Consider the following 71,206-nt stretch of genomic DNA (forward strand, 5'->3'; position numbering starts at 1 on the left):
GGACCTGGATGTCATGGGAAGGAGAAGAAGGGACCTCAGAGAGGTAGACTGAAGGTTGCACAGGGCAGGTCCCCATCCAGACCTTTGCAATCCTGGGATCCCTCACCTGAAGCTGAGTTAGGCCTCAGTGTCAAGGTGTGCCTAGTGAAGTTCTGATGGTGAACTTAGTACAATGACTCACACCTGTAATTTTGGCACTCAGAGGCTGAGGCTGGAGGATTGCCATGAGTTGAAGCCCAACCTTGGTTAGATAGTGAATTCCAGACCAGCTTTGGCTAAAGAGCAAGAGCCTGTCTCAAAGCAAAAACTGAAAATGCAAGTTATGGTGGATACTCCAGTCGTCCTGGCACTTGGATAGAAGAAGAAGGGGGTGGGGGGCAGGAGTTCAAGACCAGCCTCAGCTACATCTCAAGTGTGAGGCCCTGTTTCAAATAAAAAATAAAAATGAACCTGATAGTGAATGTCTCCTAGGTTTCCAGACCCCGGTCCTATAGAATGATTAGAGTTAAAAGTCCAACAGCAGCTATTTACCATAGGAGGCTCTTCAGCCCTTATGGTGTAGACAGTACAGTTGAGTCATTACATTTCATTTTAATGGATTTAAATTTTAAGATAGCAGTGTGTTTTTCTACTAGGCCTAACTTGATTGTCTGGGGCGGGGGAGAGGGGGTTCAGGTGTTCAGTCTGCTTTCACCCAGCATGGGGTAAAGAGTTCCTCATTGTATTGCTGTGTCTTCATTGCACTGTTTTGAGCAGGGATATTACAACATTTTAATGAGTATGCGGCTCACAACTGTGATTCTGCTCGACAGCAGTGTTTGGCACCACAGACCAGCCATCCCAAACCTTCAGAGCTATGTTCGAATGAGCTCCTGATCTTTTTTATGTACAAGACCTCAGGAGGTATCTGGGTTCTGAGAGGTACCCAATGTGCCCCTTCAGCCAACCTGGTCTTTCTAGGGTTGGGCGAGCAATGGGTGGGGCATCAGAGGGAGAGAACCCCGCCTACCACTGTGACATCACAGAGTAAAGTCATAGTAACCCACCTCTACCCAAGCCCCTGCCCTGACTAGGAGCATTCATCCTCTCCCAACTCACCGCATACCACCTGCCCCCCTCTGCTGGCAAGAGGGGACCTGGTGAATCCTCTACCTCGACACCCAAGTCACTGAGTAACTGAGTAACAACCATCAGAGAAGAAACTGAAACACCTCTGTTTCAGAACTACTACTGGTGAATGAGCAATCCCTCTCAGTTGACTCAAAATGTTTGTCTCACCCAGGAGGTAAGTACAAAGCTTTTGGAAATCTTGTGACTACTGATCAATTCATTTCACTATTTGAGCCCCATCTTTAGTGGCATGATACACACCTGGGGTTGGTGGGCCGGCGGAGGTGAGGGTGGGGGAAATGTAAGGTTACTGGGCAGTGGGCAAGTGTGTTCAAAAAGCCAAGATAACCTAAAAAAGAGGCATTCTTGAGACTGTGGGGCAGAACTCAAAGCTCTCAAGCCAGCAATGTAGACTCCGGGAAGCACCACCAGAAGAAGCCACAGAACTCACGATCAACTGGAGAGCCCTTTTTTGAACACGGTAGCAAAAACCAGTCAGAGTTTGACATTTCCTTATCTTTTACCATTGGTTCTCTAGAGAGGGGGCAGCGAGGTTACCGGGGAATCTGTTTGCTAACATGGACCCAAGAGGTATAAAGTACAGAACACTTGAACCCTTGCCTCATTCTAGAGGTGGTTCCCCGATGTGGCTGCAATCCGTGACTTTTGTTAACGGTGCCTGCCTGCCCTTTGCTGGGTGGCACTTTAGTTTGAAAGGAGTCATCAGCCTTCTGATTGCAGGTTTGAATGCCCACTCCACCATGTCTACACTTGAGATCTGGCGCAAATCAGACTGAATTCGAGCCCTCACTTACACAATGGAGACACCGCCTCTGAGCCTGGCGGGGTTTGGGGGCCTAGGAAGCTGTTAGTGAAGTGTCTAGCCCCTAGTCTCATAGCTCGGATGGTTTTTCCTTAGATTCCACTTTCCTTCCGCCTCTTTAGATCGTCAGAGCAAACCTGTAGAGGACTCCCCACCTCCCCCTTGACCTCTTGGGGAAGCAGGTAGGTAACCACTAGACCTCAGATGCGTTGAGGGCTTCGTGTCCCTAGCCACACCTCTCAAGCATCTACAAAACGAGGCAGGCCTACCTTACCCCTCCAACAGAAAGGGTTCGGGGACCTGCATCGCTGGGGGATAGGGAAATGCTTGACTTTGTCGTACAGGGTGTGAGGAATTTACCCTAGGATCTAATCTCTTCCCTGGGCCGGTCCTCGCCTGCATCATGGGAGGCCAACTGGATACAGGGACCCACCCAAGGAAGAGAAAGAGGAAGAAACCTCGTGGTTCCCTGCCACACCCGTCCTGGAAGTCCCAAGCGCCCGCAGCACAAGGGCGGGGCCTCGCCAAACAATTCAAAACAGGCTTCTGGTGCGTCGCCGTGGCAACCACTCCCGCTGCTAGGCAACTGGGGCGCCGTAGTAAACGCTGCTGGCGTTACTCATTGAGCGAGGCATGGTGGGAATCTCATCCGGCTCAGGCACCACCGGGGCGCAGGGTGGAGATTAGGGGAGAGGGGGAAGGAAACGATGAGGCCGGAGAGGGGGCGCACGCTGAGGTGGAAAGGGGTGACCCTGCGCTGTCTGTTAACAGCCGCATCCCGGGCACCCCTCTTCCTCACTGGATCCTGCAGTCCCCTGGCAAGCCAGGGGACTGTCTGAGCAGTCACTCGCTCATGAGAGATTGCTCCACAGGAAATGCTGATGTGCCAGCGGCTTGGGACATGGAAGAAAAGCTGGGGCTTCCTCTCCTGGAAATGACGGCTATAGCAAAAGCCCTCTAATGATTCCATGACAGAGGAAAGGGAAAGGCTCGAGGAAGGCCCCAAGTCTTTTCCTTTGGCCCTTCCCACTGAACATAAGAGAACTCCCAGTACTCGTGACCCTCCTTAGGAGCACTTGGGGTTGTGCGGACCCTATCAAGCTGGCACAGTTGAGAACGGGAGGTCTGGAGTTGAACACAACACGAGCATTTGGAAGGTCATACATGCCCTCTGGGAGACTTTGATCTCATCAATGAAGTTCAATGTCCCACAGTCTAATTAAACCTCGGAAGGCTCGAGCAAAGTCAAAATGATCCTAATGTGTAGGGAATCACCCCTCTTGAAAAGGTCAGAACATTTCCGACCTGTACCTCTTTGGAGTCATGTTTGTCCTCTGGCCAGAGTAAAGATAATACTGATAATGAGATCATTGCTATTTTCTATTTGCTATTTGCTCATGGAAAGCAGGGCTGTTCCCACAGGTGGGAGAAATTGTACTGACAGAAAACTCATCTGTGTGGAAGGGCCTCTGATATGCCCCCTGGCCCTCTGAGGGTCTTTTTGTGACTCCCCATTGCCTTTGTGGGTGAATTGGGAAGAGAAGTATGTACTTGAAGCTATTTGGGCACGTGTCTGCGTTTATGTCTTTGCCCATCGCTTTCCCAACCGTGCCTTACAAAACTTGTGTTCATGAGTGTGAAGACCGCACTGGAGTCAGCAATGTGTAAAACATGGCCGATTATTACTGCCTTAGAATCGAATGAAAGGAGCAAACACATAAGGCCCGTGATGAGTTACTTGGAAGATGAGCTAGTCACAGGGAAGGTCAGGAAGTGGAGGCTCCGAAAGCAGAGCTCTCTGCCCATCAGCCAATGACAGCCAAAGCACTTTAACTCCACTCGGTGGCCTTTTGTTCGTTGAGTAATTAATGGGGCCATGGGTCAAGAATTCTGGCCCCTGGGAGGACAGAGAAACTCTCGCCAAGTGGGACAAACAAGATGTCTGAGTGGATGCCATGGGAGACAACAATGGGTCCTTAGCCCTAGGCTCCTGTGTTAGGGAAGAGATGAACACCTGTTCTTGCTCAGCATCTTCAATCACCTCTAATCTACAGCGTACTCGAAACCCAATAAATTAAATTTCTGCCTACAGAGTATGTGTGACCCAAGGCCATCACTTCCCTTTATGCATCTCTAGTAGGAAATGGTTTCACACCATGCAGTGAAGTGTGACTGAGGACCAGGGCTTGGCATTGTGATGTCACAAATAGCAAAGTACTTACATAGCCCCATGGAAGTCACCCCGGAGTCATTAACAGTCCCACTCACCAAGTTTAAATACTGTATTGAGATTCGGGATATCCATCTCTATACTGAGCTGTGGGCTTTTGAGGCAAGCCTAATTATTTTTGTTACATTGACCAGCATTTACCTCTTCTGTTCTGAGAGAGGAAAAGAAAGGGTGCGGGATAGCCAGCACGAATTACAATGAAAGGAAGTGAACGGGATGCTGGGTTCTGACTTTTTGTGGCAAGGCAGAGAAACTCATGCTTTTGTCAAGGAGAGGAAATTGGACACTGGGGCCCAAGGTCCTTGGGGAAAGGGAGCTAAGACTGGTCACATCCAGCAAGTAGCCAACCAGAAACCCACATAAACTGTACAACATAAGAATGGGCGGGTCAGAGCTGCTGCGAAGACCTACACTAATATTTTGAAAACCTTCTTTAAAGAAAATAATATAAAATTTTAACTTCAGATTGGGCAAGAGGTCCTTGAAAGCAGCACAAATAAGCAAGGGGCCCAGAAGGTGGAATTTCATTAGCTTCACTCTAAACCCACCTCTAGGCCTCCTCACCTGCCACTCCCAACCCCTTTTCCCTGAAGAAGGCAAACTTCAGGCTATTAAGGCTTCGGGGGTGCGGTTTATGAGCAGAGCAATAAAAACCAAAGACACGGTGCTGTGCCAAGCAGTGACTCAAGGCGGGATATGAGACGTGTCTCCAAGTATTTGAAGGGTGGAAGCTGAAAAAGAATTGGTCACTGTTCTAGGGTGGAGAGAGAATGAGGATACAATTAAGGAGAGAAAAATGTGCACAAAACTCATCAGGAAATGTTGGCTAAGTGTATTTTCTGATACTGCGATGTTGTGTTTCCCATGGGAGCCATTTGAGGCTCTGTTGAGTCACTGAGAACTGGAACTGGTCACCAAAAAATGTACTATAGGAAACAATCCTACGAAAGGCCCTCCCAGGAGTGGCCAGACGCCACAAAGTTCATTCTAAGTCCTGAATTCCATAAGGCTGACACACGGCAGTCTGTAGATTCATATTTGGAGTGAAAGCCAAAAGAAGGAAAGTTTTAGAAGAGAGAGGTAGCCACCTCCACCCACTTTTTGCTGACTGGAAGGAAAGGGCAGAAAAAGAAAACATAGGGGTGTAGCGCCACCCAGCGGCATGAGGAAGCCATGCAGCCAGGAAACCAGCCTATTCCACAGCAAAATGGGGCCACAAAATCCTTGTCCCCTTCTCCCAAAGGAGAGTGACTTGTGTAAAGGGTTGATAGGGTGATACATAAAACATATCCAAGGGCCAGCAAAATGGCTCAGCTGGGAGACAGGCTTTCCTCCAAGCCTGACAACCTGAGTTTGATTCCTGGAACCCACAAGATAGAAAAAGAGAATCAACTCCTCCCAGCAGTGTTTTCCATGCATGTGCCATGCCTCTGCCACACACACACACACACACACACACACACACACACACACACACACTAAAAGTAAAAAAAGAAGGTTGCAAGAGAGGCACAATGGAACAAAGGCAATAAGGAGAAAAACATTTTCAAAGAACAAAAAATTCAAAGGGGGGGAGAGGTAGCACATGCCTTAATCCTAGCACTCGGGAGGCAGAGGCAAGTGGATCTTTGAGTTCAAGACCAGTCTGGTCTCTAAGTTCCAGGACAGCCAGGGCTACACAGAGAAACCCTGTCTGGAAGAAAGAAAGGAAGAAAGGAAGAAAGAAAGGAAGGAAGGAAGGAAGGAAGAGAAGAAAGAAGGAAGAAAGAGAAGAAAGAAAAAGTCAGAAGGGCATTCTGGGTAGAAAAAGAGTAGCTGCTACAAAATATCAATTTGTACAACTCTGAGGACAGAATAACTTGTGCTTCTAGTGACTGACTAGCAAGAAGATAATGATCCACCTCTTAATGTTTAGTTGGATTCATCATCATCATCACTATTATTATTGAAACTTGTTTTGGGAAAATAAGATGTGTATTCGTTTCTTGAGAGTTGCTGACCCTGGCTGGGGATAAGCTCCTGTCCCATGCCATCCCCATCCTCACAACACTCTCAGCACCACACGTGGAGAGAAGCAAGAGTTTATGAACTGGCTAGAAAGTGGAAACCACACACAAAACAAGCCTAAAGCTGCTTCCTCGGGGAGGCTGTGAAGTAATGACAGTGGATCTACAGATTTTGGGTATTGCTATCAAAATCAAAATCAAGCCCCATCCAGTCACACCACTTACCTAGTAAACAATGAGTAGAGGGGACATAAACCACCCTTTACCTTTTATAGAAAGTCCCCTCTGCAAATGCAGATCCGTGCTGCTTGGCACTGAATCCCAGGTCCCGATTGGCAAGTTCTCTGGCGTAATCTCCAAGAACAGCTGGGCTGTGATTGCACCGTCAACTATTAAATACCCATGTTCATTGCATAGCAGGATTTAATCAAGAGGCATGCCACAAACTATAAGCTAGGAGAGGAGAGGTGGGAGGCAAGGGAGGAGGGAGGGAACTCAGCTTCCCCTCTTGCTACATTGCACCAAAGATACTTGGGCAGATGACATCCTTCCATCCTTCCAGACAGGCTACGCTGACCATGGCCAAGGTAACCAGTTCCCCATTTGATTTCTCAGGAGAAACCTTTAGACCTCATCATCTGGCTGTCCTTATTATCAGACACTGATGCTGTGGTTTTCTGTTAGTGTACATTGATGTGAGCATGGCTGCCATAGTGGCACCTACAGAGCTTCGACTCTGGCTCTTGTCTAGAAGGTAGAGTCACCTTGGGAAAGCATGTGTTAGCATATCCAAAAGCCAAGCTTTCGGGACACTGTCACTTTAGGGAAACTTGTGAAATGAGCATTCTTCTTCCAACTTGAGAAAGGCTTGTGACAAAAGATGTGGCATGGTGGTTGGTAATTCCTGAAAAGGCTCCCGAGTGAGCCGTCACTTTAACTACCTGGGGTCGAGGAAGCTCAGGATCATGCAAAGTCCTGGACATCGGGGCACACACCTGTAATTCCAGCACTTGAGAGGCAGAGGCAGGAGGATCTGCAGTGCAGGGTCAACCTGTAGGTGAATAGCTCTAGTCGGGTTGAGGTCACAAACTACATGAGACCCTGTCTCCACAAGCGGAGAAGGAAGAGGGTGGGAAGGAAGAGACTGGGCCCCTTTCGGTGGTGGCGGTTCTTTCAGGAAAGAGTCTCGAGTCAGCTCAAGTTAACAATCCTTTGTTTCTCAAATCGTTTCTTCCATAACTCACTTGTCATCATGGTTGAGGCCACAGGTGTGTACAAGCCTTAATAATCTTTTTTTTTTAATATCTGAATAACCTGGAGGAACATAATAGGTATATGCATAACTTGAAACGGGTTGAATATAAAGCCAAGATCTGTTCTTAACCAATTAAGGCTGAATAGCACTATTAAAACTGAACCCTGTGGTGAGAGATTTGGAACTGCCTAGGTCCTCAGTTTGGTCTTTTTATAGAATAATTAGTGAAGATGTTTTATCTGCAAGTTCATTTCCTGTTCAAGCAATGAATATCAGATAATTAGAAAGGACATCCACTATAGAGATCTCCACGTCAAATGTAATGCCATAGTTTTCACAGGAGCTAAGATACAGAACCAACCTACCCGACTTCCAATAGATGAATAAGAAAAATCTGCTGTGCGTACATAATGGGACTTTATTGATCTGTAAAGAAAAATCATGAAAATTTCAGGAAAGTAGATAAAGTGGAAAAATATACGAAGTGAAATAAGCCAAACCTTGGGGGGGGAAACTTAAAAATAGCTTTTAAATTTTGAATATGTATATATGCACAGGAGTGTCATGGACAATAAAGGGGTCATGAGGAGGGGGAAAGATCTAGACAGAGAGAGGGGATGGGTGATGGAATGAAAAGGGCTCATTGAGGGAGGGGCTGGTGGCAGTGAGCAGTGGGATAGGGGACCAAGTCCAAGAAGAAAGTGAAAATGCCACTGTGACACCTACTCTGTGATTGCTAATTTAAAAAAAACTGATGAGTAAAACAATCGGGAAGGGAAACTCACAGTACTGGAGTGAGGGTGAAAGCCAATAGCTTTAGGAACTAAAAAGAGGAGGCCATCTTTGAGCAGTGGAACAGCTCAGTGACAATAGACTTGTGGTGGCCAAGGTCCCTCCTGCTCCTAGATGGTGTGACTGATAAAACCTTTGCTCTCAGTCAGGGTCGCCCAGAGGCTGGCAAAGACTGGCATCTCTTGATAGAGTTAATCTGTTGAATGCAAAGCAAAACGAAACAAACATACAAACAAACAAAAAAACAAAAAACTGACTTGCAGATTCGTTTCCAGAAGCTATTCATCCTTCTGTTTTGTATTTTGGATATTTGTATAATGGCCACCTTCAAGTTTGTTACTGGCCCAGATAACCTATGTGTGTGGTATGCACTGAGTTCATCCCTGGAGATTCTGAAGAACAAAGGGCCAAGGTTGTAAGCTGTTAAATGTAGATTCTGCTAAGCTGGGGTAACAGGGAGGTGGTTATTGGGTCTGCATATTTGCCTGGGATGTTATTTCCATCTCTTAAGCTAAGCAGATTGAGGTCTGATTAATTCTGGTAGAAGAGATCCCATGAAAGCTCAAGATGGTTTGCCTTAGGAACCATCTGGAAGCTAAGCATGAGCTTCCTCTCTTTTCCCCAAGTACTAAAGAACCCCACGATGCTCAAGACTGGTCATGGTTATTTTCAATCCAAATCACATGATGAGGTTGACAAAGTCAACGTTGGTCTTTGTTTTTGAGACAGGATTTGATGTAGCCCAGGCTTCAAAGTCACTAAGTAGCTGGGAATTGTCTTCCTGCCTCTACCTCTCACGTGCTGGGACCACAACTTTGCACCACCACACTGGGGATCAAACCTGAGATTCACGCATGCTAAGCAAACACTCTCAAAATGAGCTACTAACAGTCTTTATCCTGAAGGCATCGAAACTTCCATCTGCTTCCCCTGGGGTGGTACAACTGGATAATATATACACACCATGGAGTTATAAAGAAAAAACTTATTATGTTGTTTACAGAAAAAAAGTGAAACTGGTGAGCAAGTTGGTAAGCGAAATGAGCCAGACTCAGAAAGGCAAATACTGCATGTCTCCTCTCATTTATATAAATACATATGCATAGGGATATGTGTGTCTGTAGGGCATGAACATAGAAGGGGAGCCATGGGTGAAGGAGAGTAAGGAGAGGAGGACGTCAGAGAGGGTGAAGGGAGGCAAATGATGCATGCTTTCTCTTAAATACGGAACTCACATTGAACGATGCATGTCACACATGGCATCAAAGCAGGAACAACAGGATTATTTAGGGAACAGGAAGGGACCAGCAGGAGAAAGAGAGGACGAGGAAGGGCTGGAGGGTGCAAATATAAGCAAAATAGTGATATACGTGTATGAAAATATTACCATAAACCCACTTTTTTAAAAACATGAACAAATAATTATAAAAGGTGCCTCGAAAAAGGCTGGCCAGCTCAGAGCATTTGCAGCGAGCCAGCCCTGTTCCCTTGCGGCCTCTGCCTGAGGATATATGCTGTAAGTGGGGTCCTGAGGAGGTTGTCCTCCCAGATGCACAAGCATAAATTCCATGGGGCTTGCCAGGCAGAAGCTCGCACGATGCTTGCAGGCCATCTAAAGCAGATAGGTACGATACCACCCTGCTCACATCCAGTTTACTCGATGTTAGTATCCCTCGTGATAATGCCTCTCCATCTGGTTTCACCTTCATCCCTCTGTAAACCTGTCCATAATCTATCTAGCCATTGCCTGCCTGTGGAAATTACTGCTGCTTCTGCAAGAGCCACATAGGGTTCAGAGTCAATGAACACACCATCACTATAATGCTTGCTCTTGGCCGCATTGCAGCTCAGCTTCCCCAGGACTCCTGGAGGAAGCACTCAAGTGGCCGGCTTTGGTACTCGGTGTTGAACGAAAGAGGACTGAATGGGGCCTGAGAGCATGCTCTCCAACTGTCTCCTCTTGTGTGTTGCAGATGGAACTCCAGAAGGATTCCCCTCTCCAGCGGACCTTCATATCTGCCATCCTCAACATGCTATCACTCGGCCTCTCAGCAACATCCCTGCTCAGCAGCGAATGGTTTGTGGGCACACAGAAGGTGCCCAAGCCCCTGTGCGGGCAAGGTCTGGCAGCCAAATGCTTTGACATGCCGATGTCCTTGGATGGGGTCGTCACCAACGCATCCGCCCCGGAGATGGTACAATACACCTGGGAGACTGGGGATGACCGGTTCTCCTTCCTTACCTTCCGCAGTGGCATGTGGCTATCCTGTGAGGAAACCATGGAAGAGCCAGGTAATTTCCTCACACCAGCTACACGGATTGGTCTGCTTTTTTTTTTTTTTTTAATTGCATTTTTATTTGGGCCATGCATGGGTGTGTATGGGGGCATGCACATACATGAGGAGGTCAGAGGGCAGTGTGCAGGGATCCATTCTCTCCCCAGGGGATCAACCTCAGCTAGTCAGGCTTGGCGAGCATGAACCTTTACCCACTGAGCCATCTCATTTGTTTGCCTTTAAAAGAATGTTCATTGAGCCATTATCTCAATAGCCCAGGCTGTCCTAGAACTCACTCTGGCTCTGGCTGATTTAGAAGTTGCCAAAATCTACCTGCCTTGGCTTCTTGAGTACTCATACTATGGATATAAGACACCCACGCCAGGCTAGGGCAGAGAATTTTTTGAGTCTTATACAGGCAAAGAAATTCCATTAGGCCTGAGGAGTCAGAGCAGCAGTGGGAAAGCCTACACCTTCCCAAACCCTGATGGGCCTCGTGCCCAAACCCCACTTTCTATTATCTCTATGGCCCCTTTTAACAAAGTCAGAAGTCCCTGAGGCTTTCAGCTCCTCCAGCTTCAGCAGACCTGGTTTAACGAAGCTTTGGGGCCTGTCACATTGGAATCATTAGAACCTTCACACTAGCCAGGCAGTGGTGGCGCACACCTTTAATCACAGTGCTCAGGAGGCAGAGGCAGGAGAACTCTCTGAGTTCGAGACCAGCCTGGTCTACAAGAGGTAGTTCTAGGACAGTGTCCAAAGCCACAGAGAAACCCCGTCTCGAAAAACCAAAATAAAGAAAAAAAAAAAAAAAAAAAAAGAACCTTCATGCTAATGGGTTAGAGTTGCTGCTTAGAAAGAATCTTGGTTCTGCCCAGCTGACCTCAGATGAATTAACTTCATTTCGTAGGCCTTGGTTTTCCTGTTAGGTCAAAGGGGCTGAGGTAGGTCACCTCTAAAGCCTCTTTCCTTCCTGGCTAGGAATTAGTGTTTCAATTTAAAAAGTAAGGGGAAACTATAGTGGCGTACTCCTATAGAACCAACATTCCAGAGAGGCTGAGGCGGAAAGATGGAGAGCATCCTGGACTATCTGGTTAGACCATCTCAAAAAGCCAAGGGTTGGAGATGTAGTGCTGTGATTAGCATGTGTTAGCCCTGTTTTTGGTTCCCAGAATTTCAAAATGTACTAATGGAAGGAAGGAAGGAAGATAGATAGATAGATAGATAGATAGATAGATAGATAGATAGATAGATAGATAGATTTATTTAGTATTCCTTAGATTAGAAAGGCACCAAAGATAGGTATATCCTGCCTCCATCTCTTATTCCCGATTCAGAATATAAGTCAGTGGGGCCTGGGAAGAGACATGAGGGTGATGTATTTTCTAAAAGCTGAAATCACCCAATTTTATTCTGAAATTTCTACAAAGTGGGCTAAGAGGAAAAGACACAAGAGAAATAAAGAAATGGAGGGATAAGAGAGGCAGGAGAGTGAGAAAGTTTGAGAACAGATACACGTATCTGTAGCCTTGTGTCACCTAACACTGGCAAAGTCACAGGACTGCAAAACAATTTAGAGCCATTTTGGTCCAGGTGCAAAGTTTGTTAGCATGGAGACAGGAGATTGGAACTCTGCCCTACAAAGATGCTCTCAGGAAAACATTGTCTTCATAATCAGAGATGAAGGCCAGAAAAACGAATCTTGGATGCCTCATTCATGGGTCCATTTTCTCCTGTCAAAACAGGACACCAACTGAGCAAAATAGGATACCAGCTGAGTGAAGGGCTACTTGTGTGCTCCTCAGGGGCTGAGTCAGAGCAAATGGAGCAGGGCTGGGTATGGGGTGGGAGGTCTCTATCCCCAGGAAGTCTTATGGCACTGACCCTTGTGTGTTTTAGGGGAGAAATGCCGAAGCTTCATTGAACTCACACCACCAGCCCAGAGAGGTGAGAAAGGACTACTGGAATTTGCCACGTTGCAAGGCTCATATCACCCCACTCTCCGATTTGGAAGGGAGTGGTTGATGGAGAAGGCCTCCCCTCTCCACCTCCCTTTGGGGCCAGTGACAAGTACGTGTTCAGTGACTGGAGACCTGGGGCCTTTCTGGATCTAAACTGCTTCGACCTCCTTCTGTCTCTGAGGCCCACAGGCTGATAGGAATCGCTCCTAAATAGACACTCAGATATATGCAAGATTGCAGCTCACAAAAAAAGTCACCAGCACCCAACCCAGACACGAGCTGAAGAGTTTGTGGCCTTCACCTCCCTTTTGTATTATTATTGGGGGAGGGATTGGCTTTGGCTTTTGTTCCCTTGAGAATGGGGTCTCTTTGTAGCTGGGCTAGCCTTGAGAAACCACTACAGGTAGAGGCCACCTTGTCCAAGTTTTTTGTCTTAGGTGTTTTTGTTTGTTTTTTCTTTTAATATGCCACGAGATATCTTGTCCAAGTTTGTTTAAATAAGAAGTGAGAGGTCGGGAGGATAAATACCCAAACCCCAATTAAAGAAAAAGACAAGAAAGAGGACTGGTTTGATAAAAATGGAGTGATCTGTTTGCCAACTAGGCTTAGCAGTCTTTACAGCCCGTCAAGTGGTGATACGTTGGTTCTTCATAGCCACCACTGGGTGCTGCTTTCAGCTTTGTCTCTCTCTCCTCCTGCTCCTCTGGGCCTCTGACTTCTGGTGGGCACTCGTGTCCACAGTGGTTACTAACTGCTGTCTGGGTGTGGTTCCTTTTCCCGGCTTCTTGCAGAAGTCCTCTGGTTCTCACTGGGTACCCAAATCGCCTACATCGGACTCCAATTCATCAGCTTCCTCCTGCTACTGACAGATCTGCTGCTTACCGGTAACCCTGGCTGTGGACTCAAGCTGAGCGCCTTTTCGGCCATCTCTTTAGTCCTGTCAGGTAAGTGACCTGAAGTGGCTCCTTGGTATTTTGTTGTTGTTGTTTTGCTTTTCCACAATCACCGTTAAACAAAATTGAAAGTAAAATAAGATTTTACACACACACACACACACACACACACACACACACACACACACACACACAGAGTGAAGGTTAAAGGGTGGGAAGAAGTAAAAGTGAGCAATAGCCATGATAGACTTGACTCTGATTTTGCCACAGGGTAATTAATCATTGTAAAGATAGGCATGCAAGGAGACACCCCTCCCCTAGATTCATTTCCCAGGAAATGTGATGGCAAAGGAGTCATGGATGCCCTGACATAGACTGACCCAGATGCCAACAAATAGATGCCATGCAGCCTTCTCCAAGGCCTCTGCCTCTTGTTCCCTCTATAGGCCTTCTGGGGATGGTGGCCCACATGATGTATTCACAAGTCTTCCAGGCCACTGCCAACTTAGGTCCGGACGACTGGAGACCACACTCCTGGAATTATGGCTGGGCTTTCTAGTGAGTATTGCCCATCCCCTGAACCTTCACAACCCAACTCCAGCCACCACACACAGGATTTTCTACCCTCGGCTGGATGTACCTTTCCATGTCCTCCTCCATCAGTCCACCGCAGGGCGGACCAGAGGGGCATCTACTCTCTCCCTGCCCTCAGAGGGTACATAGAACATTCTTCTTGCTTGCTTTGAGGATGCAGCTGGAATAAGTTGCTTCTTCGTCTGACCTACAAACTGTCCTTGAATAACAAGGCTGGTTTTCTATGACTTGTGGGAACTATGCTATATGTTCCATATTTTATGATTTGAGGTATTATAGAAGTGGACAATAACTATAATCTTGAAATTAGGGTTAAATTCCATCTGATTTCTTGATGGTCCCCAATGGAAATCTCTTGCACTCATTATATACTCCCTATTCCAAGAGTAACTTCTTACTAACTCCAGATTTTAGACTTAGTTCTACTGAACTGCCAGAAATAAAACTGCATGGCATCAGCTGTCATCACCTTCTTCAACCCATCCATGAGGACAGTGCTGGAGTTCCAAGTGTAAACAGATACAGGAAGAGCTTCCACCAATGCCAACCCATTGCCACACACTTGACCACTGTTTGCCTCCCCATCCTAACCTTAAAACTCAGACTTCATCATTTTAAATTTCTTTGAGGGGGGGCGTATAAAAAAATCACAAGTAGCCCAAGCTAGCCTCTGTGTAGCCAAAGCTGGCCCTGAACTTGATTCTCCTGCTGCTTTTACTTCTCAAGTGCTGGGATTACAGGTGTACCACCTTCAACACATGCAAGCAGAACATCATTTGTTTAAGTCTCAAGTACTCTTTCCTTGGAAACCCTCCACCTTCAGGAGTTCTTTCTCTGGTGTTTTATTCTCTTCCTTTCTCCATGGAGGAACATTCTCTACTCACCGCAAAGCTAACAAGCCAGATTCACATAAACTGAGATACGTGCTGAGAGCATGGACAGCACAGCACACACACCACTGGCCTCACATGTCCACCCTATGGAGGCCTTTCCACACTGCCCATGTTGTCATGCTCCAGTACAGGCTTTGTCCATCCACGAGCCCTGTGTCAAGCATTGCTGGGTTCCCCAAACAGTCAGGCCTCCCTTTTTGCCCACTTTCAACCTTTCTTGGCATTTGAATGGTAGGGCTGGGTTGGTGAGATGACTCAGTGGGTAAAGCAACTGCCATGGAATCATAAGGACATGAGTTCAAATCCCTGGGACACGCATAGAAGCCATATACAATAGTACATGCATCTGTGATCCCAGCAGTGTGGAGAAATGGGAAGCAGAGACACAGAATTCTTGAAAGCTCATAGGCCAGTGAGCCTGTGCACCCAGTGTCGTCAATAGCAAAAGGGATAACTGCCTCAAACAAGAGGCTGTACAAAGACACAAGAGACATGCAGACAGACATTCAGACACAGAGAGATGCATACAGACAGACACACATACAGAAAGATAGACAGACACAGAGACATACATACATACATACAGACGGACAGACAGACAGACAGACACACACACACACACACACACACACACACACACACACACACACACACACACAGAAAACAGAATTTGGGGGCTCAGGCTGACATTCTCACCAGAATGATCACATGGAATCCATTGTCAGGGGCAACAAACAGGAATCTGCAGGACAGCCCTCACCTGGTTCTCACCAGCCTTTGGCCTCCAAGCACCCCCTCCTATCCTCACAAACCTGTTTCCAAGGTTTCACAGAAGGACAGGGCTGTTCAGGGGTTTGGGTTCCCAGATCGTTAGGAATGTGTTTGATGGAGTTCCCTGGGGTGCTTTTTTCTTTCTCAGATCCACCCAGCTTGTACTCACATCCAGGTTCCACTGTAAACTACCCCTTGCCAAGAACGACAGTTCTCCTAATAATCAAATTCCACTGGAGCAAAGTGTGATGCCTTCAGATCTGTAGTAAAATGTTTTCATGAGGCCAGGCATTAGTGGCACACGTCTTTAATCCCAGCACTCTGTGAGTTTGGAGGCCAGGCTGGTCTACAGAGAGTGAGTTCCAGGACAACCTCCAAAACTACAGAGAAACCCTGTCTCAACCCCCCCCCCCATTCATGAATGACTCTCAAGTCTCATCTTGGGGGACAATTAAGAATGTTGAACAGAAGAGGGATGATGGCTCCAGAGTCAGGCAAAGTGCATGAAGGGAAGAAAAAACGGGTAGAAGGTGCATTAGATCATTCTCACCACATAGAAGAGAGCTGGAGGTCTGTGGGATCCAGATTTTACAGGGGTAAAAATACACACCATACGAGGCACAAAAGAGCATGTCAGTGACAACTGATGGAATTAAATGGATCGAACACCTCCTGTTTATTTTGACTCCAAAACTAAGGCAGATGAAGCCCTCTGGACTCAGTCCTTCACAGAAACATGGTAGAAGGCAACACACTCACATTCCTAAGTCCCCCCAAAACACAGTGCCTAGTCTGGCAGAACAGTTGGCACTTTTCTTTCCGTAAAGTCAGACTCTCACTGTCCCTTCTCTGTGTTTGCCTCTAGCATGGCCTGGGTTTCCTTCACCTGCTGCATGGCGTCAGCTGTCACCACCTTCAACACATACACAAGGATGATGCTGGAGTTCCAGTGCAGGCGCAGGAAGAGTTTCAACCCCAACCCCAGTCGCATTGACCACCACCACCGCTGTTTCCTTCCCCAGCTGGCATGTGCAGCCCAGGAAGGGGGACCTTTGACCAGCTGCCATCAGTGTCCCAACCATCCCATCCGCTCTGTCTCCGAAGGCATTGACCTCTACTCAGCTTTACAAGACAAGGAATTTCAGCAAGAGACCAGCCAGGAGCTAAAAGTGGCTGGGTCATCCATAGAAGAGCAGTGTTAGAAGTTAAGTGGGTTTGGGAAGCAGGCTAAACCCTACCATCTGTGTTTGCTTATTATCAACATCCGCTTAAAGCAAAAGTGTCTCTTGAGCCTGTGTTTAGAAGCTAAGAATAAGAGGACCTCCAGTCCTCTCCAGAAGGGCACTGCCCTGCCCCCTTTCCCTTGACACCCCTTTGCTCTACCCATCTCCCATCTCGTGTATCCAGAATCCTCGTCTCTTCACTGACTGCTTAAGGCCAGTTCTAGACTAAATGCAGATAAGGCAAGTTGAAATACAGTTCTACCTTTAAGGGTCTGATAAAGCTGTCTAGAAGAATCACAGGTGAGCAAATCGATGGTGGCTTACCTACTCGCACTGGGATTTTTCTGGAAGTCAAACACAGGAGTATAGAAACAACTGAAGGCATCTTGCATTCTTGCATGCTGGTGTCTTGGATGCTCACAGTAGCTAGTGCAGTATGATCAAATGGGCAGGTTAGGGAGCTGGCTTCTTCTCCAGAGAACTTGTGTTCAACTTCCAGCACCTAATGCAAGGCGGTAAGGCCAGTTCCAGGGGAATCTCACGCCCTCTCCCAGCCTCCACAGATACTGTATACACGGCACTCACACATACAGGCAGGCAAACCACCCAGATGAACAAAATTTCAAAACAACTGGGTAAGGTGTTTGCTGCACAAAATTCACAGACTGAACTTGATTCCTGGGCCCTATGTGGTGGAAAACAAGACCCCAAAAGTTGTGTGACCCCCACACATACGCCACAGCGCACACAATAATAATAAAAATTAAAAAATAAAAACATGATTAAACATGCCCCCAGAAGCTGTTGAGAGGTAGTATGATATATGAAGCTTTATTTTTTAAAAATCTTTTTAAAAAAGATTTATTTGTTATGTACACAGTGTTCTGCCTGCATGTATGTCTGCAGACCAGATTTCACTACAGATGGTTGTGAGCCACCATGTGGTTGCTGGGAATTGAACTCAGGACCTTTGGAAGAGCAGGCAGTGCTCTTAACCACTGAGCCATCTCTCCAGCCCCTATATGAAGCTTACTATAGCCTATAGGATCAGGCTCAATTCTAGAATGGCCTCCCAAGTTCCCAGAGGAGACCCACACAGGGGCTTCTTCCGTGACTTAAGACTGAGGCAAGCCTTCCTCTCTGGATACCCACTTAGGCGTCTCAAACTGTCCCTACTGTATCCTCCACAAAGGATGCCATCCAGCTACTCACCTCTTTCCTCCAAGGGAAGTAAACCATGTTGGTTAGCAAGAAAGAGAAGACTACACACGTATATTCCTGTACACGGCATTTATTCGTTCTGTAACAGTTCACATTTTAAAAGGTGCACTCCGGCAACAGGCCCCCTGGCTCCTCAACACAGGCATGTGGACAGCGATTCACATTCCTGGGGCTAGTTGGTATCGCCACACGGTATATTTGGGGGTGGTAAGGATGCTCTGCGGGGGAGGGGGAGGTTGAGAGGAGGGAGGGAAGACCCCTGCATGATATACAGGCATTACTTCTAAGTGTAGTGGTCAGGCTGACTTTGGGTCATCCAGTATTGAGCAATTCCTGCTGTGGATATCTGGGCGAGTCGCTGCAAGGAGGAGGGAGTGCAGAGAGGCAGTTGACGGGAGGCCAGCACCCACATTGGCCAGATGAAGTCACCTCAACCATCAGCCACTTTTCTGTACCAGCTATAACAGGAAGTAAGCCTAGAGTTTCCATTGCATTTAGCAAGGAAGAGCTTTACACTTCTGGCAAGAAGTTAGGATGCTATTTACCAAAATACTAAGGAGCTTTAGTGATGCTGTCTTTGTGGCTTCCTCTTACCTGACCTCAATCAGCATAAACGGTCTCAGCCCCAAACAGTACAACCCAAACAGGTCTCCATTAAGCATCTTTGTGCCTTCCTCCTTCCTACACAGGCAGGCTTCTTAGAATATCAACACTGCAGAGAACACATTGTATCTGGGGGCTCAACCAGGCCACCACCTACTTGAGAGTTTGGTCTACTGTAATCTAGTCCTGAGAAGACTACAAACTATATTCAGCCCTTTTACTCATAGAAATTCAACCTACTAGAAATGAACCTAGAGTTATCTCCAGATAACTCATTGTTCCCTCTTCCCAAAGTCAACCTGGTCCCATACAACTTCCAAATATGCTTCCAGGGTCTTACTGGAGAGGTGCCAACAAGTCTGATGAGCCCAATCTGCAGGACGGACTGACTACACCAACCTCCTGTTACCCATAACACCTATTGTGGGCAATTCATAGCCCCTTAAATCTAGAATCTAGTTTTCTGGGATCTCTTTGTTAACACAAGCTAAAAGGATATGAGCCCAAGTGAGGAGAAAATCTGGTTTTCACTCAGGAAGAGAAGTACATTTTCATTGGCCACCATGGGAACACATGGCATATCAGACAATGATGTAGACACTTGGAAGATTCAAAATTAAAGAGAGGCCACACATTTACAAAGAAGGCAGAAGAATGGAGATAATTCTAAAGAACATGATTATATAAAGTTATAGTATTTACATGAGAATTTTTCTCAATATTATGCTTCAAAAGCTCTAGAAGGAAGGAGGAACACAGGGCAGAGTGGTTGCAAAGTCCAGAAACAGATTCCCTGAATAGAAGAGGAAGCAAGGGAGGAAGAGATGGAGATGGCCCAGAGAAGACTCAGAGCAAGCATAGTGGAGCTACAGCTAGGACAAGGCCATGGGGCTTACAACCTCGAAGCTGGCCACTGTGTACATGCAAACTCTTCTGCCATGGCTATAGAATCAAAGATCATAGCTGCAGAGCCATCACAGGGTCACAAAAGGTCCTGGTCAGAGGCTTCACAGAAACTCTGTCCCTGGCTCCCTTTGTGATAGAAACAAGTCTGTTCTCATGACCACTTAACAGAGGTGGAGAGCCGAGGAGACAGGAAGATAAACACACCGGATAACTGGTCCCATCATAACTTCCAGTGTTTCTCACTGCTGTCTAGAGTTGAGAAGGAACCAGAGTACAGACAGAAAACAGTGGTGAGTAGTGAGTGGTGAGTGACCCTCAGGATCTCAGAGGTAGGCCAGCCAGACACATGAAGATGACCAAATCAGACGAATGTCAAGAGGACAAGAAATGGAATCCCTGAAGCTTGGGGCATATCTCAAATAATTCTGTTACAACAACACTAGACATACACACACACACACACACACACACACACACACACACACACACACACACGGCCTAATGCAAAACAACATATGTCCTGCTTGTAGGCCACTGGATTTCCCAGCAAGGGTTTATAAATTAGAGGTAAAAAAAAAAAAAAAAAAAAAACCACTGTAAGATTCACATTTCCAAACTGTCCACAGAGTTCCCAGGAAGAGGGGTTAGTGCAGGAATGGGAAGGTTGCAAGAGGTCCCGCTAAGCAGATCATGCTGCATCACGCAGCTCCAACAGGCTGCCAAAGCACAGCCAGCGGTCCCCAAGTGCTGCGTGACCCTGAAGTCCTCTTCTCTCCAGAGAGCTGACACAGGAGGGACAGGAGCCGCTCTGTATGGTTCTTCTGAATCTGGGTTCCACTGCACTAGATCTGCTGGGGAAATGGTCATTGTTACCCCTGGTAAACGGGATTTCCAGAGAGATGGGAAATCTAAGCCATTTCACTTCCCAGGCCTCTATTTTAGCTCCAACAGTTCAGGAGCCCCGGGGACGTGTGTCCTTCTCGGTGATAAGCTCTTCAGCTCAGAACTTGGCCCAGGGATTTTTTAGGGAAAAACCCTGACATTTTCAGAAAGGTAACTGTGTGGTATTTAGGATGTTAACGCCATTGGTCCCTACCCAGAAAATGCCATTAAGATCTACTCCCTCAGTCATTGGGATGATTTAAAAACCATGATCCCACACTTATAAATGTCTGAAAACCTGAGTTCAAACTCCAGGACCCACACAGGAAAATAACTTCTGCAGTTGTCCACCAATCTCTACACGTGTCAGGACCTGTGTGGGCTCACACACATAAATGTAATACGATTCTTTTCATGAGAAAGTAATTAACCAAATATCTCAGAAGCCAGTCACCTGGTAGGGAGGATCAACAAACTTGATCCTGGAGAGGAATCTTCGCAGCTCCCCACGGCCAGTTTTAGGAGTGGTCTCCTTCAGCTGGACCATCTGGCCTTCCATGAGTGCCCAGCGCAGGCTCAGCTTGCTGATCACCAGAGAAGTGGGGTGCCCATCAGGGCTCATCCCTGTTGTCCTGGTGACATAAAAGGCATCTTTCCAGATGTCATTGATTCCAACTGAGGAAGGACAATGACAAGCAGTTAGCAACAAGGGAGTGGCCAGCATGTGGTCCTCCACCTTGACTGACCTCCTGCTGCATCTTTAGAATAGGAGTTAACTGGTTGAAAGAGAGTGGGTTCTACTTTTCCCCCATACAAAGCTTTACCCATCATCAGGCTCCTTTAATACTGCTGCACTGTGAGCTTCAGCCAGTTTTCCTGGGGTAAATCGGTTTCAGCTCACTCTGACTCCTCTTTTCCTCTGTTGCTCCCCTCCTCTCCTCCTCTCTCCCTCTGCTCAGGGTTTTAGGAAACTGGGGCGCTTGACTCTGTAGGTCCTGTAGATGACCAGAGCCAAGTATTGGCCTAGCTAGATAATGAGCCTTTAACTGTCCTGCCTCTACCTCCCCAGTGCTGGATCAAGCCCAGGGCCTCCTGCATGCGAGGCAGACATTCCACCAACTGAGCTCCCGTGAGATTCTTATTTACCATTATTTAATGTTATTTAATGTTCCCCGAATAATGGTTATGCAAATGCTGCAAAAACAGCTCATTATATCTCTTACATGGTTCTGTAAACTGACACTCCCCATTCCCTCACCCCCCACTCCCCAATCAGTTGACTGCCTGCAAGTTCCAGATCATCCCCCACCCACCCCCACCCTCCACCGTGAAGCCCATGACACAGAGCCACAGCACCGCTCCAACTCAAGGTAAGGAGACGGTCCACAAGAGGCAAGCGTGTGGAAAGACATGGAGGGGCTTGGTGTAAAGGTCCACACATGTACTCAAGCATTTGGGGAGTAAAGGCAGGAGGGTTAGGTGTTCAAGGCCATCCTCAGCTACAGAGCCAGTTTGAGGTCAACCTGGGCTATATGAGACCTGTCTAATTGCCCCCTCCCTGGTTGAAAAAGAAAACAACACAAGGGAGATGTGGCTAGCCTGGTCTCCCTCCTTGCCCACTAACAGGAAAGAGCCCAGCTGAGACCAGCAGACAGCAGTGGCTCAGTTTCCAGGGCTTTGGGTTCCCGAATGAGGGTTTCTCTAACAGATGCTTTCAAGTTTGCTTTATAGTATGACTTAGACACACAGTGAAGCAGAGTCCTTCCAAATGCTCTGAGTGGCCAGGTTATGGGTAATTTTCCTCCTGTGCTTGTTCTGTTGACTCCAATTTCTATGCAATTTGTATGTTTAATATTCACATAAGTAATCATTAAATCAACATCCTGAAAGAAACATCTCTCTCTCCATTACATCCCACACAGTTAAATTGCAATCCTACGCCCCTAAAAGGCATCTGGCACAGCCGAGGCTCCATCACCTCCAGAGTGGTCCTGGAGCGGGGGGTACATGTCCCCCTCAGCTTTCAGCACATTCAGAGATTATGCATTCTTGCCCTGGAAGCCTGGCACCATGACTGAGGAAACTCTCCAGCAATGCCCTCATCCTTCCCTGGGTGGGCAAAGTCATCACACAGCCAAGACACACTCGCCGATGTGATGTCATTGGGACTCACCCTCGGAAGCTGTCACTATGCCAGTGGTGTTGGTCAGGTCCAGGAGGATAGACGGGAAGGCTGGGTGCAGGAGGTACAGGTGGTAAAGACCAGGAGGCTCAGCTCCTGGGACGTCATCCTGGCAAGGGTCACAGAAAAGGAGAGCACAGGTGACTTTACATCTCCCACACATGACACGGTCGGAGACAGAAGGGCAGAGCCAAGGGCTTCAGTCAGTCCTACTCGTGACCCCAACTACAGGAATATGTGATTTTCCAGAGTTCAAAACACGGATTCATCTCTAACTCCAAACCATTGTCTACAGTCAAAAATATATAAGGGAGGGGGGAGAAGGAAAGAGCAGAAGAAAGAAGGACAGAGGGGAAGGAAGATGCAAGCAAAGGAAGGAAGAGGATGCTTGCAAATGTTTGCAGAAAGGGGGAAGCAGGGAAGGAAAGCAGGAAGTGGGGAAGACGAAGTCAGTGTGGAGACTTTTCTTCCACCCACAGCAGAGCTGGGGTTCTCATCCCCCTATAGCAGGTAAGGCTGTGCAGAGAGGAGAGCTATTTCCGAACAGTTGCCAAATATATGTCCTTTCATTGGATGCCAAAACCAACTGCAAGGAGCTGGGGATGAAACCCCATGGTAGTGCTGGCCTAGCATGTATAAAGCCCCAGGTCTGAAGCCAATGGTAAGCATTGGGCTAAACATAGGAAAATCTATCAGCTCCCCAGAGAAACAGCCCTTTTCACTAGACAGAAGAAAATCACTAATTACACATAAAAATTGCTGAGATCTGAGAACTGTGTCTCAAATCCCTGCAGGAGGAGAAACACCCACAAAAGGGCTTTATCAACATGCCTTATGTGTGGGGATGGACTACGGTATCCCATGTGTGGGCTGCCACACACTCATTAAAGTGCACACTGTTGGCCCCACCTTCAAGGACTTAGCATGAGAAGCAGCCTCCTTGAGAGAAGCAGCCTCCTTGAGAGAAGTGCAGGAACGGTCTTGCTCCCTTACTCCCACCATGAGCCCTTAAGGCAGAGGAAGCCATTTCCATATGCCTGTGTACTGGGGATAGACCTTAGGCTCAACTAGCAGGACATGAAAATAACATGCATCACCGCCTACAGAACGAAGCCCAAAGTTCTTAGCATAAAAGTTAAAGCGTTTCGCCAGACGGTGGTGGTGCACACCTTTAATCCCAGTACTCGGGAGGCAGAGGCAGGTGGATCTCTGTGTATTTGAAGCCAGCCTGGTCTACAGAGTGAGTTCCAGGACAGGCTCCAAAGCCACAGAGAAACCCTGTCTCAACCGCCCCCCCCCAACAAACAAACAAACAAACAAACAAAAGTTAAAGCTTTTCAAGCCAGGTGTTATGACACCAGCACTTGGGAGACAGAGACAGGCAAATCTCTGCAAGTTCAAAGCCAGCCTGTTCTACATAGTGAATTCCAGGACAGCAAAGAGCTAAGGAGAGAGACCCAGCCTCAAAAAACAAAAACAAAGCAAAACAAAGCAAAAGAAAAAGCTGGAGTTTTTCACTGCACTTTTCTAAACTGTAACTGCATTTACTTGCTCCTGCCCGTATGGTATTCTCAATTCTCTCTCTCTCTCTCTCTCTCTCTCTCTCTCTCTCTCTCTCTCTCTCTCTCTCTCTCTCTCTCCACACACACACACACACACACACACACACACACACACACACACACTTCCTTCCAGTTCTTTAAAGCCACTGCCAATCATGTTACTTCCTCCTTCGGACTGTCTAACCACCCTCTCTATACTCTTCTTCAACACAACGTCTCACTCTCAGCCACAACCCGTATATCCAAGCTATTTCATGAAACACTCCCTAGTCGCCCTAATCACCTCGGGGCAAAGTCATCATCTCTCTTCTTTTGCTCACCTACCTCGTTACTTACTGTGCGCATGTGTCTACGTACGTGTATGGGCACATGAGCCACAGTGCCTGTGAGGAGGTCGAAAGACAACTGGCTGGGGGTGAGGGGATGTCAGTTTCCCCCTCCCACCATGTGGGTCCCCAGGAGCAAATTCAGACTGCCAACCTCAGGGGCAAGCAACTCACAGGCCGTCTTACCTCGATAGCCCCACCCACAGTTCTTATCTGCACCTCCAGGTGTGTAAGACACCCTTGGGGGTTACCCACGGAAGCTTATTTTGAAAGGCACCTGGCCCAGTCACCTCATTACTATATGGGGACACCAGGACGGAGGGCACGGCAGAACTAGAACCATAACCTAGACTTCAGGTCAGTCTGCTCGTCAAAAATGAGGGGAAGATAGTATCTCTCTGAGTGAGGAACAGAAGGCCAAAAACAAACAAACAAACAAACAAACAAACAAGCAAAAACCAGACGGCTCAGAAAAGTGACTTGTTGGGAGGGAGGGCATGGTTGACAAATTCAGAACTGTGTGTCTACCATGCTTGCCTGTCACTTGCCTTCTTGCTACATCCTGTTACGCTCAGGTCCTCACAGACGGAGTTCCATCACCTGGCACACAGCAAGTGAAGGCAGAATGCACCTCACTGGTCTAAGTCAGCTGTGCTTACCGCTGCTTCTGGGCACCAATTCTAGCGGGCAACCCTGCCTCGCACACCCTACCCAAATACTGCAGGCAGTGACCTGTGGCTTGGAACATGGTATCTTGGAGTGGTTTTCTCATCTGGGCCCCTCTCTGTCGTAGCCTATAGTTAAGGTGTGTGCTCAGTGCTCACATTGTTGATGGAAAGGCAAAGGTGAAGCCCAGCTCAAGAGTGCAGATCTGTTTCCACTCAACCCTAGAAGGTAACTGATCAGTCCTGGAGAGCAGCAGCTACCTCTATGTCACAGAGAAGGGGATGACCCCATCCCCATCCCCAACCCTTCCATCCTGTCCTCACTCACAGAATTAAGAGATGCCGTGGTCAGCGCTTCTGCCCAGAAGAGGAAGACAGACTTCTGGTCTGAAGTAATTGCAGAAGTGGTTGGTGTTTCCTTCATGTGACATGGTATACTGTGACTCCAGATGATGGAGCCAGAGGCACCGTCAACCACTGTCATCTGCAGTTGAGAAGACAGAGAAGACAGCCCGTCTTTAGGAGAGTGGCAGGACAAGAATAAACAAAAACAAAAAGAAAGACAAACATCCCAGAGAGCAGAATTCATCCTCCTCCGTATTTGTGAGGCACTGGGCTCCAACACCTGACACTCAAACCAGCAAATGCCAAATCCCTTAGAGAAAGGGCAAGAGTTTGCATGTAGTGACACACATCCTCATGTATGCTTAAATTGTTCTCTAGATTACAAATCCTATTGCAATAAATACATCAATAGTTGTTGCTACAGACATAAAAAGTAAACCTAGAAGAACTACAAGACAGGTAACATATATTTTACCTGCTCAAACAAAAAATCATCCTTAAGTGACTAGTGCACACCACATATTCCATACTTATATGTTACCTTTAAAAGTTTATGTATTTTCAGAACAAGAGGACCAAACACCAATGAAAATGAATGGTCCAGGTGATCCAGCATCTCAAAATGCCTCTGTTACAGTCTCCTCAAAATCCTGCATCCAAAACAGCTCAAGGCTGCTGGCTGAGATAATCCAGCCTCATAGAATACTCTAGTTAGGACTGTAATCTTGAATTTTCTTAGGGTCTCCAAAAATTCCAGTGCCTCTTGACAATAGGAAGCAGTCTAGAGAAAACAATGCCCACATTCCAAAAGATGGGTTGTGGATATTTAAGGGGGTTGGTTAAAAGTTATTATTGGTCATCGTTAGGGAAGAAACTAAACAAAAGAGTTAATTAAAAGATCTCTTTCTAAAGGAAAAAGGGGGTGTATAATAGAGAAATGATGAGATAAAAGGGTGGATTATTGAATCTATTTTAATACAAAAAAACAACTATTAATCTCAAAATATTTTACATTGCTATGGATTTTGGTTTATTATACAAATTTAATTTTGTTATACTGTATGTATGATTCTATTCTTATTTGGGATAGTGTGCTTATGCAGCTTATTTTAAAATATAATGTATAATTAAGAAATACGATTAACAGTCATCTATAACAGTCAAACTTATAGTCTTGTTAGGTATATTTTCAAGGTCATACACCTATCTATTTAGGTAGATGATCTTCAAAGACCTCAAAGACCTACAGAATATGGTATTTTAAATGTTTTAATAATGTAAGTCCTTTCTTGACAGTGAGGCACATCTGTTTCTGGCAGCACCAATATACTTCAGAGAAGATAATGGGCACTGAAGAAACTCCATATGGAGTTTTCTTTCTTGGTAGCAAAAGCTAGCCACTCAGCAAAGAAACTGCCCTTGCCTTAAGTGCTGACAGTTACTATCCAAACTGGACCAGCAGGACGCAAAAGAAAGTGACCGCCAAACTTTGCCAAGACAAAATTCTCTGCTTCTCAAAAATGTATGTCAGATATACTAAGCCAAAGTTGGACGCCCCAATGCTACAAAGAACTTTGGGTGACTGTCGAGGCAGCCAGATGTCCCTGTCATTAGGTGACATTACATCCTTCTGGGGTCTCTAATGGAGCGGAAGACTGGATAGTCATGGTTACAGTTTTTCTTAGTTATGATAAAGGGTAAATTAGGTATAAAACTTTAGACTCACAAAGACAAATAGATAATAAAATATTTTCTCTAATTTTGTCAAATACAAATGGACTGGTAATTGTAACTGTAATTCTTACTTAATAATTGTTTTTGTTGTATATATTCTTACTATGTTAAAGTTAAAACCTTCCCTTTTTAATTAGACAAAAAGGGGGAAATGCTGTGGACTAATTCCTTTGTACACTGTGAAGATTTGTCACTCAGATTGGTTTAGTAAAAATCTGATTAGCTGGTAGCCAGGTTGGAAGTATAGGTGGGACAACCAAACTAGGAGAATTTTGGGAAGAAGGGCAGAGTCAAAGGAGATGCCAACCAGATACAGAGGAAGCAGGACATGTACAAAATGAGGTAACAAGCTATGAGCTATGTGATAGAACTTAGATAAGAAATATGAGTTAATTTAAGTTGTAAAAGCTAGTTATTAACAAGCCTGAGCTATCGGTCCAGCATTTATAATTCATATTAAGTCTTCACATTGGTTATTTGGGAACTGGTGAGTGGGAGGAAGAAAAGTCTGACTACGTAACATCCAGCCACCACTGAGTGCTGCCTTCTCTGAAACCTTATTTTCCTACACTGAAATGCGATGCTCGTTTGTACACACCTTTCCCTACCCAGCTTTGAAAGATGGCTCCTCCTACCTAACTGTAAGTACAGGCTCCAGAAAGAATGTTAAGATTAGCCTAGAAAAGCTGGACAGCAGACTATAGCAATGAGCTGCTAGTTTCCATTTCATTCCTTCACTAGACCAGAGCTCTTTGAAGAGAGGCCCTTATTCTCCCCAGAGTCTCACCCAGGGCTAGACATAGAACCCATTCTCTCTGATTGACGTGAGGCCCATGGCTTACCTTCTTCATCCCAACTCCATCCTGTGTCTGCAGAAGGAAGTCCAATGTCTGGTCATCAGTGAAATACCCAGGAGTGGGCTGGCTGCAAACAGACAAGGAAGCAATAAACAGATTATACGGAGAAGAAACGGGAGCCTCCCTCCCTTCCCTTGCACCAGCCATGGTAACAAGCAATCCTTCGAGATAATTTTAAAAATGGAAAAGCTGCTAACAGCAGCCATGATGAAGGGTACTCTGCAAACCTGCGCAGGCCTTGAAGGCTCAGTTTCCAGAGTGGCATAAGATCTTGTCCCCGAAGCAGGACCAGGCCTTGTCTGGTTGTAATCAAGAGACTGCTGCAGTTGGAGTCTGGTGCCTTCACCAACTGGAGAAGCTCAACTCCATCACTGTATCGAACAAAACTCAACAGTTAGTCCCTGCTGTGAATAAGAGTCCCCTAGCCATTTATTCTGACATTTCATTCCCATTGTGTGCCTGCTTGCACAGACAGTTGTCCCTAGTATCTATGTGGGAACTGGGGCCAGGACCTCTGCAGATATCAAATTCACATGCTCATCCTCCTTACACAGAATGGTAGTCTCCATGCAGCCTATATCCTCCTGTGTGACGTAAACCATCTGTAGATTAGTTATAACTCTGAGTACAATGTAAATAGTCACAACGCTACACGCTTTAGGGAATAGTAACAAGAAAACCAGGTCTGTATATGTTGGGTAGAGACACAATTTTTTCCAAATATTTTCAGTTAGAAGGGGGGGGGGAGGTGAATCCACAAATGTGAACCCCTCAGGGTATGTACTACCCACTCCATTCTCGTATTCATTTCCCACCATCGTCTTCTCAAGTGGGGCACTGCCCATTCCTATTGAATCTCGTTCTCTTATCTCCAGAAAGTTCCATGAACGCTCAAAAGGAACTCACAACACAAAGCTGTGGTGTGATACCTCTCCACTTGGACCCTCTGGGGACAGTAACAGAGACAAGGATAATGACAAAGAGAACAAACAGAGATGGGGACAGGTGGCCTGAAATTGTCACTAAGCTTGGACAATAACTCTTGGCATTTACTCCATCAAAGTATTCCTTTTTTTCTGCACTACTGGAGCCATTCCGTCAAACCCTCTAAGACATGATAATACCTGAGATTCTGTCAGGAAGGAAAATAACAATCATTACCCAAGCCAAGACCTATGTGGGTAAAATACATAGATTGCTGCATATCGCAGCCATATGCTCTTAGTTGAGAAGTAAATGAAAATTAGAAAACAAATCAAAACAAGATTGCATGCTTCCTATTCTAGCTTCTGTCAAAATTATTCTTCCACCGGGAGGAAAACATAGGGAAGAGGAGGTCAAAGCCTTCGTATAGCTTTACAGTCACTTTATAAGCACATTCCTGTTCTGTTTGATTTGGACCCATGAAGTTAATATCCATCTTTGTAATCAAGTTATGAAGTGTACCGTGGTCACCATACACAGACCCAACATCCCACGACCAACCGCAGAGAATTTCTCACTGCCTTAAGCAGACCAGGGGGCTCCACTGTCCCCAAACCTCTGCCCTTAGTCACCAGCCAACCCAGACTCAGAGACTCCATGCTGCATGAGTCCCCCAGACCACTCCCTATGGGCAGTGACAGATCTCGGCCATACCTGTAAACATCGATGAGCTCCGAAAGGTTGACAGATCTGCGCTTCTCCCATTCTGGCTCTTCGATCTGCAGAGACGGTGGTGAGCTGTCTCGATTCTGGGCTTGAACAAAGATGTCCCGCAGGGCGACAGCTTGTATATTTCCTAGTGTCACAGGAAGAGTCAACACTGAGAAGCTGGGTTTAAAAGAGCTACCAGGCTAACCCAGGGTGGGGTTCCGGGCGGGAGACACAGAGCAGATCTCATGGGTCCAATAGAGCCCACTCGAGCTGGTCAAGCGTGGAGTGAGGGAGAAGTGATGCTGGACAGTCCCTGCTCCAGAGAAGGCTTCAAGGGAAAGCAGAGTTAATGTCCTACAGTAGGTGAGAGGCCCTATAACAGGAGAAGAGAAAGAGCCAACACCAGCAACCCCAGTGTGAGGGTTCGCCCTATCTCACGGGAGGCCTGGCCACCGACACCAGGGGAGCAGAAGCCACGGTCAGCCTGGCTTCTTACCAAAGCCAAACAGGATGTAGGCAGCCCCACTGGTGGTGATGTAAACCTGGGGACCAATCAGATTCCCCACTCCCACGATGTTGTATTTCACAGGTCGGCCTATGGGACTCCCTGTCCGGCCCGATACCAGCAGAAAACACAGATCTGGCTGGAGAAATAAAAGAAGAGAATGTGGGTTAATAGAAGCCTTTCATTTCCTAATGCCTCGTGAGCTAAGGGCTCAGAAACACTTCCCACGGCTGGAAAGCACAAAGCCAAACTTACCTGCTTCTCCCCCCTGGGAATAAGAAATGGGACCAATGTATACTCGCTGACTAGACATGCTGAAGAATATCTCTGGGACTCCTCAAATGAAGGAATGCAATAGTTACTGACGATATGGTCCCCTAAGGCCGGGAGCTAAATATAGGATGCTGATGCGAGGAGGATCTTTACTCAAGAGCCAGGATCTACCAGAGAGACCCTGATGGTCAGCTGGGTAGGGAGGAGAATCACCAGGAAAAGACATCTGGGTGTGCCTCTGAAGATGCTTCCAGAAAGGCTTAACCAAGTAGGAAGACCAACCCTGCATGTGGGCATCTTCATCCTATCAACTTGGGACACTCACTGGATTGGAATAAGAAACCATGGGCTACAGAGATGGTTCAGCAGCCATAAGTACTTGTGGCTCAATTAGGAGGACCAGTGTTTGGATCCCAAGACAAGTCCAGCAGCTTACGAATCTGGGATCAGAAATCATCTCCCATCCCCTTGGGCACTCACATACACACACTCATACAGACATGCATACATATAGACACATACACACACATAAACAAAGTGAGATTTTAGTAAGAAACAGAACTGAGCACAAGCCTTCATCTCTTTCTGCTTCCTGACTGTGGGTGATAGGAGACCAGCTGCCTCATGCCCTGCCACCATGCCTCTTCACACTGTCAGACACAATAAACCCTTCCTCCCTTTAGTTGCTTTTGTCAGGTATTTGATTGCAGTAACGGGAGAGTGACTAAGACATTGGTGCATCAATGTCTCAGCCCACAGAATTCTCCCTTCATAACATCAGATGTCTGGCCTGGCCACGGCTACTGCCAATATCACTCTCAAGATTCACGTTTCTGTGAACAGCCAGCTAGAAAATATTGTAGGCTTTTCCAGTTGCATGGTCTTCATAGACACTACTCTTTATTGTTAGTCTATCATGAAATTTGTCACACGCAACACAGGAAATGACTATGCTCCAACAAAAGGTTATTTCAGAAAACAAACAGTGAAGGAAATTTAACCCCTGGTCAGTTTGTTAGCCCCAGCTCTAGAAGATTTTGTTTCATTTATTTTTATTTTATTTACATATGTGTATCTATCTGTTGAGTATATGCTGTATGTGAGCAGGTACCCTTGGAGGCCAGAAGAGGGCATCACAGCTCTTTGAGCTGCAGTTACAGGCAGCTGTGAGTGATGTGCCAGGAGTTCTAGGAAGCAAACTCCAGCAAACACTCTTGCCTGCTGAGCCACCTCTCCAGCCCCTCAAATGTTTCTGAAAAGGTTTATCACTACAAATCCTAATAGAGAAAATAGATGGGTGTGGTTTACAACACACCCAGAAAAAAAGTGCTCATTCTGTCAATGCTAACTTACAGTGGAGTTTTAGAGGAATGGCATAGCACTCTGTTATCATGTATTCTAAAACACTCTTGTCAGAGACCCTAGAATAAATGTATTGCAAAACAGAGAGGAAGAGCTGACACACTATAGAACAAACTTAATGCTCTGAAAGGCCAGTATCAAAATTGTAAGAAAAAAGTTTTACTAATTAATCGATTAATTGAAAGATATGATTTCACTGATTATAAGCAGGGAGAAAAGCTTAGAAAGGCTTCAGCTACAAATACAGAAATCAAGTTTGCATTAAAAGAAGTTGGGTATGCAAAACAAAACAAAATATCTGGGTATGGGAAGCAGAGCCTAGGGAATTGCCACAAGTTTCAGGCCAGCCTGGTCTACATGAGCTGTGGGCCAGCCGAAGCTCTACAGGGCCTGTCTTTCAAGTGCTGGAACTCACTTTGTAGACCGGGCTGGCCTTGAACTCAGAGGTTCGTCTGTCTCTGCTTCTGCTTCTGGAGTGTTGGGCTCAAAGGCGTGCACCACCACCTTGTCTTAAAAAGAGAAAAGATGTGTGGTGATACACACCTTTAATAATCTCAGTATTCAGGAGGAAGGAGGGTGGATCTCTCTGGAGTTCAGGGCCAGCCTGGTCTACATAGTGAAACTCTGTCTCAAAACAAACATAAACAAAACAAAATGCCTGATGGTGGTGTAAGCCTTTAATCCCAGAACTCTGGAGGTAGAGGAAAGTGGATCTCTGGGAGTTCAGGGCCAGCCTAGTCTACAAGGCAAGTTCCAGGATAGCCAGCTCTACAATGAGAAACCATGTCTCAAAAAAAAAAGTAACAGTATCCTTGGGTTGAGATAGCCATGAACGGAATGGACTCTTTGTTATTCTTTTGTTTAAAAAGAAGTGGGCGCCAAAATGTTATTCTTTTGTTTAAAAAGAAGAAAAGAGAAATTTTAAACAAAACAATAACACTCTTTGCAGGTGTGGGGATGCCTATGTTAAGGGATCAAGGGCAAGGGAATTCCCTGTCTAGAGAAACTGGATATTTAGCCTTTGGAGTAACCAGCTTAGTGGGACCAGGCTAACAGCCACTGGGTTTACTAAATAAGGTGGAGATCAGATTCATTTCAAGATGCCAGCCAAATGGCACTGAGGTGGGAACAGTGAATGGAAGCCATTAGGGTAAACATCTCCACCAACAAAACAGCTCAGGGGCTGGTTAATGTAATGGGGCTCCTCACACAGAGTGACAGTCACATTAGCCTGGGTGCTTGAGGAGGACACTGGTAGCCATGGGTCTGGGATCAGACTCAGGAAGGTACATGGTGTGAGGGCAATAACTACAGGCTTCTCAGGTCCCTTCTCCCTCACATTCTAGAGCAGACCAGCCGCCACCCCCCAAACAGGCCCTTCTGCCAAGTCCAGCTCACACTCCACCCAGACCTAAGAATTCCACTGTTCCATTATTTGTACACTAGTACTCAAACAAGGAAATTCCAAGAGGCCGGCTGAGCAATAGACAGGATAGAGACAGAGGTAAAGCAGGTGAACTGATTCTCCAACAAGTCCTGTGCAGGGTCCTGAAAGCCTGGCCCAGGCCCCTCAGTGCCACAGGGCATAAGAAGCAGAGGAGGTATTAAGACTAAGATTTCTCTTTAGTCCCAGCACTCGGGAGGAAGAGGCAGGCAGATCTTTGTGAGTTCCAGACCAGCCTGGTCTACAAGAGCTAGTGCCAGGTCAGCCTGCAAAGCCACAGAGAAACCCTGCCTCAAAACCACTCCCTCTCCTCCCCCACCCCCACCCCCCCAAAAAAGAAAAAAAAAAGGCTGAGATTTCTCTGCTACTTACGGTGGTGAACACCTGAAATCCCAGCACTGGGAAAAGAGACTAGAAGGTGAAGATTGCTGAAGCTTAAGGCAAGCCCGAGCTACACACTGACTCTGTCCCCAGAAGTCTCAAACAAAAGAATGGGGTCTCCAAATGTGCTGACACACATAAACACAAGTGGTGCCTTGCTGGGCTGTGAGAACTGGGTTCCATCAGAAGGGGATTTCCCACGCTGTCTCATACTTTCAGAAAAACACTTCCTAGAGTGGGAATAATGGATTCCCCCTTCCAGTCATAATGGCTAGGCTACAAAGTTTAAAAATGGTATGGGAACAATTCCTGAATCGGTGGTTTAGGCCAACCTAAAAACCAAGTAGCTAGTTCAAGAAAACTAACAGAAAGTAATCACAGGTGGTTTTTTTTTTTTTTTTTTTTTTGGTGTGTTTTGTTTTGTTTTTTAAGATTGTTTTGAATTAGTTCTACCAGGTCTTTTATTTTAAAATTGTATCGAGAGTTGGACATGATAGCACACACCTTTAACCCTAGCAGACTGGAGGCAGAGGCAGGGAGATCTCTGAATCTGAGGCTAAATTAATTGTCTCTTAGGTGTAGGTATTACCACCACACCTGACTCATGCAGTACGGGGGACGGGGGTCAATCTAGGGCTTCATGCATGCTAAACCAGCATGCTACCCACTGAGCTATATATATATCCAAGGCCTGCATCCTATGAGCCATCTAGCAACCCATCCTATTTTACAGTTGAAGTAAATTTTAAATGGATACAATATAGTAAAACTAACATCACATTTACAGAGTAAGAAATAGGCAGTTTTCTAGGGACTTAATTTGTTAGCTCTAATTTTCAAAGCCTCCTACAAGGAGACAGAGCTTTCTAATTTAGACACGTGGAGGAACGAGGGCATCAAAAGAGTACAGTTTTCCCAAGGCCACAAAGCTACATAGCGGTGCAGAAGGAATCCACACATAGGCCACCCGCTCCAGAGCTCTCCCACACCACAGTCCTCGGAACCACAGTGGTATCATGGGAAACACTTAACCTCACCAAGAGAATCTGTTTCAGCCTAAGCCATTGCAAAAGCAAGGTTCTAGGCAGCTCTCGTAGTAACACCTCTTGAAAGCAATCTTCATACGAAATGTAAATAACACCTTTTGAAACAGAGATCATACCTGCAATTCTCCAATGGCCAGCACCACCAGATCTCTGACACCATCTCCATCCAGGTCTGGCAGCACCACAACGGGGGCAGCCAAGGTGCCATTGGACAGATGGTTCGGGTTTAGGGTCCACATGACTTTCCCTGGTGAAGGAGAAAGAGGCGGATCACCTCTGCTTTCTACACCAGCAAAGGGCAGCTGCGGCATTCTGCAGCAGAAAGGAACACTCAAAGGACTGGGCAAGGGACAGCAACCTCTCCCCACCTTTCCCCTTGAGCTTGTGTCCGAGAACAAGGGGAGGGGAACAGGAAGTGGGATTCCAAACCCTCCAGCATCTGGTTACACTTCTATGTAACAACCCCACATCTGGGTTTTAATTATTACTGTTTTCTTTTTTTTTTGGTTTTTCGACTCAGGGTTTCTCTGTGTAGCTTTGGAGCCTATCCTGGCACTCGCTCTGGAGACCAGGCTGGCCTCGAACTCACAGAGATCCACCTGCCTCTGCCTCCCGAGTGCTGGGATTAAAGGCGTGCACCACCACCCCGGGCTTACTGTTCTCTTTTATGTGTGTGTGTGACTGTTTTGACTGCATGTATGTCTGCGTACCACGGGTGTGCTGATGCCCAGGAAGGTCAGAGAGGGCATCTGAAACTGGAGTTACAGCTGCTTGGGAACGCCCCTGTGCTGCTTGGGACCTGAAGCGGGAACCTCTGCAAGTGCAGCCCGGTGCTCTTAACCCCTGAGCCGTCTCTCCATTCCCACACATGCAGATGTTGTAATCAAATAGAGACATCTAAGTCTTCCTGGCAAGTAGGAGCTGAGGCATGTGTCTGCTGCAGGGCATTGTAGCCACTAAGGAGCCCACACCAGAGAAACTGCAGAAGGCTGTCCAGAACTCCAGTCCTGAGCTAAGACACTGTGTGTCTGATTTTTTTTTTTTTTAATATAGGAGTTCATACAAGCCAGGCCAGCCTCGTTGTCCCTCAACTTCTGATCCTATTTCTACCTCTTTAATGAGGGCTGAGATCACAGGCCTGTACAACTGTGCCCAGTTTATGCGGTGCAGGGAGTCAAAACAGGGCTTTGTGCATGCTAAGTAATCACTCTACCAAGTGATTGCTATATCCAGTCCCCCCATTCAGAGGCACCCCACTATCCAAGTGTGTCACACCTGTAATCCCAGCACTCGGGAGGCTGAGGCAGGAAGATCTAATGAATTCAAGGTCTAGGGTACAGTGTAAAACCATGTCTCAGGTGCGGGGAGGGAACAGGAGGAGAGGAGGGAGGGAAAACTGTGGTCAGTATGTAAAACAAATGAAAAAAATTAACAAAAATAAATAAATAAAGTCGGGTGGCACACGCCTTTAACCCAGCATTTGGGAGGCAGAGACAGGCTGATTTCTGTGAGTTCGAGGCCAGCCTGGTCTACAGAGCGAGTCCCAGGACAGGCTCCAAAGCCACAGAGAAACCCTGTCTCGAAAAGCCAAAATAGAAAGGTAAATAAAATACTTTATTAAAACTAAAAACAATTCTCAAATGGGAGGAGGTAAAAATAAAACAAACACCCCTTACAGAACCTCTGATGAGGGAAGGGTGTTAACATTTGTTCAAGTTCTCCTGAGTGTTTGGGCCCTGTGACAAGCACATTGTAAGGAGACATCTTTATCATCCCAGATTTATTTCCATCACTTTGTCGTGTGGACCTAAGAGGAAAAAGGAGCTAAAAGTCATATGAACACCCTCCCCAAGCCTAGTTCTTTTTCCTAGCATTCAGTCAGTTCCCAGGTTCACATATGGACCAGCATAACTCAAAGAGGAGGTGACACTCGCTTGCCTGCTGTACAGAGAACAGAGCAGAGAGACTATTCACAGTCCAAGCCCCGACCCCAGGCAGCTTCTGTTTGGGGAAGAGCTTGTCCTATCACCAAACTGGTTGCAACAAGAATCTTCTTACTCCATCTACCCAAGCCCCTTATCTCATTCCCTTAATAATCACCTTCGGAACCAGAGCAGCAAAGCGGTCTCCAGCCTGTTTAAATACAAAACCCAGGCTAGCAGAGGCAAAGCTCAAGACCACTACCTGACGTTGCATTGAATGCACTGAGCATCTTGCGAGTCCCTGTCACAAGGCAGATGGTTTTGGCCACGCTTCCCGGTGTCAGATCCAAGCATGTGACATCTTGAGCCTCCTCCGGGAGGGGACTGGACCACAGTGTGCTGCCATTCATCCCCGAAAGGCACACAAGATCTGCAGTCGGTTGTGAGCCGCCACCTAAAGAAAGGCATGAGGAGAGATGAGGAACAGGCAGAAGAGACGGAGAGTCAGGGACAGGCAAGACACTTGACAACCAAAAGTGGATGACGGCAGGGCCTGAGGCAGCGGCTCACACTGTGTGCTCATCTCCCTCCTGTGTTTCTGACAAGGTGTGAACATAGAACTTGTCATCGCTCCTACCTCACACCTCATGTAGGACAAGCGGAAGACCAGCCACTGTGGGTTTTTCTACACTGCCCCACCATGTCTCCGCTTTGGCACCTTTCCCAACACATCTGTTCATCTGTCAGCCACCTTAGCCCACACTAAACAGTGACGTCCTTGAAGACAGACACTAATTTCTGATTATAGGATGCCTGCTGCACAAAGCAGCTGGTTGTTTGCTGAGCAAAAGACAGGGGAAGGCCAGCAGAATGGGTGGGTAAAGTCATCTGTTGCTGAGCCTGATGACCCCCGAGTTCAGTCCCCAGTCCCCAGCAGTATTCCAGGGTTCCCACACGGAAGAAAGAGAAAGTCAACTCCTATAGGCTGTCCTCTGGCCTCCGCACGTGTATTGCAACACACACACACACACACAGACACACAGACACACACACACAGACACACACACACACACACACACAGACACACACACACACTCACACACACACACACACATACACACACAGACACACACACACACACACACACACACACACACACACACACACACACACACACATACAGACACACACACTAAACATAATTTGAAAATCAAAAGGAAAAGACAGGAATAAAATCCAGAACACTGAGTAGTGCTTGTCAAGGGAAAGGAATGTGCAGAAACACAGGCTGACCTAGAATCCCTGCGCTGTGGGGAGTATATCCTAACCCTCGTCCCCAGCAGCAAATGCTCCCCAAGCAGAAGAGGCTGTTTTCAGAAATGGCCTGAAGGTTTGAGTAGGGGCAGCCAGGAGGCTTTGCTGTCTGCAGCTCTCTAGTTTACACCTGGGTGGGAGAAGAACACTTGGGGCAGAGAGAACACTTGGAGCGACAAGACCCAGGTCCAAGGAAGCAGAACCACAGCTGTTCAGGCCAGGACGTGACTTAAGAACAATCCTAATTCCTGCCAGCTTTACTTTTACTCTCAGGAATGGACATCTTCAGTCATTTCACACTTTCTACGTCCAGTCACCATCGTTTTCAAAGGTTCAGTCTTCCTGTTCCTCAGCAGTGCTAACCAAACAAAACAGGAAACAGGGTGTGGCCGGCCCTGTTCGACCTCCTGCCAAGGGTAGCAGTCGGTGTAACCTCTAGACTTTTCCTGTCCAATCCCGTGCTCTTCTTCCTGCCTGAGACCCCACTGAGTACAGACACACTCTCTGACTCGTGTTTTTCCGGGAGGTGAAGGATTTCACCTTCCAGGTGACACTGCAGCTCTTGTAGGTGGAATCACAGTCCTACTGCCAAGCTCTCTAAACAATCAGCACAACCATGGAGGAGGGAACAGTGCCTGCTGTGGCCGGTGCAAGCTTGTTGGATGAGTCATGAGCAACTAGTTATACCCCTCTCTCCCCAGTGGCACAAAGCATTGTGGGTTATAGGTTCATCCATATGGCACGAGGGTCGAGGATATGAACTACAGAATCGAGTTCTTGGACTTGAAACTCCAGGTCTACCTTTATCAGATGTGGGACTCTAACATGTTCCTTACCCTCAGTGTGCCTCAGTTTCCTCATTGTAAAAGGGGACAAAAGTACTCCCCTAGTTGGTAGGATTGTGTTGAGGAGCAAATTCATCTGATGTGCTATGTGCCTCCAACACAGCACAGCACACAGGAAGCACCTAACAAGAGTTATTGTAGCCGTTTGACTGAGAAATGTCCCCAACAGGTTCAGGTGTTTGAACAGTTGGTCCTTAGTTGAAGGCAACATTTGAGGACATTGTGGAACCTTTAAGATGTGACCCTTGCTGGAGAAAGTGTGTCACCAGGGCAGGGAGGGCTTTTGGAGCTCATTGCCAAAATAAACTCTTTCTGTTTATTTTGTCACAGGATAAAAAAGTAACAAATGCAGTTACATTCTTACTTCTTACAATCTGCGGGCAAATCATATTTCTCAGCACAGTGTCCAACCCTCAGTCTTGTGGCTATGGGTCTTGATGTAAAGCAAAGCTATGCATCTGAAGGGACCAGCTCCCCATTTTGGCAGCCAAAACAGCCTAACTCGTGCTTGCCTGACCTTGCCTTAGTCACTAGAGGTTAGGTGCCTGCCTTGTGGCAAGGAACCAATCAGAAGTTAGCTGGTGGTGCTATGCTTTACGGCTCTGGGTGTGCTTTACGGACAAGTGTACAGCAATGACTTGCAGAGCATAGCAACCACCCTGGGAGGGCCTATGGGCCATGACAACCAGTTGACCAATTAACACAGCGCAAACTCTCCAAGCCTGGAGGCACATCAATCCTGAGCCTGTGCGTACCCCTAGACACGCCCCTTACACTGCCCTATAAGATCTCTATGCAAACTTGTCTTTCCTAGCCACCCGCCATGGCGGGTGGATGGAAGGCCTGAGCTAACATGGGGTTAGCTCGTTAAACAACCACAATAAAGCCTCGTGCAGTTTGCATCAAGTTTCCGCCTCTGCATGGTGATTGGGGTGACCGAGGTCCTGGGCTGAGATCCTGGGGTCCTGAGCATCCGGGGGTCTTTCACATCTTGATGTAAAGCAAAGTAGGCAAAATGCCAAATAACTTCAGCATTCCTAACCTAACTGCAAAGGTGAATGAATCAAAACCAGGAAAATGAAGTCAGAGCTAAGATCATGTGAAAGAAACCCAGAAGTTTTCTCTGTCACAAAGCTGCATCTATACATCAAACGTGTTTCCAAAGGCATTTTTAGTGATATCAGGCAAATGGATAGTACGGAAATCCCTAAAGCATACCTATTGCTCACTGTGGGCCTAAAGATGAAAAAGCATGGCCTAGGATTTCTTCACCCTCTGGGTAGGGTTCTTGAATCAGCTGGTATGTTACAGTCATCACCAATTTGGTAGACATTGCAGGCAAATAGGACCCTGTGTAACTATCATGGAAATGGGGCAGTTTCTTTGTTTTTTGGTTGTCAGGTGTAACAGAGTCCCAGAAACTGCAAGCTCAGCTAGTGTAATAAGGAGACCATTGACAAAGGTGTACCAGAATGGAGGGCCCCATCAGCCCCTCAGAGTTGTTAATGTCCCCAGGGACAGAGGAGGAAGAGATTACTGGAATTCAGAAATAAAATCCTCTAAAAGGACCAGCTTGAGATCAGCTATGATGGTCAAGTTGTCGCTGTCCTGCTCTAACACCAGCTGGGAGGAAGCCAGGGAAGTTAAGTCCCTCTCCTAACTCACTCCCAGCTGGCTAGGGAGCCTATAAATATCCTCCACATTGCCTAGCCTTCTCAGGGAGGGCACACCTGGAGAATTAAACTGAAAGTGGAAAGGGAAGCCGGCAGTCCCCCAAACGTCCATGTGCAAAGGTGAGTAAGTCATGACCAACCCTGCCAGGATTGCGAGAGCAGGATGGAATCGACGTTCACTGTAATCTAACAGGCAGTGGAAAATTGTCTGGGGAGATGGCCCAGTCAGCAAAGTGCTGGCTACAAAAGCAAGAAAGCCTGAGTTCAAGCCCCAGAACCCACGTAAACAAGCCTGGGGAGGTGGCACACTCTTGTAATCGCAGTGCCAGGAAGGCAAGCAGGCAGTTTCTGAGGATTGCTAGCCAGCTGCAGGCCAGTGAGAGACACTGTCTCAAAATGAGGAATGACACCTGAGGCCAGCTCTGCTCCTCCCCCAACACACAACACACACTCACATTGTGAAACCTGAGACTGTGTTATCAACTTTGAATGGGGGCGGAGCCAGCAACTAGTTGGCAGGAATTAGCCCTAGAGAGTACAGAGGAGCAGGAAGACTGATAGACACACAGGAAGGAGCAGGGAGGGGCTTGGGCTTTCTTGGGCTTTCTGGTTTGGGACAGCTGGAGAGATTCTCTCTTGATGGGTCTCTGGCAAAAAAGGAAGGTCAGCTGGTTGCTTCTCAGCCTCTCTGAGCTAGCAGGTTTTCACCCCAGCATCTGACTCCCGAGTCTTTATTAATAAATAGAATGATAGAGATTTAGTTAAAAACTACAGAAGCTGTAGAGCCAGTGCTGCTGGGACCGGAAATCCCATTGAAGGGACCAGCTCCCCATTTCCGCAGCCATAACAGCCTAGCACGTGCTTGCCTGACCTTGCCTTGGTCACTAGAGGTCAGATGTCTGCCTCGTGGCAAGGAACCAATCAGAAGTTAGCTGGTGGTGCTATGCTTTATGGCTCTGGGTGTGCTTTACAGACAAGTACACAGCAATGATGCACAGAGCATAGCAACCGCCCTCGAGGGCCTAAGGGCCATAACAACCAGTTGACCAATCAACACTGGGCAAGCCCTCCAAGCCTGGAGCCACACCAATCCTGAGCCTGTGCATACCCCTAGACACTCCCCTTACGAGGCCCTATAAGATCTCTATGCAGACTCGTCTTTCCTAGCCACCCGCCATGGTGGGTGGATGAAAGGCCTGAGCTAACATGGGGTTAGCTCGTTAAACAACTACAATAAAGCCTCGTGCTGTTTGCATCAAGTTTTTGACTCCGCCTGGTGATTGGGGTGGCCTCGGTCCTGGGCCGGAATCCTGGGGCCTGAGCGCTCAGGGGTCTTTCACCACCAGGCCTGGAACTGAGCAGTGGGGTCACTGACTGCAAAATGCAGACGTAGTTAACCTATCAGTAGGTTCAAATGTAGCCAATAAGCTGACAGAAAACCCACACACAACCTAATTACTAAGGCTGTCTGTCACTCTAAGGTATGGGCAAGTCACTCCTCAGAATCAGTTTCTGCACCTGCCTGCATCACCACTCAAAGCTCTCCAGCCTCCACTTTCACTCACTCTGGTTTCCTTTTCCTTCTCTCTTCCTTCCTCCCTCACTCCTTCCCTCTTTTCCTTCCTTCTTTGGAACAGAGGTCACTTTGAGACAGGGTCCCTCTACCACTGGCTGTCCTAGAATTCAATCTAAAGACCAGGCTGGCCTTGAATTCACAGAAACTGGCCTGCCCTTTACCTTCTGAGTGCTGGGATTAAAGCGTGTATGTGCACCTCCATTCTGGGCCCCGGTTTCTTGAAGTGACCTTTATTTACACTGGGAACTTTCTGATGACGCACATCATTCATGGTGATCTGTAGTGACCTGCCCCCTGCAGACTCCCTTGTACATTGTCAGCTTGGGAAGCTGACTAAAGCTTTCCTGCTTTCCCGAAGCTAACACCGCCCCCTTGGCAGCCTCCAGAAGATGCATTTCTTACCTCCTTCAGTCCCATTCCTGGTTGTCACAAAGGAGAGAAGCACGTCCCGAAGGCCATCTCTATTCACATCAGCCAACTCCAGGGGAGACAGGTCCCCGCCTGGCGTACACATAATGAAACAAAAAGGGCCTGAGCCAGTTACCACAGACTAGTTCTCGTCTGCCAGGTTAGAAAGAAGACAGATGCAGACACTGCCAACACCCCCCTCATGGCCCAGGTTCTGTTCCCAAACAAGATGGCAAAGATATGTATCTCCCCGGCCCTACCCAGGACCCTGGACACCATACATAAAGCAGTCAAGTTCTGAAAAGAGGGGCCATTAAGGAAGACTGACTAGAAACTACAAGACCTAAGGAATGGTAACATATGGAACCCCCTGGGTTTTCTGGCCACACTAGACAAGGTATCGTGAAACAACTGGCAACTCAGAAATGCCACAGGGAAAAAGGAGACCGAAGAAACCTAGCTTCCCTGGCCAGAGGCCCAGAAAGGGTACAGCCCAGCAAGGCAAATTGATTATAGATAATACCAGCCCTATCCCCACCCCACAGCTGTGGGACCTGACTTCTGGAACCTGCTCTGGCACCATCAAGTCACCCTGCCCTCCCTCCAGAGTCAAAGCCAAAATGGCCATGGGGAGCCAGGAGCATCCCACCTGCAGTGGGATGGGAGGCCTGGAGCTCTGCCCAGCCCTGTGTTGGGGAGCAGAGCCAAGGGAGGATCCCCTCCTGTGTCTGAGGAGTGAGAGAACACCTGCCAGGTCTGTAGGACCTCAGACAAGGGTGGGAGCACAAGCTGGTACAACAGTGTAAAAAAAACTGTTCAGAAAGAACACACCCTCACCCTCTGACAGGCAGCTTTACTAGGCTTCTGCCTTGGAGAAATTTGTATATAACCCTTTGGAAAGATATAAAAATGTTCTCGGAATCACTTATTTAAAAAAAAAAGATCATTTAACTGCTTATCAACAGGAGAATTGATAAATAGTGGGATATTCATAACATGGAAAATTAGACATTGGTAAAAAATAAGACTCTAGCTACAGTGAATCAGTACAGACTAGTCTCAGAAAGTCTCTTTAAAAGTGATGTGCAGTGTGGTAGAATGTTTACCTCGTATGCACAGGGCCCTGGCTTCAACCCCCAACACTGTAAAAACTTTTTTCCCAAAAACGTAAAGTCAGTGGCACCAAGTACTGTTAACTCCAGAACCTCAGGTGGAAGCAAAAAGACCTGGAATTCAAAGTCATCCTTGACTAAGCACTGAGTTCAAGACTAGCCTACACCTCGGGGGGGGGGGGCATCTCAGAAACAAATGAACAAGCACAAAACTTGTATTGGCAACCCAGGTGTGATGGTCTTCAGGGTGGTGGCACATGGCTGTGATCCCTGCACTCAGAAGGCTAAGGCAGGAAGCTCTAAGGCCAAGGCCAGCCTGGGCTTTGAGACAGTGAGATCCTGTCTCAAAAACCAAAAATGATGCTGAACAAATGTCACAGAAGACTATGATTATTTATTTATATAAAATTCAAAGAGACAAAATTAATGAACATACCAATGTGGCAAAACTTTAAAGTCAATTAAAAATCAACTTAAATTCAGCAGCAGAATTTCGGGGAGCAGGAAGGGATATGGTCGGGAGACTCAGAGGCCTTGGCAATGTCCCATCTCCTCAGCTGGGGGTTGGACACACCGACACTGTAAACTGAAGCTGTCTTCAGAGAACTCTGGCTAGAGCAGGGCTCAAAGACACAGCAACCCAGCTTTTTGTTTCATTTCAAACTTCCTTCCATGCGCAGGGGAAAAAACTGCATAACACATGTTAATTTTTAAGATTTGAAAGGAAAGTTGGGCATACTGGTGCACACCTGTGAAAACAGCACTTGGGAGGCTAAGGCAGGAGACTGTCACAAATTCAGAAACAACCTGGTTGAAAAAGTGAATTCTAAGCCAGCCAGGATGATGGTGATGAGACACTGGCTCAAAAAAGAAATTAGGTTGGGCGTACTGTTACATGCCCTAAGTCCAGCACTTGGGAAGCAGAGGCAGACAGACCTCTGTGAGTTCAAGACCGGCTTGGTCTACATAGTGAGTTCCAGGCCAGCCAAGGTTAGAGTGAGACCCTGTCTCAAAAACAAAACAAAACAACAGAACTATTTGGAGAAAAACTTGAATGTCCTAGCTAAAGTATGGTGTCTTAAAATCCCGCAACTCACCTCCTTGGGAGCCCAGGCGCCGGCTCCAGGTGCTGTGCAGGTCTCTGGGAGGACAGGGGATGAGGAAGGCGCAGAGGAGGACCAGGACCATCGAGATCACCAGTGTCAGCAGAAAGACAGACGTGCGCACATAGGACACCAGGGAAGAGGTGGCCTTCTGTTCCAGACCCCCGAGGGGTTCCGAGGGGTAACCCTCTGGGACGACTTCTGAAAGATGTGGCTTGGCGGCCCCAGCCAGGTCTGCATCCGAGTCGGGCTCCGGCAGGTCCCCCAGGGCACTCTTCCCGTTTTTGACCCCTCCGTTCTTCTGCTGCAAGTTAAGCACAAGATCATCTTCACTCTCATCGCTGTCGGCCTGGGTGAGGGGGTCATACTCCCCAAGGTCCGGGCTCTTCTTCCCTGGAAAGACAGAAGGACAGAGTCAGAGAGAGCCTGGAAGGAAAGAGCCTCAACACAGTGTGCTGACATGGCAGCAAAATCACAACAACCAAAGGGGTGGGCAGGGGAGTCTAGCTTCAACATCATTCAGACCTTAGTGGCTTCCGGTATAATCAGCTGCCGGCACGGGGTTCCCGAGGGAGTCGATTGTTCTATAATTATTGTCTTTGGGGGTTAAGAAAATTGAAAAAAACTGTGGTAGAAGTAGAATATATCATGTTAACCAAAATAATCCAGACCTGGACAGATACATGCTGCCTGTTTGCCCATGTGAGAGCTAAAACAATAATCTTGAGAGCAGACAGTCAGGCATAATGGCTCACACGGGCTGCCATGAGTTTTAGGCCAGCCTGGGCTACAAAGCAAGTCCCCTGCCTCACCGGCAAGTGATAAGGCTCAGTGGGTGGTGACAGCCCTTCCTGTCAGGCCTGATGACCTCAGTTCAATCCCCAGGGCCCACACAACAGAAGTAAGAAATTCACTTCTGTAAGTTGTCATCTAACCATATACATATAATTTTTAAATGTAATAATAAGACAGACCCTGTCTCTGAGAAGCATAAAAGAAGCTGGGTATACTCAGTTTAAGGTAAAATTCGGGCTTAGCATGTACAAAGGGCCTGGGTTTGATCCTTGCATTCATAAACCAGGCATGGTGGTGCCTGTCTGTTGTTATCCTAACACTTGGGAACACTGTCAGGATCTGAAATTCAAGATCATCCTCAGCTTAGTTTAAGGCCAGTTTGTCACATATGAGACTCTGGCTCATAAACAGGGTGTGGGACTGGAGATACGGTTCAGTGGATGCTCTTCGGAGGCCCTGACTCGCAGCCAGCTCACAACTGGCTGCAACTCCAGTTTTAGGGGATCTGCAGCCCTCTTCTGGCCTTCTCAGGCACTAGGCACACATTTGGGACACAGACATACAAATATGCAAAACACCCATATGCATAAAATAAATGCTTTTTTTTTTTTTTTAGAGAAGCAAAAAACAGACAATGGTTACCAGGTTAAGTTGGATAGGAAAATAACTTCCAAAGTTCTGTAGCACAATCTATAACTATGGCTCTCCCTGTGAGTGCCAAGGATTGAACTCTGGTCATCAGTCTTGCTGGCAAGTGCTTTTATCAGCAGAGGCATCTTGCCAGCCCAAATATATCTGTTCCTCTTAGAAGCTTCTTAATCGGATCGGATGTCACTAATGAAGATGGTCATGACTCTTCAGACTTTTAAAGTTTTTTATTCATTCATATACGCATGTATTCATTCATTCACTTGAGACTAGGACTTGCTATGTAGCCCAGGCTGTCCTTGAACCTGCTGTGACCCTCCTACCTCAGCCTGTCTGGTGCTGGGATTCCGTATGTGCACAACCACTGCCAGCTTGGGGCCATGGCTCTCGAGTAAACTTCCCTTACACCTAACCTCTGTTCCTGCTCTAGATTTTCTCAGAGCCATGATGCATAATTGTTCCTGGTAAACTTCTAGAACAACTCTATTCTGTATGCTGTCTCTCACTGGGTGTCTATGGTTTCCCAGTTGTCGCTATGGAAACAAGTCAGCAAGCTGAATACTGCGCACCAGCTGAAGGCGTCTGACGACACCGCACTTCTCAGAATCGTCCTGCAATCTGAATATCCTTTAAGAATACCTTTCAGTAAAGGTGTGTAAAACTGCTATTCTGAGCATACGTCCTGGGAGAGGTGGCAGACTTACGTAAAGCTGGTTCGCACAGTCTGCTCCCTGCCTCTACTCTACTCAGCCGTGCCTTCCTGTCAGGCTACGGCTGAGGAAGGCTTCCTCTTTGGAAACCGCCTGGCAAGCTGTGACTAATGAGAACTAATGTTAAACCTTTAGTTCCGAAGAATTCAAAAGGGAAACACAGTCCAGCCAGTGCTGAGGAAGCAGTGCTGGCACAGGTCTCTCTGTCTTGCTGACGTCCTTCTGGAAATTACTTCTGTGTCCTAACACACAGAAAGAAGCAGTAAAACAGACAGGGAGGCAGATGTTGAGGGGAAACCTGGAGGATAAAGTTTAGCATTTGTTTAATAAAAACATTCCACGGGATCACTCTGTGTCACTTAGCACTTTCCAAAAATACAGATTACTTAGGTAATGTGGTGATCAGTTAACTAGAAGTTTCTCTTTATTTTCATTTCCAAAGTTATTCATTTTGAACAGTGAAGGCTGGATTTGGTCTTTTATTTGCTTTCAAGTTGAGTCTACCTGAAACTGCCCTGATTTTCTAAATGCTGAGGTTACAGCTGTGTGATACCATGCTTGGCTTAGAGTTGGCTCTCTTTGCCCCGCCCCTCTGACACTCTGTGTGTGTGTGTTATAAGTATGTGTATACATGTGTGTCTGGATACACTTGCCTGTGTGTGCCCATGTGGAAACCAGAGGTCAAGTCTGGGTATCTTCCTCCATTTATCCTCACTTTATTTGGTTTTATTTTTCTTTTTTGTTTTGTTTCTTGTTTTTCAAGACAGGGTTTCTCTATGTAGCTTTGGAGCCTATCCTGGAACTCACTGTAGATCAGGCTGGCCTCGAACTCACAGAGATCTGCCTGCCTCTGTTACAAGTGCTGGAATCAAAGCCCGAGCCACCACCACCCGGCATCACCTTATTTTTTGAGACACAGTCTCTCACTAAAACTGAACTAGCCATTCTGGGCTCGGATGGCCGGCAGCAAGCTCCCAGGATCCACCTGTCTCTGACTCTAAGAACACTGGAGGCTGAAGCAAGAGGATTGAGGAACAACACAAAACTGAGGTCAGGGTTACATATCGAGTTACCAGACTGTATGGTAAACCTCCGTCTTAAAAGACAAACAAAAATTTTAGGAATACTCCTGATGGCAGCTCAGCAGTTAAGAGCACTGGCTGCTCTTCAAGAGGACCCAAGGTCAACTCCCAGCAACCACATGGTGAATCACAATGTCTGTAATGCCAGTTCCAATGCCATCCTCTGGCCTCCAAGGGAATCAGACACACATATGGTTCACAGACACACATGGAGACAAAACATAATTGGAAGGGGTTGTTTTATTATTGTTGTTTTGTTTTTTTTGTTTTGTCTTTTGTTTGTTTTTGTTGTTTTATTTAGTTTGAGACAGGGTTTCTGTGTGTAGTCTGGCTGTCCTGGAACTCACAGTAGACCAGGCTAGCCTTGAACTCAGAAATCCGTCTGCCTCTGCCTCCACCTCCTGAGCACTGGGACTAAAGCTGTGTGCCAACACCACCCAGCCTGATAAATAAACAAATTAAAAAAAAAAAAAAACATCTGGCAACCAAGAAAACATACTAGATCTTGAAATCTCAGGGCTGGGTTACAAATTAAAATTCATATAATCCCTGTTCCCTGTCACACACCCAGCAAGTAGTCGTCACTCAGCACACAGGTGAGTGTGAGCAGTGTGGGGAACCCACTGGTCTCTATCTACCACTTGGAAGGCCAAGGGAGGAGGATCCGGAGCTCAAGGCCAGTGTCAGCTATACAATGAGTTTCCACCAGCCTGGGCTACATGAGGTATTGTCTTACAAAAAAGGGAAGATTCTAGATCTTCACAATATAAAGGCAAGTTTAGCTTTCTTCCCAGCTATGTGTGTCCTTCCTTTTAAATACTACGGGGCCTCAATGTCCCTATTTATAAAACATAATAATTATTGTCCATATCCCATGATTGTTTATAAGGATTAAGTAAGAAAATATAAAATGGCCCTTCATGCCTGGCTGATGGTCACACTCACTCAATTTTTGCTTCTATTATTATTGTCTAAATCTGTCAACAGCCTTTGCCCAGCCTCCTCAAATCCAGGTTAACCCCTCTGTCCCTTTCATCCCGTGATTTGAAGGGACAGTTCAGGTGACTGTCTCTGCATACATGTGACATGCCCATACTTTGTAAAGTAGGGTTTCTGGAACTGAACACTATGCAAGGGTGTGGTCTCAACACACACCTGACAGGCAGAACACACCATCACGGTCCAGATGGCTTAATGATTTAGTAAGTATTAGTAGGTCTCGGCAGCCTCATCACACACCAATCCTCCTAAAACTCCCAAGAATTCTGACCTGTACTCAGGCCACCCCACGGTCTTTACCACTGCATTTTCAGCACCAAATGAAAATGTAGACGCAGCATCTATCTCAGTCAATCTTGTCAATCTTTGCCTCCCAAGGTTCCCAAAGAAGCGAAACTGTCAAAGTGAAACCACTAAAAAATACCATCTAAGACCCTGGCGGTAGTGGCACACACCTTTAGTCCCAGCACTCGGGAGGCAGAGGCAGGCAGATCTCTGTGAGTTCGAGGCCAACCTGGTCTCCAGAGCAAGTTCCAGGATAGGCTCCAAAGCTACACAGAGAAACCCTGTCTCGGAGGAAAAAAAAAAATCTAACAGAACAACTGAAGGCAATTCGCTTTTGCCATGACTTACACCATGATGGGAAGGAAGAGGCCCTGTCGAGGCATGCTACAGAATTCAGACAATTTTAGTGACTATAAAAACTAATTAATGGGTGTTCTTTTATAGGAATACACACTTCTAATTAATAATGTCACATGAGGCATTTCTGTCATAGTCTCTTCCTTAAAACCAGGAGAGGAAGCTGGGCAGTGGTGGTACACACCTTTAATCCCAGCACATGGGAGGCAGAGACAGGCCTCTGTGAGTTCGAGACCAGCCTGGACTATAAGAGCTAGTTCCAGGACAGCCTCCAAAGCCTCAGAGAAACCCTGCCTTGAAAAAACAAACAAACAAACAAAAATGCTAGTTGGTAACAAGTCTAAGCTAAGACCAAACTTTCATAACTAATAAGAAGTCTCCATGTCATTATTTGGGAGCTGGCAGTCCAAAAACAAAGTCTGACTACACTTGGCACGCAATGTGGCAGCTGGCAAGCTACTCACCAGGAAACTAGGTAGAAATGCTTGCCACAGTGTGGGCCCAACAACTTCCCAGAGCTGGGGCAGGTAAATGTGGCTCCTGGCCAGTGCCAGAGGGCATGAGGCTAGGCGCTCACAGAAAGGCTGGTAAGACAAGCTATGATAGAAAGTAGTTCAGGTAATCTCAGCACTAGGGAGGCAGAGGCAGGTGGGTCTCTGTGAGTTTGAGACCAGCCTGGTCTACAAGAGCTAGTTCCAGGACAGGCTCCAAAGCTACAGAGAAACCCTGTCTCGAAAAACAAAAACAAAACAAAAAGAAAAAGAGAGAGAAAGAAAGTAGTTTAGTTCTAAAACTTTAGATTCATCAAGATAGGATAGATACAAATGGACTGGACATTGTGAATGTAATTCTTACTTGATATTTGTTCTTATTGTATATAGTTTTACTGAGATAGTTAAAACCTCTCCTTTTTATTTAGACAAAGGGGGGGAATGTTGCAGGATATTTGATCACACTGTGGCACTGTGAGACTATGTGAATTAAGTTAACCTTGGATCAGGGGGCAGGGCCAGTGACTAGTTGACAATAAGAAGTAGCCATTGAGACTTCAGAGGACCCAGGATATGGACAGAGAGGCCCTGGAAGGAGTACGGAGGCACTTGGAGATTCGAGGGCTGAAATTTCTTCTTGTCTTTTGTCTAAGAAGTCGGGACATAAGGTCAACTGGTCATTCCAATGCTGCTTCTTTAATCTATAAGTTCTCACCCCAACCAATATCTGACTCCCAAGTCTTTATTTGTAATAAAAGAAACACAACAGAAACCAGACAATAACTCAGATAATTAAGCACAAAATGTGACTAAGCTGTGACAAGACAGAATAATCATGGTTGGGGAACTTAAGGCTGCCCTAGGACTGAACTGGTGGCAACCACGGCATAAACGGGGAATCTAGGAGAAGGCTTGCCCAGGGTTAAGTCCAACACCACATAAAGCCAGGTACATGGCACACACCTGCAATCCTAGCACTTGGGGAAAATGGAAGCAGGAAGATTAGAAACATCATCTAATCCCAGCACTCAGGAGGCAGAGGCAGGCAGATCTCCATGAGTTCGAGGCCACCCTGGTCTACAAAGCTACACATAGAAACCCTGTCTCAAAAAAAAAAAAAAAAAGAAACAACAAAACAAAAAGAAAAAGAAAGAAACATTGTCTGTAAAGTGAGCTGCAGGACAGCCTGGGCTACATAAGATCCTGCCTCAAAAGCAGGTCAAAGGATTGCCACAAGTTGCTGGCTAGCCTGATCTACATAGTGAGCTGCAGGCCAACCCAAGCTCTAAGATGCCAGCTGTGGTGATGTACAGCTTTAATCCCAATATTCAAGAGGAAAGAGGGTAGATAGATGTCTCTGGGTTCCAGGCCAGCCAGGTCTTTATAGTAAAACTGTCTCAAAACAAACAAATAGAAACAAAACAAAAACAGAATAAAGGAAACAAAAAGAGCCCAGATCCACTTCCACAATCAAGCAACAAAGGTAAGAGATTTAACACCGGCACTAAAGGAGCAAAAGCTATGTTAACACTGTAAACCCCACACATTCTGTGAGCCTGGACAGAGACAGCCAGAGGAAAGGCATTGCTGAAAAAGGAATCTATCTTAGTTTGATTTTTATTACTGTCAAGAGACACCATGACCACACCACTCTTATAAATAAAAAACATTTAATTGGGGTGTCTCCCCTACAATTTTAGAGGTTCAGTCCATTACATGGCGGGGAGCATGGTGGCATGTAGGCAGACATGGTGCTGGAGGAATAGGGGTGCTGGAGGAGTAGTCCTATATTTTACAGACAACAGGAAGCTGACTGACAGTTACACTGAGAAAAAGCTTGAGCAAAAGAGACCTCAAAGCCTGCCCCCATAGTGACACACCTCTTTCAACAATGCCACAGCTCCTAATGGTGCCCCCCCTCTTTTTTCAAACCACCACAGGAACTGAGCTCCAAGCCCTCACTAAATTCTAGCTTCCAACTGTCCCAGCTGCCTGCCTAGGCTAACTCTGCTCTCCACTCAGCCAAGTAACCCAGAGGTAAAAAGCTACCCTATCAAATCAGGAGTAGTCTTGAGAAAGAAGCCAGCCTAGCATTCACTCCCTAAGACACTACAGAGTTCTACAAACACTCAAGAAAGGCTACAACAAAACAGCAAATAAAATCGAGAAAAGAATGGGTGTGGGGACACCTGGGGATATAGATTAGCGATAAGCACTTGCTGGCCTGCATAAGGTCCTGGGTTTTGCCCTCAGCACTGCTGCTGCAGGGAGGCCAGACCAATCCCGCAATAAGATGAAAGATATATTAAACTGATTATTTCCCAGTGGATTCAAAAAATTAATATCATCTCTTCTGAAATAAGGATTCATAAAAAGATGCAATACTTCTAAGAAGCAACTACAATTGGGTCAAAAAGATGAAACATCAGCAAGCAGGGATCAGAACGAAGAAAACAAGAGAAGAAACCTAGAAGCGACGGTTCTTACTGGGCTGGTACCTTCAGTCTCCCCCACCCCTAAGCTGAGGCTGGAGAATCACAAGTTTAAAGGCTGCATGGTGGGACCCTGTCTCAGAAATGGTCAGCAACGGCGGGCGTTGGTGGCGCATGCCTTTAATCCCAGCACTCCGGAGGAGAGGCAGGGGGATCTCTGTGAGTTCGAGGCCAGCCTGGTCTACTGGAAAAAAAAAAAGTCAACAACAAAAATAAATTTAGAACCAGCATTTCAGACATAGATAATGACTACTGTAAACCTAGCTAAATTAAAAGAATAACACAACTGGGCGTTCCTTCAGAGCACTTTGAATATCTCCACTCAGTAAACGTGTGTGATAGCTTTAAGACGAAATGCCTCCCATTTTCTGGAAGAGGAAACTAAGGCTTTGTTTGTTTGCTTTTGGTTTTCAAGAGAGGGTTTCTCTGTGTAGCTTTCGAGCCTGTCCTGGCACTTGCTCTATAGACCAGGCTGGCCTCAACCTCACAGAGATCCACCTGCCTATTGAATGTTGGGATCAAAGGTGTGTGCCACCATCGCCTGGCTGGAAACTAAGGTTTAAGCATTTAGGAAATCGGCCGGTAGTTAAAATGCAAGTAGGTTCAAACCTAGGCAGTCTGGCTTCAAAGCCTACACTTGCTACTCCTACTTCCCCAGGCCAAAGCTTTCAAAACAGACTGTGGTATCCCGTGCCTATAATCTCAGCACTCAGCAGGTTCAGGCACAAGGGCCACCTCGAGTTCCAAGTCAGCTTGGGCTGTTTAGTGAGTTTCAGACCAACCCTGGCTTCAAAAAGAGACCCTGTCTCAAATCACTCAAACCAGGGCTAGAAAAATGGCTCAATGGTTAAGCACACACACTGCTCTCCCAGGAGACCTGAGTACAGTTGCCAGGATCCCTTTCAGGCAGCTCACAACTGCTTTTAACTCCAGCTTTGGGGCGTCTGATGCCCTCTTCTGGCCTCCACAGGCACAGCACTCACATGCACAAACCCACACAGACATACCTAAAACTCAAACCAAGCAAAAACACTAAGAGCCCTAAGACATTGACTGATACAGAGATAGTATAACTGAAGAGGAAAGAAAACGGACCACAATGCAGTACTTAAAGAAGACACACAAGAGAGATGGCGAGAGACTGAAATAAAGCCAAACCTAACTGCAGAATAAATGGTACACAGAGACCCAAGAAAACCCAGTACAGAATAATCACTGAACATTCTAGTAAACGTACAGGACTTTAAGGATGGCAAAGGAATAGCACGGCATCTGGCTTAGCATGAAGAATCATTTCTAGTTACCATGGACAAAAGTCAAACTGGAGGCTGGAGTGGTGGAACATGTAATTCCGGAGGTTCAAGAGTTTGAGGACAGTCTGGGAAAGGGCCAGAGAGGTGGCTCAGTGCATGCCAATGTGACAGCCTGAATTCAATCCCCAGGGCACACGACACAAACTCCTTTCCTACAAGTCATCCTCTGACTTCCACATGGGTACCATATGTGCACGCTTCTTGCCCCCCTTCTCTCTCACACACTCATACACACACACTCACACACACACACACACACACACACTCACACACACACTCACACACACACTCACACACATGCACTAAATGTATTCACCTAGGTATGGTAGCACATGCCTGTAATCACAGCACTGAGGAGGTGGAGGTAGGAGAATCAGACCTTTAAGGTCATTGCCTGCTGTGTAGTGAGTTCCAGGCCAGCCTAGGCTACACGGGCAGTGGGGAGGGAGTCACAGGCCAGTATCTCCAAAGTCATCAAAGGAAGAACTGGTGGTATAAAGTCCAGGGCCTTCGACGTATGAAGGCAAGCACACCAGAGCATAGTTACCAGTGGCTGGTGCCTTTGAAGATCTCAGATCAGGGCCAATTCTAGACCAACCTTTGGAGCATGATAAATACTCGAATTTACATTAACAGAGATAATATGAAAACAAACTTTGACTCAGTTATTACAGACTGCAGGTTTTGACTAGGCAAGGCTTTATTTTTTTTTTTCTGACTATTCACCAAAACAAAACAGAAATGGGAAGAACAAGAAGCCCCTCCCAGCTGGGCGGTGATGGCGCACGCCTTTAATGCAAGTACTCAGAAGGCAGAGGCAGGTGGATCTCTGTGAGTTCGAGACCAGCCTGATCTACAAAAAGCGAGTTCCAGAACAGCCAGGGTTACACAGAAAAACCCGGTCTTGAAAAACCAAAAAAAAAAAAAAGTTAGAAGAAGAAGCCCTTGTCTAGCCTCAGGCCACACTCAGACCAGAAGACCAGATGTGAATCTGCTTCATAGTCCAGGGTCCCAGCACTCACTCTGAGTCTGCTTCTTTTGCTGAGTGCCCAGAGGGGTGTGTGTGTGTGTGTGTGTGTGTGTGTGTGTGTGTGTGTGTGTACATATACCTGTGTGCATTTGTGTTTGTGGTGTGTACATGTGTGATGTATACGTATGTGCAATGTGTGGTACCCGTGTGTATGGTATATGTGTATATTGTGGTGTGTATATATTGTGATATGTATACATGGTGTGTATGTATGTGTTTTGTGTGTGTGTGTGTGTGTACATATATATGTGATGTGTGTCTGTGGTGTTTACACATGTGATGTATGTGTATGAGCAATGTGTGGTAACCGTGTGCATGGTATATGTGTATTTATGTATAGATTGGGGTGTGTGTGTGTGGTGTATATGTATGTATAGTGTGTGTGTGGTGTATGTACAATGTGTATGCAGATGTCTGTGCTCATGAACATGCCAGGAGGGTGGCGGGTATCCTGTTAAATTGCTCTCCACTTTATTTTCTTGGAAAAAGGTCTCACACTGAACCTGGACTAAGTTGGTGGCCAGCAAATCCCAGGAATCCTCCTGCCTCTACCCTGTACAGCACTGGGGTAATAGACACACGTGGAGCCACCTTTTTATGTGGGTATTAGGAATTCAAACACAGGTCCTCACACTTGTATAGCAACCACTCTTACCTACTGAGCCATATTCTCAAGCCCTGGGTTTTCAGTCAATGAAATGTCTGCAGAGGGGCTGGAAGATCACTTCGCAGTTGTGCTGCTCTTGCTGCTCTTGCAGAGGACCTGTACTTAAATCCCAGCACACATGAGGCGGCTCACAACCTCCTGTTCCTCTAGCTCCGGGGGAGATCCTAAGCCTCTAGCCACCACGGGCTCCTGCATACACGTGCACACACACACACACACACACACACACACACACACACACACACACACTCGCAGACACACACTTATAACTTTATTTTTAAGTCTGCAAAGAATACAAGAGAAGACGACACTGGTTTCATAACACAGTGATGCAAAAGCCTTTCATTCCTTATAGGAGACTGAGACAGTGACTCAACAGTGTTCCCAAACGGTGCAGAGGAAGCATCCCATGACGGGATGCAGCTGCATTATGGGCAGGTATGCTTAGGGAAACAAGCTGAGACATGTGCCACCTTTGACACCCTATACCTCGGCTTACACCGTAACTTACACGTGCGATGGGATCTATGCTTATACTAAAGTAAATAATTCCCAAATGGCTTAGTTTATCTAGAGGCATAGTCCTCTAAGTCACATATCATAAAACAAATCACAACAATAACATTGTACTCTAACAGTGCCTCCAGTGTTTGACCTTTAAACTTTAAAACTAAAAAAAAAAAAAAAATAAAAACATATACCTAAGAGATAAGCTGTCCTACAGGCTTTATGAATGTCAATTGTCCCTCTGTTACTTATTAACCTCATGTCAGGCACAGGAGCCAAACGCCTTGCCATCGTGAGCTCAGTGAAAGGGTTTTAGATGATGAAATACATCCCCAGCAGAGCTTTGTCCCTGGGTCACTCACTGCTGGACCGGGTCATTGGTGTGTACCACCCCCATAAGTCAACTAATGACCAAAACAATAGCTGATGTGTGAGAAGCTAATTAAATTCCTAAGCACAACTATCTCTTTTACCATTCCAAATAACCCTGTGAGATGAATATGCAATGCAGTGTGTGGCATGCAGAGAACGTTCTGGAACAACACTATCATTGCAGAGGAAACTGAAGCTTAAAGGGGTAAAGCAGCTAACCTAGTGAATCCGGCCGGAGCCTGGCTGGGCATGAAGCTGAGCTTGTATGCCCAGCATGAATCTGCAAGGCCCTAGACATAGACACAGAGGTCAAATCAAAAACAGATCCAGTCAAATCCTGAGCCTTTCTCCTCTTAGCCACCATTCCCATTTGCTTTCCCCAAACAGAAAAGTACTAAGAGGTTCACCTAAGGTAACACAGCACAGCAACAAACAGGACCGCAGTCTCAGCCTCAATTACAAGATATCCAAAAACAGCTTTGAGAAAGCAGCTTCTACCTAGTATAAAAGCCACAAATTATATTTTGGGTAGAAATGGACAAGGGCAAGGGAAAAGACCAGGAGAAAAACAAGCAAGCAAAAAAACAAAAAGTCCACAAATGGGCCAGGGCCTTAGAGTATTAATCCTAGCTCAGGCCTCAGGGCCACACTGCCTTCCAAACTCAGGGAGTTTTCACTCTATACAGTCAGCTGACCAAATAACTGCAGCCCGATACATCAAGGAGTATGCTGTGTGCACCACACTCACAGGGTGAAGACACAAAAGTAATCCGGCAAGATAATCTCCAATTATTTTTTAAGGCATTATTTTGAATAGTATACAAAATGCTGGGTTTCGTTACATGTTTACACATGTATGCTATTGTGTTTAGCTCATGTTCATCTCATTATCCTCACTTGGTCCCCCTCCACTTGAATATTAACAATTTTTTTTTCACTGATGGGATTGAACTTGGCTCTGTGTGTGCTACGCAAGCACTCTACCCCGAGCTACACCCCCTTTCTGCAGTTTTATTCTCAGAGAATAACAATCATCTATGCTGAAATAAAACAAAGACTCCAAAACAGGCAAACAAACAAAAGCTAAAAATGCCTAACATTTAATTATGCCTTTGAGAAGACAGCGTTCAAACCGGAGGGTACTTTCTTCAGAGTAAACGAATCCTCCTGCAGGGGAAACATGCGTCTTTTAATTTCAGTACTAGGTACACATTCCAAGATAGATCTTATCAGTGTTCTTTCCAGTGTGCCAAGCTGCCCATGAAGGGGGGCAAGATCTAAGACGTGAAGTCTCAGGTCAGCTAAGTAACAACGCTGGTTCCCAGGTAGCAGACTAAACAACTCTTTGAGAGCTAGGGCCCCGAGCCCCACCAATAGCCTCAAGCTGGGCATGGGAGATGCCTTTTTAGCACGCCAGGGGAAGCAACTGCTTCCTCTCTTAAGAGATCAGCAAAAAATAACTAAAAATAAATAAATAAATAAATAAATAAATAAACAAATAAATAAATAATGCTTACAACTTGGTGTTTAAATTTTTAAGTAAAGCAACAATTTTTTTTTTTCTTTTTCGAAAGCTCTACATGTTTAAGGTTTGCTGACGGCAGAATAGATGCGCTTTGGTTCAAACCCCCTGCGGTGTGACCCGGTGCGATTCGATGGGGCCACCGTTCCTCCTCGTCTTTTCGCTTTCCCCTTCCACACGGGAGGACGGGGAACACCTGCCTCTGCGAGCCCCCGGCTGCCAGCGGCTGTCAGCGAGCGGCGATGCTGTTCCGCCCAGGCCGCTCACTCACAGCCCCGCGGCCCCCGGCTCGCCCTCTGGTCCAGCCCCAGGGAGCAGCAGCGAGTCCCGGCGCTCCGGGAAGGATGCTCCGGGGCCCTTCCTGGGGGATCGCTGCGACACACACACGCGCCCCGTCCTGACAGCCACCGTCGCGCCCCTCCGCCTCCGACCCGGCCCCGCGCGCCACCAGCGGTCTCTGCCCCGGGAGTCCCCGCGAGTCCCCAAGTGTCCCCGAGCGTCCCCAGTCCGCGACCCACACCCGGCGCCCCTTCCCGTCCCCAGGGCGCTGCAGCCCTCCACGCTAACGGCCAGGCCCCCGCCGCGCCGGCCGCGCCGCGCCCGCCCCTCTTCCCCGGCCAGGCCTCCCCAGCGTGGTCGCCGGGCTGCGGAGTCCTTACCCGGGAGCTTGAGCGCCCTGGACAGCACTGTCGCCATGGCGGAGGCCCCCGTGCGCGTGCGCGCGCCGCGTCCTGCCGGGAAGTGTAGTTCGCTGCGGGCCGCGCGTGGGGCTGCGGGCGGGAAAGGTGTGACCTGCGGCGAGCACGGCTGGGAGGAGGCGCCCGAACCTCCGCAGGCGGCTCCCACCCGGCTGCGGAGAGCCTGGGACGAGACAGCCCCACAGCCAGGGAGGCGCGGGCTGGGAAGTTCAGCTCGCGTGGGTTTGGAATGGACAAACTGGATTCGAAGCGTAACCTGCGCTGTTTACTGCCAGGCCCATCTTGGCAAGTCACGGAGCCTTGGCTTTGTTTGTGCGCCAGGTCAGCCTGTCTGTCCATCAGTTTTTAAGACAATGGAAACTGTCTTATTAGGTGAAGATGACCTTGAACTCCAGATCCTCCTGCCTCCACCTCCAAGCCTGGACATTACAGGCACGTGGCACCACACCAGCTTGTATTTATTTATTTTATCTATTTATTTAATTTACTTATCTACAGGCAGATGTGATTTGCGCTTGCTTTTCCTGGGCAGACAGCTGCTGAGCAGTGGTGGTGCATACCTTTATTCCCAGCACTCAGTGGTGGCGCACGCCTTTAATCTCAGCACTCCAAAAGGCAGAGGCAGGCAGATCCTCTGTGAGATCGAGGCCAGCCTGCTCTACAGAGTGAGTTCCAGGACAGCCTGGACTGTTTTACAGAGAAACCCTGTCTCAAAAAGCAAAACTACAATAGCAAAATCCCAGCACTTGGGAGCTAGAGGCAGGCGGATCTCTGAGTTCAAGGTCAGCCTGGTCTACAGAGTGATTTCCGGGACAGCCAGGGCTACACTGAGAAACTCTACCTCTGAGAAACTCTACCTCGGAAAAAAAAAAAATTATTAATTTTTAAAATTTTATTTATATGTGTTTAATTTTGAGATCATGTAGTACAAACTGGCATCGAATTGGCCATGTAGTTGAAAGTGACCTGGAACTCCTAATCCTCTGGCCTTCACTTCATAAACGCTGGAATTACAGACATGCAACACCACACCTGGCTGGCTCTCTTGAAATGAAAACGGAGCTATCAATCCTTCTTGCTGAGAGAATTAAATGATACCATCCTTTTAAAGCACAGGCTCCTGTGGCTTTTTGTGGACTGAAGCGTGCTGAGGCTCTGACAGGCCCCTCTTGGTCTCAGTCCTTCTATTGACACTCTGCCGCCTGCTCCTGGCCTACAAGGTCCAACAAATAGGAGCCGACTGGTTTCTCACCCACCAAGAGATCAGCATTTTAGTGCAGGAATACTGCAAGCATTACATCAGTTTGAAATTGGAGCTTCCTACTTATCTAGACAGGTCTCCCAACCGGCTGCTGAATGCTGATAAACCACCCCTGTTCTGAGAGTCAAAGTAAACATGCAAAGCACTGAGCACCGGCAGCTAGTGTTTCCTCAGTGTCATGGTGTCCTATTGGTTGATGTCTTATTGTTTTGTTGTTGCTTGAGACAGGGTACCATGTTGCGGGATTTTCTTTCCCACCTGTCCCGATGCTGCTTCAGCCCCAAATGAACACACAGAGACTTATATTAATTATAAAACTATTGGACAATGACTTGGGCTTCTTATTGGCTAGCTCTGTCTTAATTATTAACCCGTAACTGCTCATCTATGTATTTCTACATGACCTTATCTTACCAGAGAATGCCTGGTGCATCCCTTCTTTCCGGTCCTTACATGGTGACTCTTTTTTGTGGGCTCCCTATGCCTACCTTTCCCAGAATTCTCCTTGTCCTAGTCCTGCCTGTCTTCCTGCCTCATTGGCCAGACAGTGTTTTATTCACCAACCAATAAGAGAAACATATGTCCAGAAGGACATTCCCATCAGTACCACTATGTAGACCAGGCTAGCCTGGAATTCAGAGGTCTGCCTGCTTCTGCCTCCCAAGTTCTGGGATTAAAGACATGTACCACTGGACTGACTTCTTATTAATGTTTTAATTGTTTAACTTACTAAGTAATAAAATTAATAATTTGGGGGCTAGAGACATAGTTCAATGGTTAAGAGTACTGGCTGCTCTTCCAAAGGCCCCAGGCTCAATTCCCAGCACCCCCTTGACAACTCACAGTCCTCTAATTCCAACAACACCCTCTCTGGTCTCCTCAGGCACCAGGCACATACATAGTACACAGATATTCATGCAGGTAAAACACCCATATGCATAAAAATAAATAAACAAACATGTTTAATAAAAGGAGTGAGCAACATACCTCACAATTAATAGTGATAAGAATTTTAATGGCTTAATGATTTATGTGTTGATTCTTTTTAATGTTAATTTATTTTGTGTGTGTGTGTGAGTACATGCATACTTTTTAAAATTTTATTTATTATATATACAGTGTTCTTCCTAAATATATCCCCACAGGCCAGAAGAGGACACCAGGTCTCATTACAAATGGTTGTAAGCCACCCTGTGGTTGCTGGGAATTGAACTCAGTACCTCTGATAGACCAGCCAGTGTTCTTAACTTCTGAGCCACCTCTCCAGCCCTACATGCATACTTCTGAGGACCAGTTCTCTCCTTCCACTGTGTAGATGTTGGTGTCTGGAATCGAACTCAGGTCTTCAGGCCTTACTGCACACACCTTTACCCACTAAGTCATCTCACCGGCACCTTATGTGTTAATTCTTTCAGTGTTCTATAATAATTGAAATGTTTACTGCTTGCCAGCTTCTCTGGATATGATTAAAAGCCATATTTCAAATCAATGTAGGTCACCCAAGAAAAGAAACACTACAAGTCACAACAAACCAGTAGCTGCTTGCCTGGTATCAGATCAGATCATTAGAACACATTCAGAGAAGTGAAGACTGATGTCAGTCACCCTGGAATGTGAGAAGGATATAAAAGGATAGGCGCTTGGGCACCTGGGTCAGCCTGAGAGGACACGGAACAGCCAGCCAGGTTACACACAGTAGAGAACGGAGAAAAGTCCACAGACTTTCCATAGTGAAGAGATAAACTCCAGGAGCAACCCTGCTTATGTAACTGAAATGAAATTGTGCACATTACAGTCTGAAAACTTTGCATCCAGGCATGGTGACACTTGCCCACAAAGTCAGCAGTCAGGAGGCTGAGGCAGTTTGGAGTTTCAGTTCAGTGAGTGTCAGCCTGGGTTGCATGAAGAGACACTATCTTGGCAGGCCGTGGTGGCCCACCCCTTTAATCCCAGCACTAGAAGATAGAGGCAGGTATATTTATGAGTTAGAGGCCAGCCTGTTCTATAGAGTGAGTTCCAGGTCAGCCAGGTCTATGCAGAGAAACCCTATCTCAGAAACCAAGAGAGAGGAGTAAAACTATCTCAGAAAAAAAAAAAAAAAGCAAGGACTTCTACCTGTGGGTGGAAACCTCTTTGGGAGTCACATATCAGATATCCTATATATCAGACGTTTACATTCTGATTCATAACAGTAGCAAAATTAGTCATGAGTGGCAATGAAATAGTTTTATGGTTGGGGGAACTATATTAAAGGGTCTCAGCATTAGGAAGGTTGAGAACCACTGATCTAGGGAGATGGTTCAGTGTAAAGTGCTTGCTGGGTAAGCATGACAACCTGAGTCCAGATTGTCAGCACCTCATAAAATCCAGGCACTGTTGCATGTCCCTGTAGCCCCAGCACTTGGTTGGGGGGCAGGAGGATCCTGGTGTTCTCTGGCAAGCCAGACTAGCAGAAACAGTGAGTTTCAGATTCTGCAAGTGTGCTGATTAGTATTGTGCTGTTGTTGTTGTTTGTCGACTTGACAGAAGCTCTAATCATCTGGGAAATGTTCCCATCAGCCTATGGGAAATTTTCTTGATTTATGATTAATGTGTGAGGGCCCAGCCCACTGTGGACAGTACTACTCCTGGCAAGTGGTCCTCAGTTGTATAAGAAAGCAGGCTGAGCAAGCCATGGAGAGCAAGTCAGTAAACAGCATTTCCTGCCTCCAGGTTCCTGCCCTGCTTGAGTTCCTGCCCTGATTTCCCCCAGTGATTAACTGGGGGTTGTAAGATGAAATAAACAATTTCTTCCACAAATTAGTTTGCTCATAGCGTTTTATCACACCAGTAAGAATCAAACTAAGATCATATTTAAAAAAAAAAAAAAAAAGAAAAGGTGTAGTGTTAGATAGATGAAGATACCCCCAAACGAGCTCTGGGCTCATTCTACCTGCACAGTCACACGCATGCTCACATACATGGGATATACCACACACAGAAACGAAAATTTAAAACCTTGCTTTAACCTGTACATTTTCTCCAAGTGTCCCAAGGATGCCTACACACACACACACACACACACACACACACAGAGAGAGACACCACACAGCACATTCGTCTTAATCTGTATGGCATCTCTACTCTCAGCATCCCAGCTTTGGCCAAGAGCTCTTCAGAGAGAAGCAGATGCTGAGGGTCCACCATCCCCCTGGTCCCCACAGTCTTTATCCATTTTGTTGCTCTTGTCCCCTCCAAATGTCTCCTCTTCACATCTCTTCCCCATTTGAACATAAGAACTATAGCTCAGGCCGGTGGTGGCACACACCTTCAGTCCCAGCACTCGGGAGGCAGAGGCAGGCAGATCTCTGTGAGTTCAAGGCCAGCCTGGTCTACAAGAGCTAGTTCCAGGACAGCCTCCAAAGCCACAGAGAAACCCTATCTCGAAAACACCTCCACCTCCCCCCCAAAGAACTACAGTTCAAAAGCAGATATCTCAAACTTAGCCTGCCTTCCTTTTTTTTTTCAATTTATTCTTTTGGTGGTCTTTGGGGGACAGAGTCTCACTCTAGTCCAGGCTGGCCTGGAATTCACTGAGTTTGTGGAATGTGGATTAACCTTCCTGCTCTGCCTGCTGATTTTCTCTCTGTTTAAAGAAAAAAATTAAAACGTTCACCAGAGGTATCAGGATCCTTGCCTCTGCCACAGAGAACACCTGTGAGTTTCTCCTTAGCAGGCAAACTGAATATCTTGGATGCCAAAACACCCACTGAAGTCATTGTAGAAAGTACAGATTCCCCCAGGACTCCCTGACTTCCAAACTTGGCTTGCCTCCAAGGAAAGTCAAAGAAAGGTGACTGTAGAGGGGTGACCTAGAACAGCCTGCCACACCTGAAACTGTGCCTGCTTTGACTAGAAAGCCTTGTTCTAGAAATCACAACAGAAGCCACACTGATCCCATGTGGGAGTCCCAATCATTTATAGAAGGAACCCATATTTATCATCACCTTTTCCTTTGTGACACACCTGGCATAGCTTTAAATCTCTAGAGTGTCCTGTACTCAATCAAAGGAAGGCCAAACCATGTTCTCTGATACTTCTATTTTTTATTTTTTATTTTTTATTTTTTTGGTTTTTCGAGACAGGGTTTCTCTGTGTAGCTTTGGAGCCTATCCTGGTACTCGCTCTGGTGACCAGGCTGGCCTCGAACTCCTGCCTCTGCCTCCTGAGTGCTGGGACTAAAGGCGTGCACCACCAACACCCGGCTCCTCTGATACTTCTTATTCTGTGCTACCATAGACACCAATGCACACAAAATAAAAATAAATAAATCATTTTTTTAAAAATTACTTCTTTAAAAAATTAAAATAAACCCATTTCTAGAAGCAACTCCTTCCTCTGGAGACAGCTTTTTGGGGGCCAAGTACCATCTGCCATACTGGGGCTAAAGAGACAGAAGCCAGAATCAGTAACAGAAGAAGAGACCTGAAAACCAGAAAGAAAAGACCATAGCAAATAACAAAAGGACAGGGAGATGGAGAGGAGCTGAAAGAGCAGCCCAGAGAAGAGCATGTTGGGGTTAAATGCAATGTCAAGGAACCAGAGAAGTCAGTCTTGCATCAGGAACTGGGAAGAAGGTGTTGGCCTGTGGCTCATTCACTTCTTACAGGGAACTTGAGTCTGACCGGGAGTAGCCCAGCTGCAGAAGACAAACAGGTTCCTGTTCTCAGACTCCCTTTAATAACATAAAGGCTCTTCAGCTCAGGTTGGTACACACCAGGTTTATGCAGCCTAAACGACTTTCTGTGACCCAGACTATGAAATGCTGCTTCCAAGGCCCTGAGGTTTAAACAAAGGCTTCCTATCAAGTCCTTAGCAGGGGACACAGGTATGAGAATAACAATACAATTAAGGACAGTTCTACCCATACCGACTGAGACACACCCACCCCCACAGGCGCATACCGTAGCATTCTCTGTGGTTTGTTCATCTGTGACACACTTGAAGTCATAACCTGGGTGGTGAGAGCTACCAGTGACATACCCATACCATGAGAGCATACTGTTTAGGACATTCGTCAATTCTTGCACCAGACTTCAGGCACTTTTTCAGCTTTAAAAAATAGTTAGCTAGCTAATTAGTTAGTTAGTTAGTTAGTTAGTTAGTTAGTTAGTTAGTTAGTTAGTTAAATCAATGATTAAACAAATCAGGACTTGGATAGTTGCTTTCCTGATAATTTAAGAGCTGGGAGATAGAGGTCATGACACTCAGTACTCAGCATTTTTCCAAAAACGAAAAACCATCAGATATATCTGTTCTGGTTCTGAGCTTCGGTCCATCACTGTGTCTTCTTCAGTAGGACACACCTAGGTCCATTCTGCTCTTGGGTTTTCTCTTCCTACCATCCTTCCTGCTCCTGGTTGCCATGAGCAGACCTCACCGCCATCCTCCTAGGCAACCTGTTATCACAGAGGCAACCACTGCTGTAAAATTCTCACACAATGTCATTTACACTGTTCTTCCGGTGTTAACCCATTTCACTGTCACAACAGTCCAAGGAGGGTGTAGGCACTCTACCCCAACCTTCCAATGATAACCTAAAGGCTGATATCATATAAGATTAAGCTGTTCACTGGATTCCATAAAGGATTAATTTAATGGATGTTATTCTTTTCCTCCTCCTCCTCCTCCTCCTCCTCCTCCTCCTCCTCCTCCTCCTTCTTCTTCTTCTTCTTTTTTTGAAAGCATCTCACTGGTACTTGCTCTTTAGAGCAGGCTGGCCTTGAACTCATAGAGCTCTGACAGCCTCTACCTCCTGAGTGCTGAGATCAAAGGTGTGCACCACTATACTATACATCACCAGCAAAGACATTACATAACACACCTGCTAAATAACCCTCCACACCTTAGGATCAGCCTCACAAACCATAGCTCAGCTGTCCGGGGAAGCACTATTTGTTCAGTTGGAAGTTATCGGTGGGGCTGGAGAGGTGGCTCAATGGTTTAGAGCACTTACTGCTCTTCCAGAGGACCTGAGTTCAGTTCCCAGCACATATGCCAGGTGACTCACAAATATCTGTAACCCCAGCTCCAGGGATTTCAGAGCCTTCTTCTGGCCTCCCTGGACATCCACATAGCACACACACAGATATGGACACACCCATAAATAAATTTAAAAAATGAATAAATACAATGTTGGGCAGAGTAACAAACACCTTTCATCTCAGCACTGAGATGCAGAGACAGGCAGATCTCTGAGTTCAAGGACAGCCTCTCTATATATCAAGTACCAGCACATCCAGGGCTACATAGAGAGATCCTGTCTAAAAATCTAAGTAAATAAATAAAGAATTGGGCTGGAGAGATGGCTCAGAGGTTAAGAGCACTGACTGCTCTTCCAGAGGTCCTGAGTTCAATTCCCAGCAACCACATGGTGGTTCACAACCATCTGTAATGAGATCTGGTGCCCTCTTCTGGTGTGCAGATATACATGGAAGCAGAATGTTGTATACATAATAAATAAAATCTTTAAAAAAATAAAAAGAAAGAAAGAAAGAATCAAATGGCTGGAGGTGACATATGCCCTTAATCCCAACACTAAGAAGGCAGAGGAATGCAGAACTCTGTGAATTCAATGACACAGTGAGCTGAAGGACATCCAGGGCTACATAGTAAGACCCTATCTCAGAATTTTAATTTTATATGTATATGAGCAATACTTAAAAGTCAAACAAAATGAACAAATACCAAAGGTCCTCAGTCCCAGCATAAATGAATAATCAGTATGCCTAATTTCATGGGAAAGTTGCTCACTGGAATATAGTATAGGTAGATTACATATAAAATACTCTCACTGGGCATAGTGGTGCATGCCTTTAAGTTCCAGCACATGGAGACAGAGACAGATGGATCTCTGTAAGTTCAAGGCCAGTCTGGTCCCCATAGCTAGTTCCAGAATAGCCAGGACAGCTGGACAGTGATGGTTCATGCCCTTAGCCCCAACACAGAAAAACCCTGTCTTGGAGGGGTAGAGAGAAAGAAAGAGAGAGAGAGAGAGAGAGAGAGAGAGAGAGAGAGAGAGAGAGAGATCCTGTTTCAAGCAACAACAAAAATCTCCTTCCTCTGAAAAACACATATTTATTAATTTTTAGGACCTGGCTTTGAAATCATGAAACTGCTCCCTTGCTCCAGTGGCTTTCTTTCCTTTCCTTCCTGGATACAGGTACAGAGATGGGGTGCTCAGAGGAGCCCAGCAAGGCCTGTCTAGTCAGACCCCCTTGGCCTCTGGCTGGAAGGATGGTGCTGGAAAGAGCTGCCTATCACACCTTGTCACATGGAGAACTTCTTTACCTCCAGCCTCGGTACAGGAAGGTGAGGGAGATTAGAGGAATAGCTCTCTATGACCTGCCTTGGGCAAGAAGAATTTTGGCTTTTTGGATTCACATTGGGAAAGAATAAGGGAAAGAGGCAGGCGGTAGGGAGAAGATGAGAGACACCTTGGTTCTGAGGCTGCTTCTAAAGACCCCAAACATCTGTTGAGTCAAAGTTCTCAGCATGTCACAGCGACCAATTTGGAAGAGCAGCTCAAGTCTCACAGTAAACAGAAACTTATTTTTAAAAATTTGGCACAATGGCTCCTGCCTTCAAGATGGAGTCAGGCAGGTTCCTCAAGAGACCGCCCGTCTCTGCTGCCCGGGGTGCTGGAATTAAAGGCATGCACCGCCACTGCCCTGCAACGATAAATATATTTTTTAAGTTAATGGTATGAGAAAATTTCTGTTTCTACAGTAGGGGCTTAAAGGCCACAAACCATACCCCACACCCAATATGCATCAGTCACATGTAGCCTCAAGCTCCCTATATAGCCAGGATGATTTTGACCTCCCAATACACCAATCCCTGGATGCGATATTTTTTAAAAAGAGAATGTACCTGGAGCCACTGGGACTCCTCCCATCCTTGTGGCTCTTCCTCTGCTGCCCTCAGAGACCTGAGTTTTTGTTCTCATTTGGAAGAACAAAGCCCCTTTCTGCTCCCCTGGCCCAGCCCCAAAGAGGAAACACCATAGAGAAAGGGCTGTTTCGTGAGAGGTTTCGTGAGAGGTTTGCATCCATCTTACATAATTCCTTTCTAGTTGTTGATTTATTTTTATTTTATGTGTTTGATTGTTTGCCTGCATGCATGTCTATGTACCGTGTGTGCCTGGTGCCAGTAGAAGGCACCTGACTCCCTGGAACCGGAAATAAACAGTTGTGAGCTGCGTGGTTACTGGGTTCCAAACCATCCCTCCAACCACTAATTCTTTCCTTTTTTAATTTAACCTTAATTTAACTTAGTCTCCTTTTATTTTTGGTGGTTTTTTTTTTGCTTGCTTGTTTTTGAGACAAGGCTTCATTCCATAGCCCAGGCTGAGACAGAACTCATTCTGAGGCCTAGGCTGGTCCCTGAGCTCACATCAGTCCTCCTGTCTCAGCCAAGTCCTGGAATTATGGGTGTGAGCCACCACTCCTAGCTTCCATATCAGTCATCTTAACTGAGAAATTATTGAATATGCTTGTCTCTATTTCTCAGTTCTAAGATCAGGCACGGAGTGTCCCTTCGCTTCTGTTATAAATGTTCCCTCTATAGCACCTTTAATGTATGTAGCTGTAGACTGTTCTCTTTAGTGAACAGGTCAAAAATACAAACTAGAAACATAGAAATGAAGGAGGAGGAGGAGGAGGAGGAAGAAGAGGAAAAGGAAGAAGAAGAAGAAGAAGAAGAAGAAGAAGAAGAAGAAGAAGAAGAAGAAGAAGAAGAAGAAGAAGGTACAGCTGGCATCAATGACCTGATACCACTTACTTAGATTATTTACTTTATGTTTTTGAGACATGGTCTCATTTGTGTAGCCCTGACTAGCCTGGAACTCATTGTGGAGAACAGGCTGGTCTCAAACTCAGAGAGATCCACTTGTTTCAGCCTCCCAAGAACCTCAATAAAAAGATTAAAAGCAACTGAGTGGTGGTGGCACACGCCTTTAATTCCAGCACTTGGGAGGCAGAGGCAGGTGATGTCTGTGAGTTCGAGGCCAGCCTGGTCTCCAGAGTGAGTTTCAGGACAGCCAGGACTGTTTCACAGAGAAATCCTGTTTTGAAAAACAAAACAACAACGGAAAAGATTAAAAGCATGAATTATGATATCCACATATTCATATTATTATGTTTTTATAAGGAATAAAGAAGATATGACTCATTTCAATTTTTGAGTATATACTTCTCAGTGAAGTAAAACATAAGTAATTAACACACATACAAATTAGCTTTACTTAATTTAAAATAATGATATAGATCCAAAGTTGCTTATAGAAACATACCCATGTAAACTCAGAAAAATCCTGGAGGTCCTGGCACACACCTTTAGTCCCAGCACTCAGGAGACAGAGAAAGACGAGTCTCTGTGAATTCAGGGCTAGCCTGGTCTACAGAAAGAGTTCCAGGACAGTCAGGGCTACACAGAGAAACCCTGTCTCAAAAACCAACATTAACAACAACAACAACAAAGAAAAATGTGTGTGTGTGTGTGTGTGTGTGTGTGTGTGTGTGTGTGTGTGTGTGTGTGTGTGTACACTGAACTGTGGAGTGTAGAGCATGAATACCAAACCATCAGTAGTGACTACTCTGGAGTGTGCTGCCATGAGGGCAGTATGGGTACCCAAGGGAAGTTTTACGCTTCACTCAATATTCATTTATTTTGATGAATGATTAAAACCAAAATTTTTTAAGACAGAGTCTCATTATGTAGTTCTGACTGGCCTAGAATTCACAAAGATCTACCTGCCTGTGCCTCCTGAGTACTGGGATTAAAGATATATTCCACCAAGTCCTGATGAAAGGATCGCACACTGATTAAAGTACAAAACTAGAAAGCAGCTGAGTTTGGTGACTCAGATTTACAAACCCAGCGTTGGGAGGTAGAGCATTCAAGGCCAGCCTGGGCTACCAGGGGAGAGTTTCTCCAAACAAACAACAACAAACTCTGTTAAGGACAGAGTTATCAAAGAGAAACTATAAGTCTGGGGCTTAATCCATAAAGTGATTGCTTGGCCAACATGAGGGTCTGAGTTTGGATCCCCAGTGTTAGGATAAAGCTTGAGGGGGTCCTGGGGTGACAGACCATAGCGGATTCTATGACGGAGGCAGAGGGACAAACACGCCAGACAGACAGAGTTTAAGTGAGAAGTTTTATTAGAAAGGGGAGGGCGGGGGAAGGAAAGAGAAAAGAGGTAAAGAGACAGAGAGAGGGCTGAGAAGAGGGAGACAGGCAAAGTTCTGTCTGCCCCAGGGGAACAGTGGGAAGAAAGAAAGAACTGGAAGAGAGAGGAAAGAGAGAAGAGCCGGAAAAGGGCGTAAATGGGCAGAGGCCTTTCTTTTAAAGGGGTCCTTTGCACCTGCATGCTGACCAGAGTACTGCCTGAGTGCATCCTGACAGGTGACAGGGGCAGGCCAGCATAATGCCTAAATCCTTACGCCTAGGACCCACATAAAAGTCAGGCACAGTGGTATGCACTTAGAATCTTACTCAGGGGCTAAATTCAGGTAATCAAAATCTACTACATTTACAAGTTAATGAAAACAAGAGAAGCTAGCTAGTCTCAAGGATTGACTCCTTCTGTCTATCAATTTCCCAGTCTATTTACTTCCAGATTATATGTCTGGCCTGGGTGTCACCATATATTCTGGACTGTGTCCTCAGAATTCCCCCAGAACATTTATAGGCATGTCCACAGCTGAACTCCTGAAACTAACTCCAAGATGTGTTATCTGGGGAGAGGATCTCCCACAGTAGCCTGGAACTCACTGTGCAGCTCAGGCTACTCTCAAACTCAAAGCAATCCTCTCGACTCAATCTCCCAAGTGCTGGGATTACCAGTATCATCTACCACACCTGGGCAAAAATATGTTCTATTGTTACTTTTTGTTCTCTTTTCTTTTCTTCCTTCCTTCCTTCCTCCTTTCTTTCTCTCTTCCTTCCTTTCTTTTTTCTTTTCTTTCTTTTTTTTTTTCAAGATAGAATTTTACTATATAGCATTGGCTGGCCTACAACTTTCTGTAACAGGGCTCCAGACCCTAGTAGGCCCCTAGACCTTAGAACAACTGACAATAATAGAAGTGCCATTCAGGTTGTAAAACTCAGCACATAGATAGCACAACCTGCCAAAAAATGAGAACAAAGATCTAATCCATCAAAGAACACAGTTCTGGGAAAGCCTCTAAATGTACTAGCCTTGCTTTTTGGCTTTTGCAGTTCTGC

General features: G+C 46.4%; 2 protein-coding genes across 6 annotated transcripts; one reads left to right on the plus strand and one right to left on the minus strand.

The window, feature by feature from the left end:
• The first annotated feature begins 1,237 nt into the window (after positions 1–1,237).
• Gsg1 (germ cell associated 1) lies at positions 1,238–16,806 on the plus strand. Of its 3 annotated transcripts, none has more exons than XM_027429999.2 (6): positions 1,238–1,285; positions 10,190–10,508; positions 12,392–12,562; positions 13,245–13,397; positions 13,793–13,904; positions 16,470–16,806. In XM_027429999.2, exons 1-6 carry the CDS (start codon positions 1,238–1,240, stop codon positions 16,804–16,806), a joined length of 1,140 nt encoding a protein of 379 aa, XP_027285800.1. The 3 variants fall into 3 exon arrangements, with proteins under 3 accessions (XP_027285800.1, XP_027285802.1, XP_027285803.1); XM_027430001.2 differs by having other exon boundaries at positions 12,392–12,439; XM_027430002.2 differs by lacking the exons at positions 1,238–1,285; positions 13,245–13,397 and having other exon boundaries at positions 10,187–10,508; positions 12,392–12,439.
• Positions 16,807–20,236: 3,430 nt separating this feature from the next.
• Positions 20,237–58,771, minus strand: Fam234b (family with sequence similarity 234 member B). Of its 3 annotated transcripts, none has more exons than XM_027429898.2 (13): positions 58,639–58,771; positions 44,704–45,102; positions 42,489–42,587; positions 36,941–37,132; positions 34,873–35,003; positions 30,242–30,389; positions 29,749–29,890; positions 28,338–28,481; positions 28,096–28,177; positions 25,503–25,658; positions 22,613–22,730; positions 20,894–21,114; positions 20,237–20,408 (listed from the first exon to the last, which is right to left on the minus strand). In XM_027429898.2, exons 1-13 carry the CDS (start codon positions 58,673–58,675, stop codon positions 20,400–20,402), a joined length of 1,878 nt encoding a protein of 625 aa, XP_027285699.1. In that variant the 5' UTR covers positions 58,676–58,771; the 3' UTR covers positions 20,237–20,399. The 3 variants fall into 3 exon arrangements, with proteins under 3 accessions (XP_027285699.1, XP_027285698.1, XP_027285697.1); XM_027429897.2 differs by having other exon boundaries at positions 20,237–20,405; positions 42,489–42,617; XM_027429896.2 differs by having other exon boundaries at positions 42,489–42,617.
• Positions 58,772–71,206: the final 12,435 nt, after the last annotated feature.

The sequence above is a fragment of the Cricetulus griseus genome, chromosome 8, assembly GCF_003668045.3.
Source record: "Cricetulus griseus strain 17A/GY chromosome 8, alternate assembly CriGri-PICRH-1.0, whole genome shotgun sequence".
NCBI classification, from domain to species: domain Eukaryota; kingdom Metazoa; phylum Chordata; class Mammalia; order Rodentia; family Cricetidae; genus Cricetulus; species Cricetulus griseus.

What these genes read in the sequence shown, in the direction of transcription:
- Gsg1 (XM_027429999.2), top strand. Translation starts at nt 1,238, where the DNA reads ATGAGCAATCCCTCTCAGTTGACTCAAAATGTTTGTCTCACCCAGGAG. An exon ending in GGAAACCATGGAAGAGCCAG is followed by an intron (nt 10,509 to 12,391) that starts GTAATTTCCTCA and finishes TGTGTGTTTTAG; the next exon opens with GGGAGAAATGCCGAAGCTTC. An exon ending in CATCTCTTTAGTCCTGTCAG is followed by an intron (nt 13,398 to 13,792) that starts GTAAGTGACCTG and finishes TTCCCTCTATAG; the next exon opens with GCCTTCTGGGGATGGTGGCC.
- Fam234b (XM_027429896.2), bottom strand. Translation starts at nt 58,675, where the DNA reads ATGGCGACAGTGCTGTCCAGGGCGCTCAAGCTCCCGG. An exon ending in CTACATCCTGTTTGGCTTTG is followed by an intron (nt 29,891 to 30,241) that starts GTAAGAAGCCAG and finishes CTGTGACACTAG; the next exon opens with GAAATATACAAGCTGTCGCC. An exon ending in CCACGGCATCTCTTAATTCT is followed by an intron (nt 22,731 to 25,502) that starts GTGAGTGAGGAC and finishes GACCCTTGCCAG; the next exon opens with GATGACGTCCCAGGAGCTGA.